Raw genomic sequence first — 71,486 nt, forward strand, 5'->3', positions numbered from 1 at the left:
GGTAAAAAAAATTAACTCAGAAGCTGACAGTATCTAAAAAAATCACAAAATGAGGAAAAATACAAGGAATAATAATGGGAATTCCCAGAAGATAGCCTTTGCTTTAAGTTTTATAAAGTAAATAAACATAGTGGCTGGAGCATTGGTGCAAGTGGTCGGGCTTATGCCTTGCACATGCTAACCTAGGACGCACCATGGTTTGATCCCCCAGCATCCCATATGGTTCCCCAAGCCAGGAGCAATTTCTGACTGCATAGCAAGGAGTAACCCCTGAGTGTCACCGGGTGTGGCCCAAAAAACAGAACAAAAAAAAGTAAATAAATATAGAACTTTATATATGAGTTGTAGCCTCAAAGCAAAATTTTAAACAAAACTAATAAGTAAAGACAGATATATATATAAATTACCACATTAAATTCTGGTTGGAACAGGAACAACAGTATAGCTGGTAAGGCATTTGCCTTGCATGTGGTTGACTCAGGTTAGAACCCAGGTATTCCATATGGTCCCCTACATACCATCAGGAGTAATCCTTGAAGACAGAACCAGAAGTAATTGCTGAGTATTGTCAGATCTGGGCCCAAAATCAAAAACAAATTTAAGAAGTGCAGTCAAAGTCAATGAAAATATAAAAATTTTGAAGAAATACACCTAAAATACTCGGAGAATAATGAAAAGTGTATTTTGTTAATAATAACACTAGTTGTCTGGATTGAACTCCCTGATCAAAATGCACAGACTAGCTAGATGGTTAAGGAGGCAAATTTCAACTATTGGCAGTTTATAAGAAACACACTTGAGCGCTCATAATAGACAAAGACTTAAAGTAAAAGGATAAAAAAATTAAAAGCAAAAGGTATGATATTTTAAAATGTGGATGATCATACCTGTTTTAGATCAAATACTTCAATTTAATGAAAGGTACTACTATCTAGAAATATATAAGACATTTAGGGATATATAATAAGATAAATATTGAATACTATATAAAGAATAATATATCATGAAGTCTTAACTATTATCAATGTGTATGTAACAAATGAAGGAGCATCAAAGTACGTGATTCAACTACTAATAGGTCTGAGAAGATACACTGTTGTCAACACAATAGTAATAGAAGATTTTAACACCTCATACTCATTGTTGAACACATAAATTAGGGAAAAAATAAGAAAATAAAAGGCTTAAATGAGTAATTGAAAAGTTGGAACTAATATACATGCATCGGGGCCAGTAATCTCCAACTGCCAGTAAAATAATGAAGTCGAATTATTTTCATAGGTACATAGAGAGATAGCAGAGTGGTAGGGCATTTCCCTTGTAGGGGACTGATCCAGGTCAGACCGAGGTTCAATTCCCTGCATTCCATATGGTCCCCAAGTCTACCAGGAGCAGTTTCTGAGCCCAGAGCCAGGAGTAACCCCTGTGAGCAGCTGGGTTTGTTGCCCAAAACAAAACAAAACAAAACAAAACAAATGTACATGGAGAAAGATCCAGGATAAACCTCACACTATTACACATACATACACACATACACACACACACACACACACACACACACGTCTATAGAGACAGATAAACAATACAGCGGATAAGGGAATTTTACTTACAAAAAGTCAACCTGGAATCAACCCCTGATAGTGCCTGTCATCCCCTGAGAACTATCAGGAGTAATTCATGGTCTTAGAGCAGGAGTAATCCCTGAATATCCTCCAGGGATTATTCCCCCACAAAAAAATATCCAATAAGTCATGACACTACAAATCATTTGTGTGACATTTTTAGATCGCATGCTATGTAGGTAGAAAATAACCATAATAAGAAAGATGGGGAAAAGCACAAATATTTGTAAGCTAAAAAAAATACCATTAAACTACTGGGTTATAGATTAAATCAAATGGGAAATAGTATATATTCCTTGAGCATGAGAAGAAAGAAATTGCTGTCAGAACCTGTGAGACGTTAGCAAAATCTGTACTTAGTGGATTTCATATCAATACAAATTCACAGAAGGATATAAGAGAAATGGGCCCGGAGAGATAGCACAGTGGCTTTTGCCTTGCAAGCAGCCGATCCAGGACCAAAGGTGGTTGGTTCGAATCTCGGTGTCCCATATGGTCCCCCGTGCCTGCCAGGAGCTATTTCTGAGCGAGTAACCCCTGAGCACCGTAGGGTGTGGCCCCAAAACAAACAAACAAACAAACAAACAAAAAAAGATATAAGAGAAAGCTCAAATAAATAACCTAACTCACATCTCACTAAACCAGAGAAAGTAAAACAGAAGTCCAAATAAATAAGAGAATGAAAAAATAAAACAATAAAAGCAGAAATCAACTATATCAGAAAAATAATAAAAAATAATTAAAATATCGGTGAAGCTGGAGGTTCTTTTATTAAGAATAAAGACTATTGGAAAAACTTTGGCCAGAATCATGGTCAAAAGGCCATGGCAGATTTTAATGGTCAAAAGGCCTGGACCAGACAAATTCACTGATGAGTCAACCACACCTTCAAAGAGGACTTAGGAACTACACTTCTTTAGAATTTCCAGAAAATGGCAAAAGCCGGCTCCCTGTGTGACACCAGGCGGGGAAAATCCGCGAAAGTACACCGGCCCAGTGGGGCCCAACTGTGAAAAACTGTGAGTGTGACCTGTCTATGTCTGTCTACTGTCCTCATGCGTGAAACTCTTGCGAGTGGGGCAAAAAGAGGCTCCAGAAACCTCGCTCGCCCAGACACCATTTTCAGGAAGGGACTACAGAGCATGAAAACCGGCTAAGCTTTGCAAAAGCCAGCTCCCTGAGTATGACAACAGGCGGGGAAAATCCGCGAAAGTACACCAGCCCAGTGGGGCCCAACTGTGAAAAACTGTGAGTGTGACAAGTCTATGTCTGTCTACTGTCCTCTTGCGTGAAACTCTTGCGAGTGGGGCAAAAAGAGGCTCCAGCGGAGCACGGCTGCTCCGCTTCGCTACGTGGCCGTGCACTCTTTCTAAGGAAAGAACTCCATTGCAACAAGAAGGAAAAATCACACTAAGAACGGCGCTATATCACAGAAGCAAACATTTCTCTCCGGACTGTCTTCTCTGTTGCATGCTCGGGCCTAAGATTTGACCCAGTGTGAGGCTTCATCCACGGAGGACTCCCCTCCCTTAGAGGCAAGTCAGCCCATCCAGAAAGGGAGGAGCCAGAGGAGTGTGCTGCCTGCATCATATAGACAATGAATACCACCACAACACGTAGAAAAACCCACAATACAAGTGTGACAATGGGGAAACAACGCAGGCCAGCATCAGACATAGAGAATGAAGATGACAATTCTGATGACCAGATAACGAGCAACCAACTAATCAACCTCTCAGATAAGAACTTTAGACTAGCAATATGGAAGATGCTCAAAGAACTCCAAGAAACCATGGATAGAGTTGAACAGAACACTAATAAGAACCAAGAAAATATGAAGACAGAAATCACAAAACTCCAAACTGAAATAACATGTCAACTAACAAGACTGAAAAAGTCAGTAAACGAAGTGAATGACAAAATGGATAAGCTCTGGGACAGGGTATCAGAAGCTGAGAATAGACTTGGTGCTGTGGAAGATGAGATACATAACAATTCCATACAGCAGGAGAGATTGGACAAAAAACTTAAAGCAAATGAGCAGACAATGGAAAAATTAGTCAAAGAATGGGAACAGATGAAAATAGAAGTCTATGATAAGATCAACAGAAACAACTTAAGAATCATTGGAGTCCCAGAGACCCAGGAAGAAAATTTCCAGGAAAAATCAATGGTCAAGAACATCATTAAAGAGAAACTTCCAGAGCTAAAGAATATAGGTGATCAAATCCCACATGCCCGAAGAGTACCAACCAAAAGAGACCCCAGAAAAAACACCCCAAGACACATCCTAGTCACAATGACAAATCCCACAGATAGAGACAGAATTCTGAAAACAGCAAGATCAAAAGGGGAAATCACGTTCAAGCAAGCTTCCCTGAGATTTACAGCAGACCTGTCACCAGAAACACTCAATGCCAGAAAGCAGTGGTGGGATATTGTGACAAGACTGAATGAAATGAATGCTTCACCCAGAATACTATACCCAGCAAAACTCACTTTCCGGTTTGACGGAAGAATACATGGCTTCACAGACAAAAAACAGCTCAGAAACTTCACAGACACAAAACCAGTCTTAAGAGAAAAACTGAAAGACCTAATCTAAGACAAGACTACCCAAAAGACACACCAAATTTTGAAATAAAGATGGTGTTAAATCCCAGGACAATTCTTTCTCTCAACGTCAATGGACTAAATGCACCAGTTAAGAGACACAGAGTGGCTAAATGGATCAAAAACCTCAATCCAACCTTCTGCTGTCTACAAGAAACGCACCTGAATAGTCAGAACAAACATAGACTCAAAATAAAAGACTGGAGAAAAATTATCCAAGCAAACAACACCCATAAAAAAGCAGGAGTGGCCATACTAATATCAGATAATGCAAACTTTATACTCAGGAAGGTTGTAAGGGACAAAGATGAACATTTTATATTAATCAAGGTGTACGTAGAGCAGGAAGAATTCACTCTCCTAAACATATATGCACCGAATGAGGGGCCAGCAAAATATTTAATACAACTGTTGACAAATCTAAAAAATAACATCAACAACAACACAATAATTGTGGGGGACCTTAACACGGCTTTGTCAACACTGGATAGGTCAACCAGACTGAAACCCAACAAGAATATACTAGACCTGAGGAGAGAAATGGAAGAAAGAGGCCTAGTGGATATATATAGGACACTCCATCCCCAGAAACCTGGATACACATTCTTCTCCAATGTACATGGGACATTCTCCAGGATAGACTACATGCTGGCACATAAAACATACCTCCATAAGATCAAGAGGATAAAAATTTTGCAGACTACCTTTGCTGACCACAAGGCTCTGAAATTATTTGTGAACTCCAAAGGGACTCAGAAGAAACACTTTAACACCTGGAAGTTAAACAGCCTCATGCTCAATAACCAGTGGGTCCGAGATGAAATCAAGGAGGAAATCAAAAGGTTCCTGGAAACAAATGACAATAAAGACACAAACTATCAGAACTTATGGGACACAGCAAAAGCAGTACTGAGAGGAAAATTTATAGCTTTGCAAGCACACATCAGGAAGGAAGAAGGAGCTTACCTGAGTAGCTTAATGACACAGCTAATAGAACTAGAAAGTGCTCAACAAAAGGACCCAAGAATAGGAAGACAGAAGGAAATAACAAAGCTGAGAGCAGAAATCAATGAAGTGGAAACTCAAAAAACAATCCGAAAGATCAACGAAAGCAGAAGTTGGTTCTTTGAAAAAATAGACAAGATTGATAGACCACTGGCAAACCTAACAAAGAAAGAGAGAGAGAGAAACTTGATAACTCGTATTAGGAATGAAAAAGGAGAGATCACTACTGATATGAGAGAGATTCAAAGGGTAATCAGAAACTACTTTGAAAAACTCTACGCCACTAAAAATGAGAACCTGGAAGAAATGGATAAATTCTTGGACTCTTATAATCTTCCACGGTTGAAGAAAGAGGATGTAGCATATCTAAACACCCCCATCACCATTGACGAAATTAAAACAGTAATCAAATATCTGCCGAAAAACAAAAGCCCAGGTCCAGATGGATTCACTAATGAATTCTATCAAACTTTCCAAGAGGAACTACTGCCAATCTTGGCAAGACTCTTTCATGAAATTGAACAAACAGAAACACTTCCAAATAGCTTTTATGAAGCCAACATCACCTTGATACCTAAACCAGACAGAGACGCTACCAAAAAAGAAAATTACAGACCAATATCACTGATGAATGCAGATGCAAAGATCCTCAACAAAATCCTGGCAAATAGGATTCAATGCCTCGCTAAAAAGATCATCCACTATGATCAAGTAGGTTTCATCCCAGGAATGCAAGGATGGTTTAACATCCGTAATTCTATCAACATAATACACAACATCAATAACAAGAAAAATAAAAACCACATGATCATATCAATAGATGCAGAGAAAGCATTTGATAAGGTCCAACACCCATTCTTGATCAAAACTCTCAGCAAGATGGGAATGGAGGGAACCTTTCTAAATATAGTGAAGGCCATCTACCACAAGCCAGTGGCAAATATTATCCTCAATGGAGAAAAACTGAAAGCCTTCCCTCTAAATTCTGGCACAAGGCAAGGCTGTCCTCTCTCACCACTCCTATTCAACATAGCACTGGAAGTACTTGCTATAGCGATTAGGCAAGAAAAGGATATCAAGGGAATCCAGATAGGAAAGGAAGAAGTCAAGCTCTCACTGTTTGCAGATGACATGATACTCTACTTAGAAAACCCTAAAGACTCTATCAAAAAGCTTCTAGAAACAATAGACTCATATACCAAGGTGGCAGGCTACAAAATTAACACACAAAAATCAATGGCCTTTCTATACACCAATAGTAATAAGGATGAAATGGACATTAAGAAAACAACCCCATTCACAATAGTGCCACACAAACTCAAATATCTTGGAATCAACTTGAATAAAAATGTGAAGGACCTATACAAAGAAAACTATAAAACTTTGCTCCAAGAAATAAGAGAGGACACACGGAAATGGAAATGCAAACCCTGCTCATGGATTGGCAGGATTAACATCATCAAAATGGCAATACTCCCCAAGGCATTATACAGATTTAATGCCATCCCTCTAAAGATACCCATGACATTCTTCAAAGAAGTGGATCAGACACTTTTGAAATTCATTTGGAACAATAAACACCCTCGAATAGCTAAAGCAATCATTGGGAAAAAGAATATGGGAGGAATTACTTTCCCCAACTTTAAACTGTACTACAAAGCAATAGTTATCAAAACAGCATGGTATTGGAATAAGGATAGGTCCTCAGATCAGTGGAATAGGCTTGAATACTCAGAAAATGTTTCCCAGACATACAACCACCTAATTTTTGATAAAGGAGCAGGAAATCCTAAATGGAGCAGGGAAAGCCTCTTCAACAAGTGGTGTTGGCACAATTGGATAGCCACTTGCAAAAAATTGAACATAGACCCCCAGCTAACATCATGTACGAAGGTAAAATCCAAATGGATTAAAGACCTCGATATCAGCCCCAAAATATAAGATTTATAGAACAGCACATAGGCAAATCACTCCAGGACATTACAGGCATCTTCAAGGAGGAAACTGCACTCTCCAAGCAAGTGAAAGCAGAGATTAACAGATGGGAATATATTAAGCTGAGAAGCTTCTGCACCTCAAAGGAAATAGTGCCCAGGATACAAGAGCCACCCACTGAGTGGGAGAAACTATTCACCCAATACCCATCAGATAAGGGGCTAATCTCCAAAATATACAAGGCACTGACAGAACTTTACAAGAAAAAAACATCTAACCCCATCAAAAAATGGGGAGAAGAAATGAACAGACACTTTGACAAAGAAGAAATACACATGGCCAAAAGACACATGAAAAAGTGTTCCACATCACTAATCGTCAGGGAGATGCAAATCAAAACAACAATGAGATACCACCTCACACCCCAGAGAATGGCACACATCACAAAGAATGAGAATAAACAGTGTTGGCGGGGATGTGGAGAGAAAGGAACTCTTATCCACTGCTAGTGGGAATGCCATCTAGTTCAACCTTTATGGAAAGCGATATGGAGATTCCTCCAAAAACTGGAAATCGAGCTCCCATACGATCCAGCTATACCACTCTTAGGAATATACCCTAAGAACACAAAAATACAATACAAAAACCCCTTCCTTACACCTATATTCATTGCAGCACTATTTACCATAGCAAGACTCTGGAAACAACCAAGATGCCCTTCAACAGACATATGGCTAAAGAAACTGTGGTACATATACACAATGGAATATTATGCAGCTGTCAGGAGAGATGAAGTCATGAAATTTTCCTATACATGGATGTACACGGAATCTATTATGCTGAGTGAAATAAGTCAGAGAGAGAGAAAAAAACGCAGAATGGTCTCACTCATCTATGGGTTTTAAGAAAAATGAAAGACATTCTTGGAATAATAATTTTCAGACACAAAAGAGAAAAGAGCTGGAAGTTCCAGCTCACCTCAGGAAGCTCACCACAAAGAGTGATGAGTTTAGTTAGGGAAATAACTACATTTTGAACTGTCCTAATAATGAGAATGTATGCGGAAAATGGAGAGCCTGTCTAGAGTACAGGCGGGGGTCAGGTGGGGCGAAGGGAGACTTGGGACATTGGTGATGGGAATGTTGCACTGGTGATGGGTGGTGTTCTTTACATGACTGAAACCCAAACACAATCATGTATGTAATTAAGGTGTTTAAATAAATTAAAAAAAAAAGAATTTCCAGAAAATTTAAAATAAAACAACCTTGAATTCTTCCTAATAGCTTCTGTGAAGTCAATATTACCCTAATACAAATAGAAGATATATAGATACATGTTACTTAAAAATAAAACTTAAGACAATTGCCTTTATTGACAGTTATAAATATCTTCAACAAAATATTAGTGAATCAAAGTCAGCAGTATGTGAAAAATTATATTCACCATAATTAAGTGAGTTACATTCAAGGAATGCAAGAATGATTATATATTTACATATATATACAAATCAAGGGTTCTATATCAACAAAGGAAAAGACAAAAATTATTTATTATTTCAATAGATTCATAAAACACTGTACATAAAATTTAGCACTCATTCATGATTTTAAATAAAGTAGGGACTGGAAAGATAGTAAAACATGATGGGCAGTTGGTTTGCACAAAATTAATCCAGATTTGATCTCTAGCTCACCATAAATGTCCCCTTAGCTACATCAGGAGTAATTCCTGAGCACAAAGTCAGGATTATATCCTGCAAAGCCTAGGCATTGCTGGATATAGCACAAAAAATAAAAATGCTAAAACTTCTAAACAAAATAGAAACATAAGTAGAAGGATCTTACCTCAATATCAGAAAGATATGTACAGCAAATCCACTGCTAATATAATCCTTAGTGGTCAAAAAACTGAAAGCCTCTCTTGTAAGATCAAAGCGAGAATGTTCCCTTTCTCCACTCTACTCTTAGAAGTCCTTACCATACCAATCAGGAAAGAAATGACATTCAAGTTAGAAAAGAAGTTAAATGATCACTTTTTAAATTACATAATAAACATAGATGACCCTCAAGACTCCACTAAAAAACTCTTATAAATAAATCTGAAAAAAGTATTTCAAACTTTATTTAAAATAAATTTTAAAATAAAACCATCAATTACCTAGAAGCCAATTTAATAAAGTCAATGAAAGACATATACAAAATGCTATAAATCATTATTAAAAGAAATAGCAGACTACAGGAGGAAGTTGACAAAGAGTCCATGATCAAGGATGGAAACAATTAACATTATAAAAAATTATATTCCACCTGCAGTATCATAAAGATTTTATGAAATCACTATCAAAAGTCTCATTAGCATTTGTCAAGGACATAAAATAAATAAGTTGAACCTTATATGGAACTGGGGTCAAAGTGATAGTACAGCATGTAGGTGCTTTCCTTGCATGAGACCAATCTAGATTCCATCCTTGGCACCCATCTAGTCCCCTGAGCCTGATAAGAGTGATATCTAACACAGAGCCATAAGTAGGTCTTAGGCACTGCTGGGTGTGGTCTAAATTTTTTTTAAAAAATAACACTTATATGGAACAATAACACCAAATAACCAAAGCAAAGCCATTCTGAGAATAAAAGAGGATAGAAGGCGTTGCATTATCTGACTTCAAATGATATTCTAAAGTTGTAATAATCGAAACAAGTTGGCACTGAAATAAAGTCAGACTTCCAAACCAATGGAATAAAATAGAAAGTCCCAAAGTAAACCCCAAATGTATGGACAGTTACCTAGTGACAAAATAAACAAGGTACATTAAGTGGAGAAAGGAAATGCTCTTCTACAAATGGTACTCAGAAACTAGATAGTCATTTGCATAAAGAAAAAGGAAATTGGAACCCTACTTCCATCATATACAATAGTTAATTCAAAAGAGATTAAGGATTGAAAGATAGCATAGCAGGTAGGGCATTTGCCTTGTATGCAGCTGATCCAGGTTTGATCCCTGGTATCCCATATGTCCCCCAGCCTGCCAAGAGCAATTTCTGAGTGCAGAGCCAGGAGTGACTCCGCACCATAGGTGTAGCACAAAAATTAAAAAGAGAGAGAGATTAAATACCTAGATAGTAGGACATCTCAGAAAATGTAGGCATCATACTCACTTTAGAGGAAATCAGGCAATGATTAAACTTTACTACTCAAAATGCCTCTCCGGGAGCCGGAGGTTTCAGCTGACAACACGAGGAGAACATGGCTCCATGTGGTATGCTTTTGGTCCAAGATTAGGGGAAGAGGCAGTCCCAGATGCCCCCTACAGCCTTCTCGATTCCCATTTTGAAACAATTTGAAAAAATTTTTATAAATTTGTAGGATATATCAGTTAATCCACTTTCATTATACAGTACAGATAGTTTAATAGGATATCATAGGTGTTCATCTATGTTTAAAATATGCAGAATGTCTATGTTGTATTATTTTTCTCCCTCCATTGTCTCTCCACCCTTCAGGCTCATTTCTAGTCCTTTACTCTCACCCTCACTGTCTACCACATGAAACCATTTTTACCCTCAACTCTTTGCTCTTTATGAAGCAGATTAGTATCCTCTCTCAAGCTAACTGCAAGCCAGCTCCCAAAATGAAAAAATGGACTCTCCACCTGAGAAGAAACCAAAACTCTGTTCCTATCAATCTATTATCAATGAACTCCTATCTCCAACTCCCTTCGCTGGATACCTCTGCTTGCTACCATAACCAGTTTCCAAGATGTCCCCAAGGACATTTCCTGATATGAGATGCTGCAAGTTGCTTACAGACTCTAGATAACCAAATCACAGACCAAAGTAGTGTCCAGGAAACAATTCTCTCCCTTGACTATCTCCAAAACATAAAAGGGACACGTGTATCTCCTTTGTATATCCCAGATGTATTCCCTTAACATCTGTAACTCTTTTCTGAATATCCTCTTATATAGTGACAATTTTGCCCACTGAATTTTTATTTGATTATTTACTTGTTCCCCATTGAGATCTGTTTTATAAGCAATGCTGTTAGAAGAGTACCTCTGTATAGAATTCATGTTTGAACCAAGCTATGGGGAATGTCGGACCTGATGCACCAACAATATCTTGTGGCACTGTTTCTCTTTTGCATGGGCACATTAAAATGGGAAAATAATATATACGCAAACAAGTTCTCATCTAATAGAGATGGGAACACAAAGTTGATAATGCAGTTAGGCCTTATACCCTGAACGTTAGCATAATGATTTGGCTTACGCCTCAAAAGAATGCGCAGTGCCCATACACCCCTGAATAATGGACACCATCTTTGGAAACAACCACAATTGTCTATAACAGGATGAAAACCTCTACTAGAGAAGACCTACCACTGATCTGGCTTTGACTTATTCCAAAGAGTGCTCTCAACACCCAAATGACTCAGCAACAACCTGCTTGCTGGGCAGATCGCTCCGCATCTAATGGAGTACTGAAACCAGAGGATGCTCCACATCAGCCTAACTTCAATGAAAGAAATGTATAGAATCCACAAACTTCAAATATAGGAACCTGATGCCAACAACAGCTAAAGTGTGAAAAAGTTTCACCACGAACATGGAAAATGACTCGGGGTGGACAGACTGGCATGCCTGGAGCTCAGAGTTGGTCTTATGCCAATAAACTTCGGGGTGAGGCCCTCTTGTAACCAGGCCAAGGATTTTTTTTCTATTTTCCCCATATTTTTCTCAGCCTATGCAAACAACAGAGATTGCCACTGTCATACCTTTACTATTGTATTTTTTTAACATTTATATAAGAAAAAAATACAGTTTACTGAACTTAAAAACAAATAACTGTAGTAGAATGCCTGTCTCAAATACAGGCAGTGGATGGGTGGGGGGGGCTAGAAAGGGGGGGCCTCGGGAGGGGGGGAATGTTACTCTGGTGAAAGGGGGTGTTCTGTTTGTGACTGTAACCCACCTATAATCATGTTAGTAATCATGGTGCTTTAAAAATTAATTAATTAAAAATAAATAAATACAATTAAAAAATAAGTTAAAGAAAAACTTTACTACTTCACTGGCAAAGAAAGCCAAATCAAACACTGAAAATTTGGACTACTTTAAACTAAAAAGGTTTTGCACAGCAAAAAAAAAAAAAAAAAGCTAAAATTAAAAGGCATTCACTTGAATGGGAGAAAATATTGCACACTATTCATATGACAAAGGCTAATATTGAAAATTATAAAGCATTAATAAAGGTCAACAATGAAGAATCTTATCAAAAAATGGAGAGAATATCAACAGACACTTCCTCAAAGAAGACATATAGATAATTCAAAGGCCCATTAAAAAAGTATTCAACATCACTGCTTATCAAGGAACAATCAACAAATCAGAATCTCAATGAAATGAACCTCACATTAGAGAGAATGACCTATAACAAAAAGTCCAGAAGCAGCCAGTATTATTATTGAGAGTATGGTGAGAAAGGAATTCTCCTTGACTGGATGTCATGGCATCTGGATGATTTTCTATGTAAAAAAAAAAAAAAATCACAAAGATATCTCAAAAAATGAAAAACAGAATTCACATTTGATCTCGCAATTGTTTACCCCCCAAAAACAAAAACACACAAAAAACGTTAATTTGAAAAAATACATGCACTCCTATGCTATCATTATCTATAAATAACCAAGATCTGAAAATGAGCAATGACAAATGTCCAATGACAGACAAGTAGATAAACAATTATAGTATACAAACATATATTATTTCTCAAGTCAGGTATAAAAATTGAGGTGATGTCATTTTTTACTTTTACTGCAACTTAGATAGGACTAGAGAATGTCACGTTAAGTGAAATAAGTCAGAAGGAGAAAGATAAATATCAGATTATCTCACTCACGCACAGTGTATAATGAAGTAAAGCAAAAAAATGGACAGTACTCAAAGAACATAAACCCTCAGACTTTGGGAACAGAACTGAGACTATCAAGTGGAGGGGGAAAGAAAAGGGGGAAGGAAGGTCTGGGGAAGGAAGTGGCAAAGGAGATGCAATAAAAGGACAGTGATGGAGCACAGCACAACAGGACAGCAACAGCATTAATAGTAGTAACATGATTGAAACCATGTTTCCTCAATAACTAATTTTTTTTTTACTAAGTGCTGTGTGTGTGTTTCCCAAGGACAATTTGGGTCACTGTAGACACCTGTATCTGATTTTTATATCACTTCTTGCTTTTTCTTTCCTCCACACACATTCTTTTTGAATTGTATCCCCCCCCCCGCCCCCCAAGTAAGCTTGACTGAGATCCACTTAAACTTAATCGGCATAAGTACTTTGTGTTAACTACACCCCCAGGTGAATTCCTGTGTTCTGCTCAATAAAAGTTGGCAGGGAAAGCACAGCCCTAGCTCAGCTAGCTCGTCCAGAAAGCTGGAAATCCCCAGATTTTAAGCTCTTCTCTTTGGAATCTGTTAGTGTGTGTGTGTGTGTGTGTGTGTGTGTGTGTGTGTGTGTGTGTGTGTGTGTGTGTGTGTATTACAGTGAGACTAGCCAGCACAGGTCACCTATAAATTTATCTGCTTTCCCCAAATATTCCTCTCAAGTAATGTCAGATTTAGGTGCTGGTTTAATTATGTTTAGTATTTTGAGGCAGAGACAATGTTATGGTTTCAAACAACCCCATTTCTTTCTTTCTAAACACAAATACTTTATTTACTTCCCAGTCACCCTTCATATAACCATGTAACTGAAATCTAGGGAAAAAAAGGAATAAAATTATGTATAACATCTCCAGAGATACCCCAAATATCTCCTACATGTCAGTCACAGACCTTCCTAATCTGAGACTCAGACAAAATAATTCCAAGGCATGGAAGGACAGAATGTCTGTGGAACCATTAGATAAAAGAAGCATGCTTCTTCTCTGATTTTAAGTACCAGATGCCTTACCCGCTGGTCTTACTACATTAAATTATATGATGCTCAATCCTCGACTGTAGTTAGCCATATGCTTTCAAACATGCCCCTCTTCCCAAACCGTAATTTCACTGTCTTACATGTCTTAAACCCAATGCAAAGTACTCACAGATCCCTCTAATAAAAGAAATATAAAAAGAGGTTTTCCACCTTTGCTAGGGCTTTCTACTTAAAGATACTGTCCCCCAGGTCCCCAGCTTCTTACCCTTCTCTTCTTTTTTTCATATAAATATTCTAGTGAATCACCCATCTCCTATCTAGACCTTTGCTTTCGATCTTGGCTACTGGTGGACAAGAATTTGTATGAATTTTAACAACATCTGACCACTTCTTTCTGCTAGTACTTAGTATATGCATCCATTTAAACACTATGATATTTTATTGTAATTATTTGTTCATGTTTCTCTAGATAATTCCTTTGGAATTGCTTAGTGCCAGGTTGAATTACCTGCCTCATAGGACAAAAATGTGTGGTAAAAGAATGATTGTCATATATAACCATTGAGTCACTTTTTTTTCATCTTTTAAAAAAACATTTTAAAGGATGGCAGAGGATTATTACTACATATTGGGAATGTCTGGTAATATTTATTACATTTATTTATTTATTCTATTCCAGAAGTTTTTACTAATCTTTTCCAATCCAACTCATCCTAACGCTTCAATACAGATCTTTTATTTGTTTTCGAGCTATTCCGAAGTAGCTCTGTCCAACAGATGTGCCAATGTAAGCTGCATAACTTTTTAAATGAAGTTGTCATTCTTAAAAAATTAACAGTGATATCCATTATCTATTTCGTCCAATATAGCCAAATATTGTTTATAGTGCTCTTGCATTTTGTTGAGTATATGGACATATCTTGTTTGGCTAACATGCAACTAGAGCTCAGCAATCCTATACAATTAGTTGGCCTCTACAAATTGGACAACGTAAAACTGCAAAGACCTCCCTCCAGAACACCATCTTTACTAGAGCCAAGCTACAGATTCCTCCTCATGTACCTTCAGACCCATTCTCCTGGCTCCCTGGAAATCTACCCTGTTTCCCCCAAAAATAAACATCCTCTGAAATTAAGACCTACTTACAGGTTTCCTTCTGAGTAAAATATAAGACATCTCCCAAAACTAAGTCCGCCCTAGGCTCTGCCTCAGAATGAAAATTAATTTACCATAAACTGAGTGAATTCTTGATACTGTAGGATTCACAATTTGTCTGGTTTGTGTGGACAACTACCATACTACCATACCATATGCAGGTCATAAATTCCCTTTATTTTCATTTAACAGTACATGTGTACTGTCTTCTTTTTCATGAAAAAAAAAAAAAAAGACATCCCCTGAAAATAAGACCCATAGCGCATCTTTGGAAGAAAAAAAATAGAAGGCACTCTTATTTTGTGGGGAAACATGGTAGATAGAAGGTTCCTTTTAGAATCTCAAAATGGATGTTCTAGAGCAATCAATGTCCTTCACAGTGACCATCTAGCCTCTTGGACCAAGCAGCTTTTTAATTCTACATAAGTCATGATGTAAGAACCAAGATGCCCCAACCCCCCCCCCAGACCATGATAAAGAACTCTAGACTAAGATGAGCCCAACCCTAGTAAAGTGAACTTTTCCGAAAAAATTCCTAGCTGAAGGCAGAGAGCGAATGAGGAGGGGGGGGGGGGCGGGGATAAGGAACTAGGGGTTGAGTGAGCTTGGAATGTTCTATCTGAAAAGTTTCCCTTGATGGCCAGGGTTCGAATCAGAGCATCCCTTGACAGCCAGGGTTCAAATCAGAGTCTCCCCTGATAGCCAGGGTTTGACTCAGAATCTCCCTGACAACCAGGTTTGAACCAGGGTTCAAATCAGAGTCTCCCTAGACAACCAAAGTTGAGCCAAAAAAATCAGTGATGAATCAAGACATCTACTCATACAATAAAATGATTGTACTGTTATTGCTTGTGCTTTCTACATATTATAGAATTATCTATTTCCATTTAAACTGCTTGAAGATTTCACTATATCAATAATATTATATGTTATATATTTCCAAATAAACTGCTTGAGGATTGGACTAAATTGATAATAGTATATATGTTATATATTTCCATATAAACAGCTTGAAGATTACTATATTGATAATACTATATATTATTGTTTCCATATAAACCGCTGGAATATTTGACTATATTGATAATAGTACATATTATTCATTTCCATATAAACTACTTGAAGATTTGACTATATATATATATATATATATATATTGACTATATATATTTGACTATATATTCCCGTATAAACTGCTTGACTATGTTATATATTTCCATATAAACTGTTGGGAAATTTGACTGGGGGGGGGGTCCTCCCCAGACCCCCTGAGTTGGAGGAGGACTCGGTACTCCCTTTTGCACCTTGCATGATCAGAGGGTGGTCTTGGACGCTCAGCACCTCATGGGTGTCCACTGGACCCCTAACAACGAAAGGACCCCAGGTGGGCGCCAAGGGTGCAGGGCGCAGGGTGGCAGGGGGGTGGAGAACGTCCGCTCAGGGGGGCTGGGAGCCCTCCCTGGAACCGGACCGGCCTCCCGGGCCGGGCTCCGCCCCTGGCCAGGCCCAGCCCTCGGCCAGCGAGCCCCGGAAGCGGGCGGGGGTTTCCTGTGCCCGTCTCCGCCCCCGACCCGGTCGGTGCCAGGCGAGGAGGCGGGCAGGGCAGGGGCGGGGCAGCTGGCAGCAGGAGGGAGGCCGCGCCGGGCCCAGCAGCGGGTGAGTGGGGCGAGGGGCAGGGCCGGCCGGGCCAGGGAAGGGGTGCCTGGCACCCTGGGTGGCATTCGGGGGTCCGGGCAGCAGGGAGGAGGAGGGACGCGGCCTCCTCCTCCCTCCTCTGCTTGCCCAGAGCAGGGCCCAGGGAGCACTCTGGTCCCCGACCTGGCTGTCAGTGCAGCCCAGGTCACCCCAGGGCGCCCCTCTTCCTCCAGATGGCCCTCCCTGGCACCCTCTTTGCTCCGCTCACTTTCCCTTCCCCAGCTCTGCCTCCCTCTGTTTGGTTGGTTTGTTTGCTTGTTTGTTTGTTATTTGGATGTCCACCCTCCCTCTTCCCGAAATCTGATCCTCTGCTTGGGGCACAGTGAGCAGAAGGAGGGAAGAAGCAACCTGACACCCCCAGGCAGGCTTCAGTGCTGGGCACGCCCCACCCCAGGCGGAGCTGGTATTCTCTGGTGGAATGCTTGCCACCCCTTGTCTTGTCCCCCTTGTCCTTGGGCTACTCCTTTCTGTAAAATGGCCTTTGTCCTGCACAAACAAACAAACAAAAAAACTTGAGGTGTCTCTCGCAACCCTCCCCACCTAGATTTGGGAGTAGGGGGCAGGTTGGAGATTAGAAAATGCCTGGAAGCCAGCCCCTCTGCTCCCTGGCATTATTACTGGTCACCTTAGAGCTAGGAGAAATGGGGTCAGGTGCTGATCCCTAGTAGAGAGGGAATGCAGAATGAAGACAGCCTTGCTAACTGTTGAGAACACTTTCCGCAGGAGTTTGGGAGAGGTTAGCAGTTGGCCCCTGGAGTTGTATTACAAGAGTTCCCATCACAGGACTCAGCTGAGGGGGGATGAAGAAGTAGGTTTGAGACAGGTGTCTTAAATAAACCCCCAGAAGTTTCTGAAAGGGGTTAGTCAGCAAGGAAAACCTCTAGGGAAGAAGGGGACCCATGCCATCACAAAGAAAAGACCAGTGGGGCTGGAATTCGAGGGGAAAGCTCAGCTGGAAGTTTGCCATAGGAATTTCCTTAGCTCCTGAGAAGTCTCCAAAAAGGAAACCTCCTAAACTGGAAATCGGTCCAGAGTGGGGCCTCCCATGAGAAGTCTTTGGACTTGTGAAATGAAAGAGGAAATTGTTTCCTTCCTGTGCTTTGGGTTTAGGGTTTCAACACACCTCTTTTGTCCAAGACCCAAAAAATACATTGCAAGAAGATAAACAATTTGACATCTGTCACTGGTATCTTGAACTTAGGTGTTCTTGCCAACAATTCTGACTGTTTGGAGAGTTAACCGGGATAGTTACCAAGGTGTCCCGTTGTTTTTTGCGAACCTTTCACTGGCTCCTGTTGCTTGGCTGTGTTGAGGAAGACTCTCAAGTGTAAGATGATGCTAAGCATAAAGGCACTTTATGGACACCCACAGATAATTTCTCTGTTAGAGGTCTCTAGCATAGCACAGTTGGAACCGTTCATGCCTCTCTAAGATGTCCAAAGGGGGGAAAAAAGAACTACTGACAACCTGATTCTGTGCACTGCAGAATTAGCCTTAAGAAATTAGGGGGGGGGGGGAATAAAAGAATCTAATATAAGAGCTGGAGAGATAGCACAGTGGGTAGGGATAACACAGTGGGTAGTGCAAGGATTTGCCTTGCACATGGCCAACCTCGGTTCTGCCCTAAGCAATGCCTATGGGCCCCTTTCTGACCATCTCCAGGCATGAGCCCTGAACACAGAGCCAGGAAGGAGTAAGGACTGAATACCGATGAAACCCTCAACCTACCCACCCCATATCTAACCGCAGTCTCTTGTGATCAAGATATGTATGTGAGGTAGAAAGCCATCTCTCTCTCTTTCTCTCTCTCCCTCTCTCTCTCCTCTCTCTCTCTCTCCTTGTTGATTCAGCAGCTTTATTTATCAGCCTTCTCTAGGCAAGATAAAATTATGCCCATTTTTTAAAGCTATGTCCTAGTGGTGGTTTCTTGAAGTAAATGCACTCTGGTCTAGACCTCCTTCCCTTTAAAATGGACATTAGCTTTCAATTGAGCCCTGACTGGTTCTTTCCTATGTCTTAAGTTCTTACCCGTGTCTCAAGTCACAGTGCTGTTCACTCAACCCACATTCATATTAGAAACAAAAGCATTCCTTTTTCCATCTGGTCCAACCTTTTTCTGTTCTTTTTCACTTTGCCCAATTAGAGATCAACTTCTCAATGACAAGCAGTTTCTCTTGCCTGATGAAGTTGCATAGAAGTCTTTGCCTGTTTTTCAGGTCTTTTTACTATAATTATGTTAATTATTTTTCTCTATCTCATCTTTATGTTGAGGATTGTTTGAAGAGAGCTACCATTTGGGTCAAGATCATAAAAGAGATATCATAGCACACATGTGCGTTTTGGTTGGAATATCTTCCTGTCGAAACTATTGCATTGCATGTTCATGGATGAAAGTGGGATTTGTGCCTTATTATATGCTTCTATTCACTGTTTTAGTGCAAGTCTCTTCCCCTTCCACATTGCTTTACTGTATTTTCTGGTAGAAATTCACTTATTAGCTTTTGAGTTTTTGCTTTTATTTTCCTCCAATTCTGAGGATCAAACTCACACATGCAAGGCATGCACTGTACCACTGAGCCAATCCCCTCAATTCTCTAGCCCTGCTTTTAAGTTTTATTTTTTAATGTAGTTCTTCCAGTGTTCAAGGATATTCTGTTTCTATTGCGAAGTCCCCAAAACAATTATTCATCACTTTGCTAGATAACACCGGCTAACTTTTGGGTTGTTGGTTTGATTTTGGGCTAAATCCATTGATGCTCAAGGGGAACTCCTGACTCTATGCTCAGAAATTACAGTATGGGATGCTGGGAATCAAACCTGGATCAGCTCCAGGCAAGGCAAGCATACTACCCACTGTACTATCTATTCCTCCAGCCAAATGCCTGTGCTAATTTTTAAGTTCTTCCAAGAATCCAGGCTAAGACTTAGTTCATTGGAGCTTATCAAGCTTTCCAAGTTCATCTTTCATCAAACTACTCTTAGTCAGTTTCGTCTTATATCCCTGAAGCTGTTCTCCATCTTTCTCTTAGGAATGTCACCCCTTTTTAATGATCATGGGTTCAGCTAACATGATTTTTTCCTCCCAGGTCACAATTTGGGCTTAGAGCAGAAATGCTTTCAGAACAGACAGCGGCCCTAGGCACAGGATGGGAGTCCATGAATGTCCAGCTAAGTGGAGCAGAGCCCCAGGTGGAAAGGCGAAACCTGGAAGAGGCTCCGTGGAGAGCAGTTCCAGGGCCACTGGAGCACCTGTGCTGTGACCTTGAAGAGGAGTCCCAGTCTCTTCAAGAGAAAGGTGAGAGTCTGCAAGAGGGGAGATGACACTGTCGTTTCCTACTTCAAAGTAAAAAATAGCTCAAACTGCTATGGATTGTTCTTCCTGGGTTCTCTTCATATAAATAGGAGAGGTCCTGGAATCTGTGAGCCATGTAACTAGAAATCTTCCAGCTATTGCACAATCACTCTTTGTATCTGCTGCAAGTGCATGGCAGGTGACATTGAATGTAGAAGACAAGGGAGGTGATAGAAACGCTGTAAACTTCACTTCACTACTTGAAAATCATGCTCAAATAATAAAAATTCAAACCATTAGTAAAGATAGATGACAGAAACACTGAATTTAGAATAACATTCAGAGTGATCTCCTGGCACATTTATGCGTTTCAGTTTTATAGAGAGGCATACATAGGAGATGTGACCCTATCGCTTCTCTAAGCTGAGATTCAGGCTTTCGGTGCTCGATGATTGATCCCTAATGGTCCCTCTCTCCTTTCTGCAGCACAGTCAGCTCCCTGGGTCCCGGCTGTTCCCCAGGAAGGGGGTACTGGAGATTGGGAGATGGCAGCTGCACTTCTTGCAGCTGGATCACAGGTGGGTAAACTGCTTCCCTTAATCTCTCCTGGGCTTTCACCATGCTCTTAGCAGCTTAATATTCTCCTATTGAGTTGTTATTTCACATAATAATTAAAATAATATTAACAATTTGTTGTAGTCATTTCTTATGATCATAAGGACTGATTATCTTAAATGTGAATAGATTCTTCAATTTCCAAGGGGCACAGAATATTTGGGGGGTAGGGTAGATGGGAAGGAGCTCCTACACAGTACATAGAAGCTCCCAAAACTAGTCCTGGCAGTAGTCTGTGGGTCAGCCGTTTAATATAAGGCCCAAGGATGTGGCACTAGGATTCTTTAGTACTATCTCCTGTGGAATTTGGGGGACCCATTTGTGTTGGGGATTCAACCAAGGTCTGCCGCATGAAGGCAAGTGCCCTTGTATCATCAATCCGGCCTCTTATAATACTTTTATAAATAAAGGGAAAGACATAACAATATTCTTGGAGATTACAACTTTTTATTGATGACTATACTATTTACACAGAGATATTAGAAAGACTTCAGTAATGTCCTATAGGAAATCTGAAAAGATGAACTGGAGAGAATAGAGTAGGTAGGGTGCTTGGCTTGCATGGTCCAACTCAGGTTTGCTCCTGGAACCCTATATGGTCCCAAATATCACCATATAGTGTGCTCCCAAGTACAGAGCTAGGAGTAAGCCTGAGCACTTCTGGATGTGGCCCCAAAACAAAACAAAACTTAAATCTGAAAAAATTAGGAAAAGAAGATCTAAAAGAAGCATGACGATGGGAAAACATAAAGTAAATAGGATTGAATGAATGATTGAGTGGTTATGGAATGGAATATAAAAAGATATAAAGAGTACAGAGCCAAAGGGAGAACATAAGTTTTCAATTCAGAAGGCCATGGGAGAGTTATGGGAAGATAATAATAGTAACAATAGCTATATTCCAGAGTAGCTTATAGTACTTGTATTCTTAATCCTGAAGGAAACTTAGCTATCCATATTTTTATAGATGAGAATATTATAACAAGATCTTTGACCACACTACTTATAAGTGGCTCCAGAAACTAGGCTTCTGGCTACCTCAAGAAGATAAGGCTATGGCATGGTATTGGGTAGGTAGGGAAATGCTACAGAATATTTTACCTATATCATTTTGTGCTGCTATAAAAGGAAAGTCAATTGGAAAGAGGAGAAGCTAGTGCACAAGTTCTGCAATAAAAAATATAGAATATAAGAAGTGAAAGGAGAGAGTAGGCAGACAGACACATAGTTAATTATGGCAAGCAATGTATAGAATACCCCTGTCTGTCTTGTCCTGTGTCCTCTTGGCAAACTTACTTGCAAACATATCCTTGCTCAGACACTGACTGTGAACTTTACCTCTTCCTTCATCTACTCTACCAAAACTGTATTCCCCACCTCATCATTTCTTCCTCTAGCACTAGATGTTGCAGTTTTTAATACTAAAGCATATTGTTTTTTCTTAAAGAATAACTGCTGACAAATGATTGTTCATCTTGTTTCAGGGCCTGGTTACCATCAAAGATGTGTCATTGTGCTTCTCTCAGGAAGAGTGGCGGAGCCTGGACCCTTCTCAGACAGACTTTTATGGAGAATATGTCATGCAGGAAAACTGTGGAATTGTGGTCTCTTTAAGTAAGCATGACTTTGCCCAACTACTGAAAGATTATACCCTGGGAGGATGGGTTCAGTTGTTCAGAAATGGTGTCTGTCTAAGGTTCTTTTCTGGCAAGAGTATATGTAGGGGGCTGGAGAGATAGTACAGAGATTAAGGCACTTGCCTTGAACCCAGTGGACCTGACTTTGCTCCATAGGACTCTTTATGGCTTCTCAAGGCAGTAATTCCTGAACACAGAGCCAGGGGTCTTACCCTTGAATACTACAAACAAAACAAAAACTATCTAGGCTTTCACCAAAGGAAGAACACTAGGGTTAGTCCAGAGAAATAGATGTGAAGTGTGAAATGCTTAAACAATAAATACTGCTTTACAGATAAGAGAACTTTAGTCTCTTCTTGGTTGAGAATTAGAAGTTTTCCAAAGCAGAGAGAAGGGTGTTAGAGATAAAATAAACCAGATTCTTGGAGGGATTGGAATAATCATAAAGTGATTGAGGTGCTTGTCTTGCATGAAGTCCTCCCAGGTTTAATCCCTGGCATCCTACATGGTCTTGAGTTTGCCAGGAATGAACCCTGAGCCAAAGTCAAGAATAAGCCCTGAGCATTGCTGAGGGCAAAACAAAAAACAATTAATTTAAAAACAGGTCTTTTTGTCTCAAATATAGGCAGGGAGTACAAGAGGAGCTAGATGGGGGGCATTGGTGGTGGGAATGTTGCACTGGTGAAGGGAGGTGTTCTTTTTATGACTGAAACCCAACTACAAACATGTTTATAATCATGGTGCTTAAAAAAGATATTATTTTTAAAATAATAAAAATAAAAGATAAAAACAGGTCTTTGGAAACTTAGATGCCATCTGGAGGAAGTGGGATAATAGATCATGGAAGTGGGATATGCAGATGATTAAATGACGTTATGACAAGAAAGAATAATTTGAAATTTTGGTGAAGAGAGTTGGAGGAGAATGTGATTATTTAAAAGAGAGAAATGCAATTTAACAAAATTGGAGCAGTAGATAACTCAAGAAATGAGGCCTATGCCTGGTCCTAGTTTATTCAGCATCCAAGGAATAATCTAGGAAACATTTTATAATGTTTTTCTCAGAAATATAGATTTACAGTTGAACTTCTTTACACCTCTGTTTTCATTCTTCTCCCTGGCCAGGATTTCCAATTCCAAAACTAGACATGCTTTCTCAACTCGAAGGAGGAGAAGAACAATGGGTCCCTGACCCCCAGGACTTAGAGGAAAGGGACATCCTGAGGGTCACATACACAGGTAAGACCTGGACTTTTATCCACTTCTTTTGGTCCTCTTGGAAGTGTCATTATCGCATGGCTCTCTGATCCTTCCTGTGTCTCAGCAAGCTACAGACTCAAAATATAGAGACCTTCAAAAGTAGGACTATGTAATAATGGTTTAGCATAGGCCACGCAACAAGACTTCCTGGTTTTAAATCTGGGACCATGCCCACAGGACCCTAAGGAAGAAACAGAACTGATCTTTGGTTCCTTGTCCAGAAGTTATTGTAGACCATAATGTGTTACCAGGGACATCATAAGCACACACTGAATGTTAACAATATTGGTGGAGGTGGTGAAGTTCAACTTCCCATCCAGTGCAGAAATGCCTTCCTTCATGCCTGTCTGTGTTATTCCTCTTCACAGGTAGTTACCCCACCAGTGCTGACTACAGCACACTCTTTACCTCTCATCTGTGTTTGGGCAGGAGGATAGCAATGTATCATTGTAAATGATAATTAAATATTTACCACTGTAAATGTTAAATAAATGATGGGAATATACAACAACAGTCACAACCATTTAAAGTGCTAGTATGCACCAGTACAATTGATCTGTAGCCATTCTAGTTTTTACAAAATAAAAATAAAGGCTTGCGGAAGTTTAAGGGGAACTCTGGTTGAAAATAAAGTGATCTGCCTTCTCAGCCCAGATTCTTTCTCTATGCTTCTTGTCCGGAGTCCATGGGAGCCTTCGGTTTGTCAGAGGCCAATCAGGCAAAACTCTGACAAGATACTGCAATCCTTGTTTAATAGAGAAGTCAAGGACCTTACAAAAAACCACTAGGCTGAAAGAGGGAGAGGGAGGGAGGGAGAGAGAGAGAGAGAGAGAGAGAGAGAGAGAGAGAGAGAGAGAGAGAGAGAGAGAGAGAGAATGAGAGAGAGGATGAGAGAGCTGGATTTGGGACCAGGGTAAGGTCAGGTTTAGGGCCAGGCAAAAGGAACAGTGTACAAAGTAAAGGATAAGCAGTCCAAACAGATACAGCTGAAGGTCTATGGAACTGAGGGAGAAAAGCCTTGGACAGTTCACCAGTCTCTGCTGCTCAAACTGCCACAACTGTACCCCAGTCTCACTGGGGGTGGTGATGAGGGGAGGTGTAATTGCTCCAGCCAACCAGTAATAGTTGGAGTTGATCTTTCTTTACTGCGTGGGCCCCTTTAATGGCTGTCACTGTAAACTAGGACAAGAGTATTCTGTTTTCTCTACCCTCTGGAATAAGATTAGGCCCTACCAGGCATCAAACAACCTCTTCTTTGACTTGTGTCTCTGGTGCCCTCATGTGACTTGCCTCTTGGGATTAATGTTTTCCCTTTAGGAAATGGAAGTGAACACGAAGGGGACACCCCTGAACTAGAAGCAGACCCTCCCAGAATGTGGTCTAGCGTGTCCGAAGACACCGTGCTCTGGAACCCAGAGCAGGAGGAGAACTGGAATTCCGTGCCAAGAAGCTCCCGAGGTCTGCTCTTGGGCCCACCTTTCCTTCAGGAAGATCGTTTCTCGAATCTTCTGTGCAGCACCGAGATGGATTCCCTGTTAAGACCGCACACCTGCCCCCAGTGTGGGAAACAGTTCGTGTGGGGCTCCCACCTGGCCAGGCACCAGCAAACGCACACGGGAGAGAGGCCCTACAGCTGCCTCAAGTGCGAGAAGAGCTTTGGGCGAAGACATCACCTCATCCGGCACCAGAAGACCCACCTGCAGGACAAGCCCAGCAGGTGCTCGGAGTGTGGCAAGAATTTCAGGTGCAACTCCCACCTGGCCAGCCACCAGAGAGTGCACGCGGAGGGGAAAGCCTGCAGGGCCCAGGAAGAGGAGGAGGGCGCCAGGGCCCAGAAGCGCCAGCGGGCCCCACCCGTGCCCAAGTGCCATGTGTGCACTGAGTGTGGCAAGAGCTTCGGCCGGCGGCACCACCTGGTGAGACACTGGCTGACCCACACTGGGGAGAAGCCCTTCCAGTGTCCTCGCTGCGAGAAGAGCTTTGGCCGCAAGCACCACCTGGACAGGCACCTCCTGACCCACCAGGGACAAAGTCCTCGGAGCACCTGGGACAGGGGCGCTTCTGCCTTTTGAGATCTCTCCCTGCTGCAGCTAGAGGCACGTCTTACCCGCTGGCACTTAGCCAGAGTCCCTGGCAGAGCTGCCACTCTCAGCACACGGATGGCCAGCGTCAGGAAACTGCCCCCGTCCTCGAAAGATGAGCTCCCAGCCTTGGCTAGTGCATTGCTCACCACTTCTGTGAGGTATCCATAAAGTAGAGCTCTTCGGGCAAAACTTTTGGGAAACAGTGCAGACTGCGTGGGCCTGTTTATTATATTCAGCCCAACTCGGTCCCCAAGAGGGATCCAGTGATGGTAGTTGGGGGCTGAGGCCTGTTTTGATTGGATGGAGCCAAAGCCATATATCAGTTGTTATATACTTGGGGTACCGCCCCTTTGTATTCTGTTATATTCTCCTTCTCAGGAGGGATTAAAATATCATATTAGCTATGTTAAAGGCTCTAAAAACTTGCACCGTAAAACCAATTGCTCATCCTCTTTTATGCAGTGTTTCCTAAACTTCCTTGCCTCAGTAAGCCATTCTAGCTCTCATCCTACAGAACTGGTGACTCTGAAACACTCTGGTGAACACTGGGTTAAAGAGTAATAAGGAAAAAGGAAAGAGATCATTAGCAGGCACCCAGCACCCAGAGACACCCCTCTTTTTTTTGAATCTAGGCGAAAACTATGGGGCAGGCCTCATTCTTCTGTGGGTCCATCATTCACTTACCCCAGTCATCTGAATATATATATCTACACTTCTCACCTCCACTGGCTGCAAGACAAATAATAACCTTTTTGCCTATTATTCTTACTCCCTACATTCTGCATACACATATACCCTGCTAAAAGATCACACTCCAGAACTAAGAGACGTACTCTATACATACATAACCCTGAGTAACCCAGGCCCATACAGAAGATAAAACTTGATTCCCTTGAACAGACCCATATCTGAACCGTATCTTTGTGTCTATGTGTATCTGTGGAGGGTCCTTGAAGAGAGCATGCAAAAAAAAAAAAAAAATGTGCAGACTGTGAAAGCTAGGTTTTCTAGGGCTGTGTTCTTGAGGCTGTGTTCTGGGTGTGAGGGTAGTGGGGATTGTATCGGCTCTTTGTTTTGTTTCAAAATAGGAAATATGCTGAGAAATTAAGGAGCCCTCATAGGACAGGTTAAGTGATGGGTTAATTTATGGAGGTTGAGGTGTTGCATTCTAGTGTTGCTGAGAGTAGCACAAAGGTCAATATTAATGTACATATAATACATACAGACATATATCGAAAGTTTTATAGACGTGAACTTCTGGGCTGCAGATTATTTTTTGCCTGGGAGAAGAAAGGAACATCCACAGGTGACCTGTTTCTTGTTTACTTTGAGTAAGGGGATTCTGGAAGCTTTGAGCTAAGTGAGTTTGGGGTCTTGTCAGACATGAGGAGAAAGGAAGGCAGGAATCCCAGAGCTTGCAAGGTGTCATCACTTTTGTTTGACCATCAGGTGCTAGGGGTTTTGTGAGGAGCTCATCGGTACAGAAATAGGACTTTTGTAGAAATGGCTGTGGTTTACCTTTTCAGCTAATGTGGGAGAATACTTTCCAGTCAGTTATCCCCCAGTTGTGGGAAAGTGTCCACATGAAGGGTCTTGACACCAGAATTTGCATAACCATTGCAAAGTTGTTAATAAGTTGGTCTAGTGGTCTGTGGGTGTGTTCATGCCAGTCTTATAGTTTAAAAATCACATGTGAAAAGAGCGAGTTGGGTGCTAGAAAGAAAAAGGAGCAAAACAGATGAGTGTGAACTATGTTTCTCTTTTATTCTTGAATTCAGATTTTTCCCTTACACACTTACTTCTCAACTCCAGTTGAGAAGATCAGCGAGGCAAAAGGAATGAGTTGTAAAAACCCAGTTTAATGGCTCTTGTTTGCTTAGGAAAAAAAAACCAAACTGGGTGAATCATAGTCCCTCAGAGTCTGAGACCCAAATGGGATGGAAAATAAGGTCGTTTGGCTGATAGACCAGAGTGAGTATGAATTCAGCAACCCATATCGCACTTTCCTCCTGCTGTTCAAAGCAGCTTTTTCACTTTCTTTGGAATGCATTTCACTTCTTTTATTCCAATGAACAGAGTAAAATGATCAGCCTTGCCCAAGACTTTCAGAAACAGGAACTTTGGAGATCAGTGTTAGGAAATGCTTCATAGAATCAGAAAGTATTGGCTTTCTGTTGTAAGGCATGTCAGATGGCTTACCCTCCCTCTAGACCTACTTCATGAATACAAATAGACTTTATGAAAATAATAGTAATGCATGGGATCACAGATCCTCTTGAGAATCTACTACACATCAGAAACTCACTTTAAGAGTATGAAGGTACTAGAAATGTACGGTTTTGCATACATTTAGCAGATTGTGAGCCCATCCATGGATTCACTGAAGTGGGGTCAAAGAAGGGGAGCTATAAAAACTTAATAGGGCCATTATTTATTTTCATTGAGAATTGCAAGGCAAGGAAAGAATGGATGCCTGAGTATTTTAAAGACAAAGTTACCAGAGTAGACTATGAGGACAATCTGCTCCTTAATGGCTAGGAGGTTATAGCTTACATTCTCTCTGAGTTTTTTCAAGGAAAGATAAGAGGTGCTAAGAAATCCAGCTCCCCACTTGTCGGAGGGGCCTTTCCTTACTATCAAATCACAGTTTTAAAACCACATTAACCTTTGATCTGCTTTAGTCACTGCAAGGACATGAAACCCCTAGTTGGGTGCAATTACAGACCCACTTGAAAGGCATTGTGGACTTTCTGTAGAAGGGGCAGACCCTTCTTCATGTCTAGTGTTCTACTATTTTCTCTACCTCGGTCCAACACCACTCCCTTGGACAAAAATAAAAGCAAAAAATAGCCATCAGCTGGTGAATGATTTTAGTATTAAACAACTTCTCGCAAAGAACCAGCCTCAAATATCCATCTTCCATCAATTTCCTTCTGCTACGTGTCTACCCTGTCACCTTTAAGTTTTTTTAAGTCACTTTTCTGTTCAAAGTATCAGAGAAGTTCATCTTCAATAACCTGTTATCTTTTTGCCTTCTATAGTCCCTATCAGGACTTATCACAAAATAAGTAACACTGAAATAAAGACCTATTGCTCTTCCCAGGACTAGTTACATTTTAAGCCTTATCTTTTTGAAAATTGTAAGGATAACTTTCTTTTATAAATGTAATATGCCTTCAAGGAGTTAAAGGGGTGGTACTTTGAGAGAAAAATCCTTCCCTTTCCACCCCTACTGGAATCAAACCACTTTCTTATCTCCATCAAGGCAAACAAAGTAAGCCTTCATTGAGAATCAGAGGTATAAGAATATAGGTTCTTCCCTTGTCTAGTCAAAGGAGTGTGCAGGGAAGAGAGATTGGGCATTAACAAGTCAAATCTTCCATCAGGCTGCTGACAAAATTTCCTTTTGTCTTTGGAAATGCTAGGCCAGGCCTCTGATCTCAATTGGGCTTTTTAAGCCAGCAATACCACCACCTGGAAATTAACTTTGAAAATGCAAATTTTGAACTGATTCAAGGCTTTTAACAGCCCTTTCTCAATTGGTGATTCACTGGGAGACAGTGCTTTGAGATTCAGATTTCATTTAAACCAATGGTACTTTCACCTCTTTAAGGGAGAGCAGGGATCTTCAAAGGGCTTCATAACTCTTGCAGCCAGATTTTCTGCCGTGTCACAAGGCCAGGAATGGAAAGATAAGTCTTTTAAAGACAAAGAAACCAGAGTATTAAGGACTGTCTGCTCTTTAATGGCTAGAAGGCTATGGCTTACATTCTCTGTGTTTTTCAAGGAAAGAGAAGAGGTACTAACAAATACAGCTCAGTTCTATATTCCTTGATTTCTGAGGTCTTTCTCCAACCTTAAATCAGAAAGAGAATGTGTTAGTCACCAATTGCAGTAATACCAATTTTTCATGTTGGAGTTGGAGCGTCTTCACAGGCCCAGAAATCTGAAAGGATGAAAGGACAGAACCTCAAAGAATGGAAACTGTACAACTACAAGGCTGACATCCAAGGAAATGTGACTTGTTATATGATCCTTCTTCAAGCTTTGAAAAAGAGGTTAAAGGTAGAAAGGCCAGATACCATAAGCAAATAGACGCAAGTTTTCAAACTTCACGACTGCATTGCAATCCATAAGGTACCATGCAAGGGATTTTCTAGTGATAATTAAGGGGAAAATAGAAGAATAAAAAAAAAAAAAAAGACAGTAGAGGGAACCAGGCCACTTTATCAGATGCCATACAATCAAGCCTTGAACCCATTCATACAACTTTGTAGGAGTTGTAATCAAGCCACGGTGCCTGACAAATATAATACTCTACTTTGAAGATTTTGTCCAATATAATCTTCAAGAAGGGCTCTGTCTTGCAAGCCTTAACCCTGCTGCACTCTCCAATTTCTCTCTGGCACACCCACAAGGACAGTCTAAACTAAGCTACAGTCCTGCAACTTCTGTGGAACTCTCCAAAGTCTGGTTAGAGTTGACTTAAATCTGGGGGTTGGGGGTGGATAATCAATGCCCTTTCCTCCAAGGCAGAAAATCTTGCCTATGACTTCAACCCCAGACCCCAAGTTTCTGTAACCTCCATTTTATATTCTGACCACACACTTTTCTGACCTATTTGTTTTTTTGATTTTGGGTTTTTGCCAGGACAATATTACACTTTCAACAGTGTTCTTTTCAATTCCTAACTCTTTATACCATGCTTCTAGCTATTGCCTGGTTTGATTCCCTCTGATGGCTTGTGAACTTCTTTTAATTCTTTGTATCCCTCTGGATCATGCTCTTTCTGGTTCATGTCACCTAAATAAAACAATGTGACCAAATATTGACTTCCTCAGTCTACTCTTTCCTCCATTTTTATTTTTCCCCTCCAGATTAAAAACAACAACAACAACAACTGGGAACTGGAGTGGTGGCACAGTGGTAGGGCATCTGTCTGAAAGCAGCTGACCTAGGACTGACCGCAATCGATCCCCTGGCATCCCATATGGTCCCCCGAGCCAGGGGTAACCCCTGAGCATCACTGGGCATGGCCAAAAAAAAAAAAGTAAAAAGAAAGAAAGAAATAAACACAGGTTGGAACCACCCCTCTGCTTCCCTCTTGATATCCTAAATTCCAGCTACTGCTTCACCCAAACCCAGAGATGGAAGTAGCAAAGTAGAGACAATGAGGTCATAGGCACAAATTTAAAATGACCTCATTCCCAAGGATATGCAAGTGTCATTCTGCTCTTGGGAGACAAAATAACAGGTCTGATATTGGAGTCTGAGGTGTTAGTGGCTGTGACAGTTCATAAAAATTAGAAATTGGGGAAGGCACACACACACACACAGGGTTTGGCAAGAAGGAGGTGTACCATAAGTCTTCTGCTTGGGTTTTGTTTTTGGGTTTTGGGTTTTGGTTTTTGGGCCACACCCAGTGACGCTCAGGGGCTACTCCTGGCTATGTGCTCAAAAAGTGTTCCTGGCTTGAGGGATCTATATGGGACACTGGGGGATCAAACCGCCGTCAGTCCTAGGCTAGTGCATGTAAGGCAGACACGCAACCGTCTGCACCACCGCTCCAGTCCCAAGTCTTCTGTTTTGATGGTGAAAGGGCTATCTGACAGAGGAAAAGGAGAGAGGAAGATGTTTTTGAGAGGATAGGAGAAAACATGTGGAAGCTGGCATGGCCTCCTGCCCCTGTAGCTTTGCTGTAGTGAGAGGAATCAGTCTGCAAGCATTGAGCACAACATGAGGACTTTGAACTGTTGGTGGAATTTTTATTGGTGCTATTTTAATAAAGAGCTTAGTGGTTAGTTGATATTATTTCAACATCTCTGCAGCTTTCTGAACCCCCAACTAAAGTTATTCTGCTGCCTCTAAGCTTTGTTTCCATTTTTGTGCATTCACCTTCACTCCCACTCTTCCTCGTTCCCCCCAGTAATTTTCAGTATAATAACTTTTGACAAAGGTCTGTTCTTATCTCTAACAGCCCCCTCAAAAAAGGGGCAACTCATGAGAGGAAAGAGAAACAGCTCTGTCTATTCAGATATCTATTGCTATTGCTGTTCTCTCCGCCACCTCAGGTGAACTGTTGAATCCCAACTTCCTTCTCCTTACTTTCCTAGAATTACATTTTCTAGTTTCATGCCAACACTCTTCCATCTTCTGTTCCTCTTTTCCAAACTCATTGCCTTTTTCCAAGCTTTTCCTGACATGGTGTCCTCTATTAATTACCAAACTAACCTGTCTTCTTGGACCTCTTTAGCATTACGGTTTTGGCGGCAGTGTAGTCCTGCCCAACCATTTGTTATGTCCAGAATGAATATAGCTTTGTCATATTGTGCTCCCCAGCAGAGAACGAAGAACAGGAAAGACATTGCTTGAAGACCACTGGTTAATGGAGATGTCTGTATGTTTAAAGCACAAACTTATACATGCAAATGTGTCTAATAACATTTTAACAAACATGTAAGAAATAGCTAAACCATAAAGACTCTGTAGAAATGAAGTCTAAACTTTCGAAATCCATCTCACAGAATTGAGTAAATAGTGAGACCCCATTCAAGATCATAAGTGCTATAAAGGAAGCACAAGATTTGCAGGGGAGGAAGCCCATTTCTAAATTTCACTTTCTCAGACTATTAGCTTTTCCATATAAACTCTATTCAAAAGAGTGCAATGAAGGTGTAACAAAATAATGTATGCAAAGTACAAATTTCTTTCTAAACAATTGTGTGAAAACTTCCACCTTATTTCTAAAAGTTTCAATTTATGACTCTGAAAGCAAATAAAAGATAAGGCATCACAATTTAAGGTGTCCCCTAGAATTCTCATGACTTCTATTTACAATAAAGAACCACTTAGTTTTTTGTGTGTATCCTTCACTTTCTTTATACAATTACAGAAAATTTTTAAAAATTACAAAAATTTTTATTTTATGCAAAATGTAGAGCCATCTTTAATTTATTATTCACTGTCTTTTTTCTTCACCTATTATATTTTGAAAAACTGTCATAAAAGAGAAATGAATCTCTTTTTATATGGCTGAGTACAATCTCTTTGTACCTTGGAAACCTTCACAAGTTAAGAAATCCCTTAAAGATACTTCCTTTTTTGTCACTTACTGCAATGCTACACCTTGGACACCATTTTACAAATCTAAAACAAATTACTAAAAGTAGTTTGTTGAATCAATATATACTTGCACTTAAAACTTTGAAAGCTAGGGCCCTAAGAGATAAGTATCTAAATGCCTTGCATGCAGCTGACCTGGGTTCAATCCCAGGCACCATATATAGTGCCTCACATTTACCAGGAGTGATACCAGAGTAGAAAATCTGGAGTCAACCCAGATCCCAAAATAAATTTTGAAAGCTAAATTCCCTCCACTGGCACTGTATGAGTTCCTATTTTCCCACAGCTCATCAATGAATACATTCTCACATATTAGATTATTGCCCATCTGATTAAAAATGTAGATCTTATTGTTTTAATGTGCTTTTCTCTTCTAAAGGGTCACCCTGGTCATGCTCATTTGTATTTTTGTTTTGTTGAGAATGACTGTACTTGATATGAGGACAGTTAGGTTCATTAAAATGCTAAGTCCAACAATTTCAAATTAGTCAAGGCCAAAGTCGGCAAAACAGCCCCCTAGGGAGTGCTGGAATAATAGGGAGAAGTGGGCAGTAAAAATTCAGTGGAATCATGGATGTTGTTCACTTTTTTAAAAAAATTAAGATTTATGGGGGCTACTTAGTGATTTTTTTTCTGAAAAGACAGCAAGCAAATCAATTATGTTTAGGAATCTCTAGGCAATTAAAATAAAGGGAAACGAATTGTCGGAAATATCCCACTAGCTAAATTTCTACATTTGACTAAAATCGAATCCATAAATACATCATTAGATTGTAAAGGAAGGTTGTCTTATGTCTTTATTCCCAGTAAAGGGTCCACTAAAATCTTGTAGGTATTCATTAGTCAACACTAAATTTGTTCTTGAGAATTAGTTCCATGGAAGTACCTAAACGAGCATTATGATGCAGGTATCCCAGATTCATGAAGGCTTTTTTCCATTAAAATTTTAACACCCAATTGTATCCTGACCTGCTACTCAGGGGTAATTCCTAGCAATTCTCTGGGGACAATATAGTGATCAAAGCCAAGCTTTCACGTGCACAGTCTCAGCCCATTGAGCTATTTCTCCAGCCCTATTTGCGTGTGTGTGTGTGTGTGTGTGTGTGTGTGTGTGTGTGTGTGTGTGTGTGTGTGTGTAAAACTTTGGTGAGACTCTGAGCTATTTCGATTCTGTGCTCAGGTTTCACTCCTGGAACTGCTTCAGAAGACCATATGTGGTGCCAGGGATTGAACCCAGTTTGTTTGCATGTAAGATAAGTACCTTAACCATTGTAATATCTCCCTGGCCCTCCAGCCTCTATTTCCTATATTTCAGAGGTTTACCCTATAAAATGTATCAATGAAAAAATAATATTTAATAGCCACTGTTAGCTAAATACAAGCGGAGCACTTAATAAATTGATAGACTTCTGAGTAAATGAAAATTTGTTACATGAAATAATCATAACGAAGGTTCAATAACTCTTGGGAAAACTCAAAAACAAATTATTGCCTGTGTCTTTACCATTCGATCTTAGTGGTCAACAGGCTTCCTAATTCTATTTTATCTATTTTTATTAAGGAAAGACATACTAGAACCTTAAAGGGATCATCGTAATTTGGCAATCATAAAGATATTAGATTTTCTTTGCTCTAAAATCAACAGTTTCTTGCTGCATATTGTTAGGTGATTTCCTATCATGATTATCAGTCAATCAAGGACATAGTAAACCTAAGTATAGCATTCGTTTCAAAGTTTATATCATAGGTGAAATACTCTGCAAGCATTGTGCTGTCACCAAGCTTTGCAAAGACTCAGAGCAGTGATTCTCAGTGTCAAGTGGTGAAAATCAGCATCTTGCATAATTTTTTAATATGTATACATCCAGTTAAAATGATCACACTCTCCCATGAAATGCTGATCAGGTATACTCTTAAAAGATGCTTCTAATGGATTTTATTGGAGCCATACCCAGTGATGCTCAGGGTTACTCCTGGCTCTGCACTCAGGAATTATTTCCAACAATGCTTGGGAGACCAGATGGAATTCTTGTGACATCAACTGCCCTGCAAGGTAAGAGTACTACCCACTGTTCTCCAACTATGGCTCTGGTCTAGTTGATCTAACACCTTTCCACCTTCATTCTCCCTCTTCTCAAGCACAGAAGCACCTCCCATGTTTTCTTCCATCCCCTGGGCTCAGCAGGTTTCCAGAATCAGCTAAAAGTTATACTTCCCTAAGAACCATGTTGCATCCAGGTTTAGTATGAGACGTGAGAATCACTCCCTTGCTTTCTTAACCCCTGCATTCAGAAGTAAAATTAATTCATTTCATATTTGGTATGAGACACTCCAACATTTTTGTTTGGCTTTCTATTGGGCCACATCAGGCATCAGCGCTGAGGGCTTACTCAGTGCTCATAGTGTCAGGGATCAAACTGAGCCAGCCACATACAAGGCCAGCAACTTGCCTTCTGTACTCCTCTGGCCACTCACACGTTATTTTTAATAAACAAAAGACCTAATTTCTCATGAGATAGCCCTCCCCATCTCTTGTATTTCTGAAATGTATATTACAAGGAGCTTCATCCTTGGGACTTAGTACTTGCCCAAATAGTGCATTTTGTTAAGCAAAATGTCTCATTGATGTGTGTCATCATTTATGATCATTCTAGCCCAATCCCAACTGTTGGTACTGAGAAGACTCTCAAAACCAGAGATATTTATAACGTCAACTAAGGTCTGAGTGGCAGAACTTTAATGAGAATCTTAGAATCGTTACTCATCCAGTCCAATACCCTCTTCTGCCACCGCACATTGTCATTTCATTGTAAATTAGTTGTACTCATTCAATTCAATGGGTTCCTACCCTGTGCCAATTCTTGTGCTAGATAATGGTTTCAAGCACGTATTTAATTGAAGATTAATTTATAATAATCTTATAGTTAAAATAGATGATCAAACTACCAAAAAAGTACCCAACCATTTTTAGGGTAAGGGTTTTTTTTTTTCCTTAAAAGTTTACTAAACTGTGGAGGGACCAGAGACATAGCACAGAGATAGGGCATTTGCCTTGCATGCAGCCAACCCATGAGGGACCCAGTTTGGTTCCCAGCAGAGCCAGGAGTAACACCTGAGTGCGGCTGGGTGTGGCCCAGAAACCAATCAATCAATCAAGTTTAAAAAAATATAAAAAGCCCATGAGCCGTAGAATCACTATTTAGATGTTGTTTACTTCTTTTTCTCCCATACAAACGTCTCAATCTCCCCAAAATTCAAAATATGAATTTGTTAAAACATCTACACTAATTTAAGCTTTTTTTATTATTATTATGTTTGATCGAATCTCATGACACCCCCTGCAGGCTTCTTTCCTTCTCCAAGACATTTGGCTGGGTTCTGCACAGTAACAAATCACCTTTTCTTTCTTGACCCCAAGACCATGGGCTGCCCTCGACGTAGACCCAGCATTGCCCTCCACGTTTGACAAAGAGGAAACAGAGCCCATGAGTCTTGTATGTGCTTTATTTTTTCAGCTCAGAGAAGGAATGGGAGAGCTGCCCTCAATGAAACCAAGGGAGAAAGGGACGTAGCTCCCACCCTAGGGTGTCTTGAGCACATTCGCAGGACTCTTGAGTTTTAGGGAGGACTTAGAGCGAGTCATCTTGAGGTCACACGTCTTCAGCTGCCCAAGAGAAACTTCCTTCTTGGGGATCTTGGAGCAGCAGTCGGGTCCCCTAAGGCCTTGCATGTTCACTGGCTCTGCAAAAGGCTGCTTTGGAGCAGCCAGGGTGGCCTTCTGGGGCTCCTGCTTCCTTTCTTTCCTGGCTTTGGTGCTGGGTCTCTTCTTCTCTTGCCTTCTAGGCTGGACCACTTCCTTCGAGGGCTGATGCTTGGTGGTGTCTTTGGCTCTAGAACGTGCAGGCTGCTGCGAGGGTCCCTTGCTTCTGGGCCTGGTCCTCTGCACGGTTCCCTTGGGGGGTCTCCCTGGCCCCCGAGCCTTCCTGGTGGCCCTGCGTGACTGCTGCGTTTGGCCCCTGGATGGGTTCCTTTGGCGCGCAGGGCTCCTCCTCGAAGACCTGGCAGCCTCCTCCAACTTGGGGAGGCGTCGCTTGGGCTTTGGCCTGGGCACCTTCCAGACCCTAAAGTAGCCAGAGGCACCGCTGCCACTCACCCGCAGAAGCGCACCCCTCTTGGTCTCTGGCCTGGCTGTCTCTGGGCTGGGGCTCCCACTCCTCCTGCGCACTTGGTAGCCCGCATTCCCCAGCTCCTTCTTGAGGTCCCCAAGGGTCAGGCCTTTGTGGGCCGCGATGGCTCGCAGCAGCACCTGGGACACTTGGAGCACAGAACGCGGATTCCGGGGACCCTTCTTCCTGGGCATCACCGTGGCATTCTCTTCTGGGGGCTGCTGGGTTTGGTTTTCCATCTTTTCGGCTTCCACACTGGTGCCAGCCTCCTGAGCCATGATCTGGCACCCGCGTCCGCGGGGGCTCACTGGCTTTGGCCCTCCCCAAGGAAGTCCAGACTGGGCTCAAGTGAAAGCTAGGTGGCCAGCACGTCACAAAGGTGAGCCCAGAAGAGGCGGCCAGGTTCTAGGACTCGCAGGGAGCACATCTGGTTATGCTGCGGGCACTTGACCCAAGGCCACGACTTCCTTTCCAAGCCAACCTACAGTGTCTGTTCGTGAGTAACCGGCACCCTTATCAGCTCCAGGTGTTTGTTCTCTGAGTTTCATGCTGGCCCTTTCGTTGACCTTGAGATCAACTGCTTTCTCAAGTCCACTGAGTTTCTGCCAACCTGCACAGCATCTAGCCACATTGGTCCAAGACGAAACAAGTTGGTCTCAACTCTCAAAAGCAAAGCAACGTCTTTACAAAGTACATAAGGTCGCCCATGTTAGACTACAGAGGGACCTAGAAGTCTTATCTTTAAGATTCTACTAGTTTTAGATGTTTCCCTGACTCTACCTGGGTGGGCGGTGTTGGTTTACTGGTCCTACCCTAATCAATATTCATACTCCACCCCAGGGTGTGATCTGGTGATGGATTATTATTATTATTATTATTATTATTATTATTATTATTATTTTATTATTATTATGTGATTCCTTACTCGTATTCTTCTCCCACCCTAGGGTGGGTCCTGGCTCTTGTCAATAAAAGCAGGAATAAAAGCAGGTCTGAGGAAGGCAAAGGCTAATTTTTCGGTCTTCCTTCACTAAGTTGCGTTGCATTGGAGATTTCTCCAAAAGCTGGAAGTTGAGCTCCCATACGATCCAGCTATACCACTCCTAGGGATATATCCTAGGAACACAAAAATACAATACAAAAATCCCTTCCTCACACCTATATTCATTGAAGCGTTGTTTACAATAGCCAGACTCTGGAAACAGCCTAGATGCCCCTTAATAAAGAAACTATGGTACATATATATAATGGAATATTATGCTGCCGTCAGAAGAGATGAAGTTATGAAATTTTCCTATACATGGATAGGATATATCCATGGAACATGGAATATGGTATATGGAAGCTATTATGCTGAGTGAAATAAGTCAGAGGGAGAGAGATAAACACAGAATGGTCTCACTTATCTATGGGTTTTGAGAAAAATGAAAAACATTTGTGTAATGATTCTCAGAGACAAAATAGAGGAGGACTGGAGAGGAAATAAAAACAAAAAAATAAAAAAGTTGCATTGCTTCTCATGAGCAGAAAGCTTGTGTGGTGGGATTCCTGAGTTGCATTGCTTCTGATTAGCAGAAAGCTTGTGTGCTGGGATTCCTGGCTTGAGTGTTGGATTTCCTGTACTTTTTTCATTGTGTGGATTATTTCCTGCATCAACACTTGCTACTAGTCCTACGTCTCACCAGATCCTTGTTTTGGAGCTCTGGGCTTCATTAGCAGGGAGGATTTTTCCATTTATCCTAAATAGAAGTTTCTAGCCTTGGGAAGTTTAGGTGCCTCCTTCAACTGGATTGTAACAAGAGATTCAAAGTAGTTTAAAAGCACTAATAATTCGGGGCCAGGAAGGTGGCGCTAGAGGTAAGGTGTCTGCCTTGCAAGCGCTAGCGTAGGATGGACCTCGATCCCCTGATGTCCCATATGGTCCCCCCAAGCCAAGAGCGATTTCTGAGCGCATAGCCAGGAGTAACCCCTGAGCGTCAAACGGGAGTGACCCGAAAACCAAAAAAAAAAAAAAAAAAGCACTAATAATTCTTTGAGACTATTTCATTCTGTTGTGCCTCTTGTCCCTCTTCTTGGACTTTGGGTACCCCTCTTTTGCTAGATGAATCCGATTTTCAAAATAATACTAAATTTCTTCTTCACTGAAGCCTCCCAGACTTTAAAAATGATGGCTCTCCTCTGAAATACCACATTCACTTTTGCAATTATCTACTTTTATTTTCATCTCAAATTAACTTGATGTTAGAAGGTACAATGTGACCATATTTTAAATGTTTTAACATTTTAAAATTTTCCTTGGAACAGGATACAGACCAGCCATTTGGTATTGATCAATATATTTGAATCTGACATGTGTGACAATAAAATAAAGGAGTCAGGGTATCAAAATTACTAAGACAGATAGAAAAATTGCTCCCTATTACATTGTTTATTAATTTGGCTACGCTTCATTATTACATAAATCAGGGGGGTCACAGATGGAACAAACACCAGAGGAAAAAGACAAAATTTACTACTTTGTGAATAAGGGGAAAATTAGTAAAGTGAATGACCTTCTAATCTGCTGACTTGAGGTAAAATATATTGGTTGTGCACAATGAGATGATCATCAAAAGAAGACAAGAAGCAAATTAAATACCATATTTATCCATACAAGTATGATTATTAAAAAATAGCAACCAGAAACACTCGGGAGAGAAAAGGAAAAGAAATAGATTGGGGAAATAGTGAATCCTCAAATGTGTTTTGAGCTGGAGACTTAACTCACTTTAAGAGAGTGGGTTATTAGAAGTCTCATATTGTAGGCTCATGAAAGGACTTGACTATTAATAACACTTGATTGAAGATTTAATGAAGACACTTTTCTGAAGAAGAAAGATGAATGGAAAAATGCACATCATTATTTATTATCAGGGAAACCCAAATCAAAACAACATTGTGATATAATCTCACACCAGTAAGGTTGAAACACTTCAAAGAAAACTATGAGCGATCTATATTGGTGGGATGTGGTAAAAAATGAACTCTCGTCCATTGCTAATGGGAAGGTTTCCTGGTTCAATTCTGGTAAAACAATATGGTGGTCTCTCAGAAAAGTAAGAATAGAAATGTCATATGACCCAGAAATTCATTTCTTGGTATCAATTCACTTCTTGTTTACACCGAAGAGTAACACTTGTAATGTTACCAACATAAATGAGCCTTCTTTTTTTCAGATGATAAATAATACAACAAATACATTTGGGATATATAGAAATATATATCTCATATCTGTGCTATTGTATTTTGTGATACATATATCTCATCTTTTACTTTTAGAAGTTTCTCAGATAAAATAATCAAGCCAATTTTATACTCATGCATTCATAGTCTCATGACTCCATGTAGAAGCTTAATACTTAAGTTGCAATCTTACAATTCTTTGTTTTATTTTTGAGGTAGACAGAAACAGGACACAAAAACATTAATTCTAAAGGACATATGCAAACCATTATTTGGAGCACTCAGCACATTAGCTAAATTGTGATATCAATCTAGGTGTCCCACTTGGATAATAAAAACATTATATACATATATATACACACACAATAGAATATACACATGTGTAATACTCACAATGAATACTGTGCTATTGCAAGGAAGGATCAAACCATGCTATCTGGTACATCTTGTATAGAACTAGAGATTAACAAATTGAGTAACATAAGCCAGAAGTATAGATATTTGAAAATACATGATTAGTAGGCTTAAAAAGTGTTGGCACACATCACAAAGAATGAGAATAAACAGTGTTGGCAGGGATGTGGAGAGAAAGGAACTCTTATCCACTGCTGGTGGGAATGCCATCTAGTTCAACCTTTATGGAAAGCGATATGGAGATTCCTCCAAAAACTGGAAATCGAGCTCTCATACGATCCAGCTATACCACTCCTAGGAATATACCCTAGGAACACAAAAATACAATACAAAAACCCCTTCCTTACACCTATATTCATTGCAGCACTATTTACCATAGCAAGACTCTGGAAACAACCAAGATGCCCTTCAACAGACAAATGGCTAAAGAAACTGTGGTACATATACACAATGGAATATTATGCAGCTGTCAGGAGAGATGAAGTCATGAAATTTACCTTTACATGGATGTACATGGAATCTATTATGCTGAGTGAAATAAGTCAGAGAGAGAGAGAGAAAAACGCAGAATGGTCTCACTCATCTATGGGTTTTAAGAAAAATGAAAGACATTCTTGCAATAATAATTTTCAGACACAAAAGAGAGAAGGGCTGGAAGTTCCAGCTCACCTCAGGAAGCTCACCACAAAGAGTGATGAGTTTAGTTAGAGAAATAACTACATTTTGAACTGTCCTAATAATGAGAATGTATGAGGAAAATGGAGAGCCTTTTTAGAGTACAGGTGGGGGTCGGGTGGGGAGGAGGGAGATTTGGGACATTGGTGATGGGAATGTTGCACTGGTGATGGGTGGTGTTCTTTACATGACTGAAACCCAAACACAATCATGTATGTAATCAAGGTGTTTAAATAAAATAAAATAAACTTTTTGGATGTCAGTCATCATTTAGATACCTGGAATACCTAGAATATCCCACACGAGAATAAGATATATTTGAACATAGTTGTTTCAATTATTCAGCATTGTATTCTTGGGCACAAGAAAATTTATACTGGGGAAAATCTCTATCAATGCAATTTATTTGGAAAGACATTGTGTTAAGCTCACCACACACATAACAATGCATACTGTGGAGTATCCTATGAATGCCAGGATTCTGGAAAAATCTTCAGATATCATTCAAATTAGATATATACCAGAAAATTTACTTTGGAGAAAACTCTATAATTGTAACCAATCTGTAAAGTTCATCAGGAGTATCGTTGCCCCTACAGTATCCAACAAAATAGAAAGTACTAAAAGTGACTGTGGAAAACCATCATTGTCACTTTATCCCAAAGGAAACACAAGAAAAACCATACAAGAGAAACTCGGATTAAGTAAGAGTATTTCTTCACTTACTATATATAATCATGTATTCAGTTAAGATAATGCCTACAAATAAAATGGAGTTGAAAACTATTTAAGACCTTTCATCTATTAGCTACCATAAGATTATTAATTCTTAATAGAAATTGAATTACCAATGAATAATGAACACTTTCTCTATGATTGATAACAGATGAGCAATCACACCAAGTAACACTTGGAATGTTACTAATATAAATGAGCCTTCCATTTTTCAGATGATAAATAATACAAATGAAATACATTCAAGATACAAACATATATCCAGTGTCTTGTGATACCTATATCTCTTCTTTTACATTTGAGAAGTTTTTCTTTATATATATTTTTTATTTAAACACCTTGATTACATACATGATTGTGTTTGGGTTTCAGTCATGTAAAGAACACCACCCATCACCAGTGCAACATTCCCAGTGCAACATTCCCATCACCAATGTCCCAAGTCTCCCTCCTCCCCACCCGACCCCCGCCTGTACTCTAAACAGGCTTTCCATTTCCCTCATACATTCTCATTATTAGGACAGTTCAAAATGTAGTTATTTCTCTAACTAAACTCATCACTCTTTGTGGTGAGCTTCCTGAGGTGAGCTGGAACTTCCAGCCCTTCTCTCTTTTGTGTCTGAAAATTATTATTGCAAGAATGTCTTTCATTTTTCTTAAAACCCATAGATGAGTGAGATCATTCTGCATTTTCTCTCTCTCTCTGACTTATTTCACTCAGCATAATAGATTCCATGTACATCCATGTAAAGGTAAATTTCATGACTTCATCTCTCCTGACAGCTGCATAATATTCCATTGTGTATATGTACCACAGTTTCTTTAGCCATTTGTCTGTTGAAGGGCATCTTGGTTGTTTCCAGAGTCTTGCTATGGTAAATAGTGCTGCAATGAATATAGGTGTAAGGAAGGGGTTTTTGTATTGTATTTTTGTGTTCCTAGGGTATATTCCTAGGAGTGGTATAGCTGAGTTTTTCAAATGAAATTATCAGGACCGATTTCACACACATGCAGCTAGTACAGTCACATGACTCCATCTAGAAACTTAATACTTTAGTTGCCATTTTACAATTCTTCATTTTATTTTTGAGTTTATGTTTGTAAGTCAAAGTTTTATGAAGCATATGCTAGAAGCACAGAAGCTCATGAAGTCCTGCCTTCTGTAATCTCCCACACCTTCTAAAGTCAACTTCTGTATATGAAATCACCAAAATTATTTTCACACTAAACTTTTATACAAGAGTCTTCTTTTACCCTAATATATACAAGTATACCAAAAGAATTATAGCATTCTCTATAAATCCTTTAAAAATATATTCATGGGCCTGTAAACTGAGGCTAAAATTATGTATTATTTATCAGTTCTAGAGCTGCAAGCATTTAACTGTAAGACATTGATTGATTCAAAAAGTATGCATTTAAAAACGAATTTTTATCTTGTTTGTGACTGTTTCAAGTATCTCCCTCTCAAGTTTTCCTGTGAAATAGAAGATAATTCTTTCATTATATTTATAATTTTTAAATAATATCTTTAAGTACCATGATTACAAGCATGTTTGTAGCTGGATTTCAGTTTTAAAAAGGACACCCCCCTTCACCAGTGCAATGTTCCCACCATCAATGTCCCCATCTCCCTCCTCCCCACCCCTGCCTGTGTTCGAGACAGGCCTTCTATTTCTACTATTTCTCTCACTCACCACTCACTACCATTGTCATAATAGTTATTTCTATAACTGAACTCATCACTCTTTGTAGTGAGCTTTATATCATGAGCCAGTCCTTCTAGCCCTTATCTCTATTGTCTCTGGGCATTAATGCAATAATGTACTTATTAAAGATTATTGTATTTTTGTGGTTGGCATCTTACTGCCCCCAGCTAACATGAGGGCTCGCTGGTGCATTATACCCACTGAATTTCTTTCTCGTTTTAGATAATAATTAACAATGATACAATTGCCCTGTCTCTCTCTGGAGTCTTTCACACCTGACAAACTCAAATCACAATCCCCCCTTAACAGACAGGTGTCATGATTTGCAGTTGGGGTGCAATTTCCTAGTACTCGTGGGCACAGATGCTTGGTAGTTGTCTATTTGAAGACATAATACACATTTTTTTTCTTTTTCCCTTAACCTAGCTTACAGTATTTTTTGTTAGTAATGAATTTCCCATTTTAGGCTTTGGGTTTTTTTAGGGTTTTTTTCTTTATTCATCTACTTTAGATCATAGAAATGTCAACTGTGTTTCCTATTATTACTTTATGATTGGCTATTAAGGTCACCTAAACTTTTATTTGGTTAGCAGATAATGTTATTTTTGCATCTAGCACTTCTGAGGACTTAATTCGTGGCCATCACTTTCTCTAGGTCACTTAACATGCTTCTCTCCACCCACATTGTAACAGCCTGTTATGGCATCTTAGAAAATCTTCCTGCTGTTTGTTACATCACAAAAATCATACTTGTGAGAGTAGTTTGAGAGCAAGGTTAGTGTTTTGTTTATTATTTGACCTCCGCGTTGAGGCTATTGCATGCATAATAGGACTTTAATGACTATTTTTCCCTTGTCTGAATTTCTTCTTTATGTCCTAAAGAGTAAGGTCAGTGTTTTTCTTTTAATCAGGCCAGTCCCTACCAGTTTTTGACACTGAAAGAAACCAGTGGTGGTGGTTGCTATGGTAATGGGGCATTGAATTTTCTAGGGCTGCATTATCAGTTGAACATTTTAGGATTGGCTAAGAAACTGAACTGCTCCACTTACTTGTTCTCATTTCTTCTCCACCTACAAAGCTTAAAACTAAAATTTTGAAAACTGCATGAATAGTTTTTCATAATTTTCCCCCAAAAAATCTACCTTTGCTAGCACTCCAGTTCCTCTTTCTTGACCTAAAGAAAATTTTGGACCAGATAGTGCAGTGGGTAGGGCACTTGCCATGCACATGGCCAACCAGGGTTCAATTCTCAGCACCCCATATGATCCCCTGAGCATCGCTAGGAATGAGCCCTGAGCACAGAGTGAGGAGTCAACATTAAGCACAGTTGGGCGTGCCTCCCCATAAAAGATTCCTGCCATAGAGGGTTCACACTAGTGGCTTTAACTAGAAATGCTAAATAAATATTTTTATATTAAAAAAATACACACTTTGTTTCTTACTCCTTTGGTATTGCTCTGAAGGATGGTTGGACATGAATAGGCATATGGTTCATTCTGGAGCCCAGACCACCTATCACAAAAGGGAGGTGTTGGTGGGAAACTTGGTCCAGAGCACCCTTCTCCTGTCTCCTAACTACCCTCCCCATCTCACTGTGCCAAGTCAGTGAGGACCTAGGTACCTCAAAATGCTGTTGCAGTCATTTGCTTCTGAGGAAGAAAACTATTGTACTTTTTATTAATGAAATATAGAAGAATAAGAATGAGTGTGCAGCTCCAAAAGGATCCCACCGCAACAACTCTAAAGACCTCTCTGCCGCAAATCTTTTCTCGGTCTCAAGAAGACCACGGTGAATGATGAAAATGTGTCCTGGGTCCCACACCCCACAAGAAAATCTCAAAAGACAATGGGGAAGCCTATACTTTCTTCATAAGTTTAAGACCTATATAATACTACCTCTTAACCTGTCTTAACCCGTTTTTCCCCAAAAGTAAGGTAGTCTCCTGCATCACTTTGTTCCTTTAATTACCCTTTTTTAAATTCATTTTAAAAAATCTTTTTTCTTTACATATATATGAACATATATATTTTTACTTTTGTTTTGTTTCTCTTTTCTTCTCTTTTCACCCCCAAATTCACCAGCAATATAATGTACTACCATTTCTTTCTGCAAAGGCATACTAATAAAAGGGGAAATCGTACGTATAAAAACAAGCTCTTATCTACTAGGGATAAGAATTCATACTTTTTTACAATACAGGGTCACGTCCGACCTTGAACATAAATCATGCGGACCCAACTTAGACTTCAGGTGATTAGACAGTGACCATCCAACCTTGAACCCTGGATCCCAGACATAGAAACAACACAGTTCTCCACAACAGCTCCAGGAATCAAACCCCCTCTGGGACATCCTAAATACTGCTCTGCCACCAACATGTGCCAGTTTTAATATGATATCCTGACAGTGAGGAAATGGTAACAATTTGATCTAAGAGCATGTTGTCTTACCTCTCCATCTAACGATAAGACAAAATCAGAAGACCTATCATCCTTTGATCTGTGCAAAAGCCAAGATCGCTATCTACAGAAGACTGACTGTGACAACCATGACTGAGCAGAACATATCCTGGGACCAATAAAAAAGCTCTAGTCTAACTTTTGGACTATGATCTGTACAACAACCAAGATCTCTAATACCAGAGGTCTGGCTGAGACAACTGCAACTGAACAAGTCTTCTGAGAATATAACGAAAAACTCTATCCCAGGCTTCATCCTCAGATCAGTGCAATAACCAAGACCACCAACTACAGAAGACTGATTAAAACGACATTGCAGGAGAAGAACTTTTAGAACCATAAAGAAAGACTTCATCATAAGCTCCATTCCTTGACCTGTGCAGATACCAAGATCCCTAGATACAGAGGTCTGATTTTATCACCCATGACGGAGCAGAAGTCTTCCATACACCACAAAAGGACCTAAGGGAGAGTAAATGAACATGAAGGAGTCTGTAATTATTCCCATGACAGTATGCTTCAAGGGCAGAGAAACCCTGTATCTCTTAGGCCAAGGGAATTCCCTTTCTAATTTCCCCAATATATACTGTACCTGTGCGGGGGGGGGGGGGGGGAAAGCAGCACAAAATAAATTTTTTGGTTTTGTTTGTTGTTGTTTTCATTTTTTGTGCTCTATTTTGTTTTTATTTCAGGACCGTGGTTATTATGTGGTGCTTGCCTTTATTGCTGTAGTGCCCATTGGATTTTTTTGTTTGATTTTTCTTTTTGTATTGTAGTGGTGTTTCTCTTTTTTTTTCCCTTTCTTCCCTCAAACTGATGTCGAGAGCCTCTAAGGACTCTGCCCATTTTCGACTTGTTTGATTTTTACCCCATTTTATTGCTTTTCTTTTCTTCAAACAGAACCATACAACTTGAACCATCTTGTTCCGCCTCTCAAATTTGGTACCAAGACCAAACAGTTGTATTATCACTAAGTAGTAATAAAAATGATTGGACTTAAACACCAAATCCAAAGCCAAGGACAAAAGAATCAATACCCAATCTACAACAAGCTAGACACAGACAGGACCACTTATACTAGCAGCCCGGGGGATAAGGGAGGGGCATATGGGAGGCAAGTTGGGAACAGGGGTGGAGGGAGTACAATCTTGGTGATGGGAATTTTCCTGATTCAATGTTAATATGTACCTAAAATATTACTGTGAAAGATATGTAATCCACTTTGGTCAAAATAAAAATTATTGTTATTATAAAAAAGAATGAGTGTGAAGATAACTGGCCTTAACTTGTTCCAGAAACCTCTGAGTTTCCAAATTTAGCTTCGATATGCATTTATTTTGCTCAGATATGCATTGAGTTTATGCATAGGAGGTGAGTTGAAAGTTGCATTTGTTTGTATTTCTTTATCTGTATAAGAAGCCTTGAAAACTCATTAAGTGAAAAACAAGAAGTTAAATGGCTTAGCAGAAATGCATGGATAAATGATATTTATTGGATTTAAGATAACTCAAGATGTAAAAGACATTATGAGAGGTAAGGAATTGGGAGGAAGAAATAGATGGATATATGGAGCCGAAGTGATAGCACAGTGGTAGAGCAATTGCCTTGCATGCAACTGACCCAGAACAGACCTGGGTTCAATACCCAGAGTTCCATATGGTCCTCCAAGCCAGGAGCAATTTCTGAGTGCAAAGCCAGGAGTAACCCCTGAGTATCACAGGGTGTGGCCTAAAAACAAAAAACAAACTAACTAACAAAAACAAGAAACATATAAATATGAGTCTCTCCTCTTTATTTGAATGCCCTAATAGACTTTGGCCAGCTTCTTCAGTTTAGGTTTTCATGGTTCTATGCCATAGAAATAGACTGATATTGGTAAGCTCCCATTGTTTACCTTCAGATATATTGATAAAGTACACAGTTCTGAGAATGAGTAAAGGAGGGGCTAATGGGGTAGTGTTGGAAACTGGACCAAAGAAAGTGAAGAACTGAACTCAAATTTTAAAACCCTGGAAACTCTTGAGGTTTGATCTATTGATCAAACACAAGGTCAGCCTTTAGAAAGTATAATTTATGCTCTATTTTCTTTTCTAGCGTTCTCCAACAGTTGCAGAATGGCATACAGACTGTATGAGCAGTAATTGCCTGGGGCCAGAAAGAAAGAAAAAAATGGCAACTCTACCATTTGGGGCCCAGAGTTGAAACCCCAGTACTACCAACAGTGCTGGATATGGCACATATAATCAATAAATAACAAATATGTTTGTAATCATAGGGCTTAAATAAAGATATTAAAAAATAGAATAATAAAATCAATAAATAATCTGCATGAACAAAAAAATAAGTGGAGGGAGGCAGAGCAGTGACTCAAGAAGTAGAGCGTTTGCCTTGCACATGCTGAGGATGGACAGCAGTTTGATCCCCGGCATCCCATATGGACCCCCAAGCCAGGAGCGATTTCTGAGTGCATAGCCAGGAGTGCATAGCCTGAGCATCACAGGGTGTGGCCCAAAATCCAAAAAATAAAAAACAAACAAACAAACAAACAAAAAGAACAAAAAATAAATAAATAAGTGGAGGAATTGGAAATAATCATAAGCACCACTTAGATTTATAGGAATAAACATGAGACTTCAAGATCAAAGTCATCAAAAGACAAGTTCACAAAAAACATATGAGACACTCTCTGAGACCCTCCAGGTTATATGTTCCATCTAAGGACCAACAAGTTTAAGCTGCTTCTGGTGATAGTGTAGACAAGATGGTTCTCTAGGGTTTGAACATGCTTTCCAACTTGCGAACTTTTTTGTTTAATAAAGTTTTTTCTTTACCCAACATGCTCCCAATGGAGTAATTTATCCTTTAGATTGGCAGAGAAATTGTATTTTCAACATTACATTTGGGAAAGGTGATGAGACGATATGTCCTTTCTGCATACACAAATACAAATTTTCTGTTCCTCAGAAACCTGTTATCTAACTTAACTATACCAAAATAACAGTTTACTCTTCTATGGGTCTTGAAAGAGAAAAAGTAATCAATACCTAAATTATTAGGAAGCTGGGACCTTGGTAAGTTGGTAAAGTGGTCATATTCAATCTTATGTAATGCTGCGTGGGCCATATTACTTCTTCCATTTCATTTTCTCTCTTCCCAGTGATTATTACTTCTATTTATAAACTAGCTTTGGGAATTATGGACTTAGAAAATTTTGTTCTTTTCTTCCTGGATGATGTTAGAAATTAGTTCTTAATTGAGTAATTGCATAAGAAATGGAAAAAGCAGAGACCTTTGCCCTAGAAAAGTTCTTAAATTTTAATTTTATCATTAAGTTTCACATAATCAAGTTACTTCTCTGGATGTTCTCATATAATAAGTGGGGATACCTATTTCTAAGGCTATTGCTTAAATAGGCATTGCTAAGTTGCTTAGCAGACAAACTGAACAATAACCTGAAGATGCCCATGAGAATGGCTCACAAATCTGTGTCCTAGATTAGAACGATAAAGAGCCAAGTAAGAAATAAGAAATGTTCAGTTTAAACCCACAAAAAGACTGAGAGAAGTAGCAGGTTAAGACATCTCTCCTTCCCCCTCCCAAAACATCTTAATTTCACTTCATGAAATTCAGATCAAAACATCTTCAAGAAACTACCTTTCACAGAACCAACTTTGTAACTTCTAGATTTGGAATTATGAAATGTTTTCCTTTCATAACAGATTTCAGCTTTAATATTCTTAGAGTACTGGTACTCTATTTGAGGAGATAGATTTTTTTTATTAATGAAGTAATTCAAAATATTTCTAGCTTCTAATGATTTTTTTTATTTTTCGGATTATTCACTTTCCTAGTTTTTTTTCTCTTTTCCTACTAATAGTAATGTTTGAGATTAGAATATAATATCCCCCCCTTTATTTTTTCCATTTAATCTGAACCTACATGAGGGTTGTTTTTTACTTTTAGTGGAAAAAAAGTACCCAGGTATAAACTGAAGATTCCAAAATCACAATATTAAAAATTAGTAATGATTTTTTAATTTCTACAATGAAATGGAATTTTACTAGTGAAGTTAGAGGAAGTGAGTTTCTGAGAATTTGGAGTATGAGTTTGTATATTTGTGCATGCATTTCTGGAATATGCTAGAAGAGGGGAGATAATCTTACAAAACCACATCCTCTGATGTGAAGCTTCAAAGTCGTGAATCAGCTAACATTTTCTATAAAGGGACAAAGAGTTTTCCTTTTGCTGACCAAGTCCCTTATTCTAGGGTTGCTTTATTTTACTATTTTAGTAGGCGAAGTAATTTTAGTGTCTTCCACTGTACCTTTCCCAACATCCTGGCCATAGATTAAGGAACCAGTAATAGAATTCTGGCTACTGCTCAGTATAAATTCTGGAAATGGATGAATAACCATAAGCGAGGTTCAGTGATCTACAAGGCCCCTCATTAGAGTATTTTGATCTGAAACTCATTTGATATACCCTAAACTTTCTGATCTTTCTTTGTTCCTACACTGGTGGTGGTAGACCACAGTGATGTTTTGGGGACTCCTAAAGTTTGATAGTTCAAAGTTCTCATCCTGTAGATTCTGAAAGGTCTACTTGTGTCTTTTTTCCAGTGGTAAAAAGCATAGATTATAGAAAATAATATATTGTGGGGGAAGAAAATATATTGTGTTATATATTATTTATATATGCACTATTATGTGTTTTATAGAGTATATATGCACATTATATATAAATAAACATGTATGGAGATTATATGATGATTGTAACACCAATTCCAGAGCAATTTATATATTTTCACTCATTTTACATTTTACACAGTATATGTGTCAATTTCACACATTTACATTTTTTTATTTTCTGAAATACTACACAAAAATAGCAATGAGGTATAATGGTTGCTCCTGTCAAGAAAACTTGAAGACTAGAAATATTCATTTTCTATATTACCTATTTTAAGATGAAAATAATGGTATTTAGGAACTGGGAAGATATTACAGTGGGTAGAGTGCTTAACTTGTGTGCTGCCAATCTGGGTTCCCCAGTATCCCATATGGTCCCAAGTCCACTAGGAGTGATATCCCAGTGCCAGGAATACGTGCCAGGAATAAAGAGAAAGCCCTAAGTCTTCTGAGTGTGACCCAAAAATAAAAACAAAATATTTAAGGTGCTCACTTATGAATTTTCTGTGCCAAATGAATTGGGATATGGTTACTAAGTTAAGATTCTAATAGAAGTGGATTGAAGCCTGCTTCTCAGTGTTGAGATATCCCTCAGATAAAAGTTAATTTAGTGGAAGGCACATTTTGATAGAAGGATAAATATTTTGGATACCATTGGGATCTGGGGTAAGGCAAAAGAGAATTTCTTGAATGATCTAAAATATCTTCTGAATGTTCTTAGTGTTCAAAAATGGACAGTGAATCGGTGTACTGACATTTTCTGTATAGTTATAAACTCTATAAATGGTCAGAGAATATGGTTCCAGAATGACAGGGTATTTTGGTTCAATTTGCCAATGTATGAATGGTTCTTAAAATAATGTCTAGCTTCCTGTATTTATTTGTGGAATAGATAAATTAAAAGGATGACACATATAGCACCAACAGCCAAAATCATGATGCTATGCATTAATATTTATTTGGTAGTCTTGTCACCATCTTGATTGAGGTTCTGAAATTCACAATACTGTAAATAATACCTTTTGTAATATATCATTTCAATACCACACCTATCACCCGTGACTGCTTACCTTCACCCAAGAGCCCTGCCCAACCCAACTTCCACTCATGTGAGCTCAGTTCAATAGACAAAATTGTCAGTTCCAGTGACTTTGACCATTTGTTATTCACTTATTATATTTCTTTTTTAGCCCATCTATGAGAGGTCTTTCTTTTATTAAAAGAATTTATTGTGGTGCTTGCTTCAGCAGCACATATACTAAAATTGCAATGATACAGAGAAGATTAGCATGACCCCTGCACAAGGATGACACGCAAATTCATGAAGCATTCCATATTTAAAAAAAAATTTACTGTGGAGGTGGTAAAAATCTATATAAATATAGGTGAATAGAGCAAATATCCTGAAATTCCACAAAATTAAAGTCAATAAAATGATAAAAGTACATTTTTCCAAAACTATATGTCTTCCTTTATACATAAATTAAAAAATAAATATTATGAATAATTTTGTGCTCATAAATTTTTTAATTTACATAAATATATAAATCCTAAAAATATAAATTTTTAGAAAAAATAAAGAGAATTAGGAAAATTTGGGGGGATCTGAATAGTACTGTAAAAGTATATAAGTGTTTTTATAATAAAGACTATTGACTTTATGTTAGATGTGATCACATTATACATATTGCTTTATTATCCACAATATTAAGTTAAGATTGTGACAAAAATTTCTATGAATGTAAAAAATTAAAAATAGAACACCTGATCAGACATAGAAATTCAATATATGTGAAATACTGCTTTTAAAATTTCTAGCAAGTTAGTAGTAAATCCGTCTTTCTTAACTGAGTAGAGGCTAACATGTATGGACTTTGAATGGATGTATTATGCATTATGAATGATGCCACAATCAGTGCCAGATGCTGGGAAGTTTGTATTGTCTTTCAAAGAAGCCCCTCTAATGCAACAGCTTGTAAACTTATACATTTAAGGCTTTCAGTTCCCTAAAGCTCTATAATGTTCCTTCAGATCTGAATGATAATATAGCTGAATAGAGTATTCTCATTTTAAAATATATATATATCTTTAAACACCATGATTACAAACATGATTGCAGTTGGGTTTCTGTCATAAATAGAACACCCCCCCTTCACCAGTGCCACATTTTCATCACCAATGCTCCCCATTTCCCTTCCCCATCTGCCTGTATTCGAGGCAGGCTTTCTCATCGACACTCACTGACATTGTTATAATGGTCCTCAGTGTAGTTGTTTCTCTAACTGCACTCACCATTCTTTGTGGTCAGCTTCATATCGTGAGCCAGTCCTTCTGGCCCTCATCTCTGGGAATAATTTCAATTATGTCTTTTATTTTCCTTAAAACCCATAGATGAGTGAGACTTGAATAGAGTATACTCCATATCATTTCATTAAGTTTTGATGCACTCTCCTCCTCCTATTGTCTTCTGACTTGTCGAGTCTCATTTGATAAATCTGATGTTAATCGCATGATCTTTCATTTGTTTTTATTTTCATTTGGTTTTATTTTTGATCTTGCTTTTTCAATATTCTGCCTGTCTTTGGATTTTGTCATTCTGATGATAATGTGTCTTGGAGTTAGTTTTTCTATGTGAGTTTATTTTTGCTGAAACTCTGGGCTTCTTGCATTTGATGCTTCTACTCTTCAACCCTGGAAAATGCCTATAATTTCTTAAACTGATGGTATTTTATTAAATCTGCCCTTCTGCTCTTCGGGGACTCTAAAAGTTCTTATATTGTTCTCTTGAACTCATTCCATATTTCACTAGTGTGCTATTCCTTTCTTTTCAGACTTTTTTCCATCTTCTTTTATTCCCTAGAAGCTTCCCCTATGTTATCTTGGAGCGCCTTGATCTTTCCTCTACTGCTGTTACTCAGCAGACCTTCTATTGTGTTTTTTTATATTACCTACCATACCCTTCATTTTTATCATTTCTGATTGTAGTTTCCTTATTTCTACTCTGATATTTTTGGCGTTTTGGTTTTGTTTAACTTCCTCATATTTTCTGGTGCTTTGCTGATAACCTGTCCCATTGTTTTTTGAGCTTATTTAACATCCTCAACATGTGTCACTAAGTCATTCTCTGTGAGTTTATGGAACTTAGTACCGGTAGTCTTCCATAGTATTATCACTCCTTGAGCTTGGTAGGCTTCTAGGTGCCTTCGCATTTGTTAGTGGTGGTGGGAATTTTTTGTTTGTTTTGTTTATTTGCTATGCTAAGGGTGAATTTTTGTAGTTAGGTCCCTAGGAGTTAGGGACGGAGTAAGCTGGCAGTTGCTGTTTTCCTTCCCAGCCTGTCTGCACCTAGTGAGAGGAATGGAACTGTGAGCAGTGTGAAATTAATGAGTAGAGATGTGGCATGTCTCCCTCCTTATGGGACTGCCTGCTCAGGAGATGAGAAGCTGTGTGTGTTGACTTCAGCAAAGGTTGGACACAGTAGCTGTCGAGAACTGGAGGGGTCAGGAAGCAAGTAGAGATTCCACATTAATATTAATTTTATATAATGATATGCAACTCCTGTCAGTAGAACAGCAGTCCTTCCCTGACTTAGTTATCTTAAAATCTCTAACTTCTAATTAGATGGGGAAAATAACTGCTGCTTAGGATGAAAGTACATGGGGGAAGGACCAGAATAAGTAGTCCCACACCTAGAATATTTTGTCATAAATTTTCCTTTGATTTTTTTAAACCTCCAAAAAAAGGCAGAAAAATAGAATCTTAAATTTGTGATGAGGAGGGTAAGGGATGGATATGCAAATTTGTTCTTGATTTGTATGCCTAATTTGTATATCCAATTTGTAATCCAAAATTATACATAAAAATTTATCTCCTCTCCAGCTCAAATGCCTTGTTCTGAAGCGCATTTTTAAAAAATAATTTAAAATTTTTACAGACTGGAGAGACAGCTAAATGGTTGGAGCAAATGTTTTGTATGTAGGAGGCCTGGATTCTATCCTGGATACCTACTCATAGTCTTCCTGGTATGCTCAGTAAAGACCCTCAAGCAAGGCACCAAGAATGCCTTGAGCACTATTTGGTGAAGCAAAAAAAAACTAGCTTTTGTTTAATTTCTTATTTTTGATTATCTAATTATAGAAAACTTTATTGCTAGAACCACAAAGAAAGCCTTCATCATAAGCTCCAGTCCTTGAGCTGCACAGTCACCAAGATCTCTAGATACAGAGGACTGACTGATTTTACCATCCGTGACGAAGCAGAAGTCTTCTATATACCACAAAAGCACCAAGAGGAGAGTAAATGATCATGCAAGAAGTCTATAGTTAATCCCATGACAGTATACTTCAGAGATGGAGAAACCCTGTATCTCCTAGGCCAAGGGAATTCCCTCTATAATATCCCCAATAGTTACTGTGCCTATGCGGGGGGGGGGGGGGGAAAGAAAGGGAGAAAAAAAAGAGCACAAAATAATCATTTTTCCGCATATACATATGTATATATATATATATATTGTTTTTTGACGTCCTTATTTTGGTGTAGATATTGAAGTTGATGTCTCCTTTTTTATTTTATATTATTTTATCTTATCTTTTTCTTTTTGCACTCCAGCATGATTTGAATTCAGAACCGAGACACTTGTATGGTGCTTCTCTTTTTTGCTGTAGGTCTCACTGATATTTAATTTGACATTATTTTTGTATTGTTATGGTGTTTCAATTACCTTTTTCATGTCCTCTCTCAAACTGAGGCTGATAGCCACTAGAAGGACTCCACCCATTTTCAGCATTTTTTTTTTGCTTAATCTTTACCCCATTCTATGCTTTTCTTTCCCTCAAACAAAACCACATAATTCGATTTATCTACCTTAGCCACTCAAATAGAGGGAGAAAAAAGGAAGGGCACCAGGACCAAACAGATGTAGGATCACTGATAGTAAGCTAGACAAAAAGGGGACCACCTACTCTAGCAGCCCGGGGGGAGGGGGGGTAATGGTAGGGGATATGGGTTGCAGAAAGGTAACGGGAAAGTGGGGAGGACAAATTTGGTGGTGGGTATTCCCCTGATTCAATGTTAATATGTACCTAAAATACTAATATGAAAGATATGTAAGCTACTATGATCAAAATAAAAATTTAAAAGAATTATTATGGCTACTAGATGGGGAAAAAGAGGTAGGTATATAGAAAGAATAGGTAGAAGGTTGTTTGGAAAAAGTAGCATTGTACTGGAACTTTCCTGGTGGGTGTGTGAATCATAGACACATAGAGAAGTGTTAAGAGACTGGAGACACATTACCTACTTGCACATGTAGCCAACCCCAGTTCAATCCCTAGTAGTTCAGATGGTCTCCTGAGACTACCAGGCATGGAGCAATCCCTTGGGGAAAAGAATTCTTAAACTGAAATTATATTATACTTTAAAGAAATTATAAATAAATAAACTGGAAAAGTAAAAGGAAAATGTTAAAAAAATAAAAAAAGGAAAATGTGATATGTTTACACATGTTATTCAGCAATAAAATAATAAACTTATGCTACAAGGAAAAATAATAATTTTGCCAGGGAATACATAACTCAGGGATCAGAGACATAGACGTTGCATATACAAGGACTGAAGTTTGACCCTAGCTGCTGGATGTCCTTCCCACTTCAACACCACTGGGTTAAGGTCTGGTGGCCCTAATATTGCTAAGTCCAATCAGCCTCATTGCCATGTCCCAGACTTGCAAAACCACACCCAAATGACCCCAAGGCCTCTTAAAGCTCTGCTTGGTTACTCCCAGATACAAACACCAACTGGTTCCCTGGAGCTAAGAAGAAACTTGGTAGTTACTCCTTCAAAAAGAAACAGAAAAAACTTAAGAATCATGAGCACTGGTTGTTCGCATTCTAGTCTGGACCTACTTGCTTGATTCTTATGACTACAATGATTCTAATGACTAAGAAAAATGAGATGTTTACTTTAAGAGTTCCATTATAGGAAACCATCACTTCCATTTGGCTGCTATTTTCTCTCTCTTGTTCTTGTGGATTTATCCTGATGAAGCAAATTGTGAAGATCCAAATGACAAAGAATTGAATGCAACCTCTTTCCCTTACTGGAGAGACCTCAGGGACATAGACAAACAAAAAATGTTCATGATCCTGCATTCATAACCAATGTATTGAACTCTTCCTTTCTGCCTTCTAAATTCATTTTACAACCTATACACTGCTCCCAGAGATGTTCTATATGATATCTGTCATGCACTCATTTGTTCTCTGGCTATTAGTCATGCGATACCAGAAGGCACACTGACTGGAGATGAAAAATTGAACAGAATCAGGAAAGACATCACTCATGGACAACCTGGTTCTGATCCCTAGCACTACATAAGGTCCCCGAATCAAGCTGGAAATGATCCCTAATTCTTGATTGCGCCACCAATTTTTATTAAATCAGCATGATATACTTACGAAGTTTCAGTTACAAAATGTTCCAACACCCATTCTTTACAAGTATCATTTCCCGCCACCAATGTCCCCACTTTTCCTTCTAATAGCCCACAGATGAAGTGATCATTTTATATCTTTCTCCATTCCTCTGACTCTTTTCACTCAGTGGAATACTTTTCATATTTATCAATAGATAAGAAAATCTCATTACTTCATTTTTCCTAACAGTTTGTGTTATTCTATTGTATAGATGTACCACAGTTTCTTTATTCATTCATCTGTTCTTGGACAAATGAGTTCTTCCAAATTTTCACAATTGTGAGCAGTGCTCCTATGAATATAGGAGTATGAAAGCCTTTTATGCATTGTGTTTTTGGTTCCCTAGTGTATATTTCCAGGGATGGTATTTCTAGGTCTAGTGGAAATTTAATTTCTTAGTTTCTGAGGAACGTACATATTTGGATCTTCCAAAAATTCTCAACAAGTCTACATTCCATCAGCAGTGAATGAGAATCCCTTTCTGCACCCATCTACACCAGCACTGATTGTTCTTGTTCTTAATGTATGCCAGATTCTGTGGTGTGAGAGGATATTGCATTGTTGTTTTGATTTATATCCCCTTGTTATTAATTATGTGGAGAATTTTTTTCCTGTGACTTTTGGCCATCTGTACTTCTTCTTTAGAAAATTTTTGTTCATTTATTCTCCCCATTTTTTGATGGAGCTGGATTTTTTTTCCTACCAGTGCCTTATATAGCTTAGATATTAACCCTTTATCAGATGAGTATTAGGTAAATAATTTTTCCCATTCTGTAAAAGATCCCTGTATACTGCTCATAATTTCCTATGAGGTAAAGAAACTTTTTTAATTTAATATAGTGCCATTTGTTTATCTTTGATCCCACATACTTTGTCAGATGTTTCATCCTTGAAGATACTTTAGCTTCAATACCATGAAGAATTCTTCCTACATCACCCTCTATTTTCCTTATGGTTTCCTATCTGGTATCAAGGTATATGAAAAACCATTTTGATTTGACTTTTATACGTATTTTAGAAAGAGGTCTGAGTTCATTATTTGCATGCAGCCAACCAGTATTCCCAACACCAATTGTTCTACTTTCTCTACTTAGTTATTTTGATCCTTTTTCAAAGATTAATTTATCATATACATTGGGATCTGTCTCAGGATATTCAATTTTATTCCACTGCTCTGGGAATCTGTCTATATTCCAATTCATGCCGTTTAAAATGCTATCTCTTTGGAGTATATATATGAGTGGATCGTGAATATTTGGTATATATATGCAATGGAATACTAACCAGCTGCAAGGAAAATAAAATCAATTTTCTGTAACATGAATGTAATTGGAAGATATCATATTTGATGAAATCATTCAGAAGAAGGACAAACATAGAGTGTATTATACAGAATAGTTGGATTAAGGAATGCAGTGTTTGAAAGGGTATGCCTTTCGAAATTTTACCACTGGTCCCAGGAGATGGGGAGAAGACTAGAAAAAGAGAGAAATAGTGAGGAATGAATTGCCAAAGTGGCCTAAATAGTCCCTCACAGCAGAGATTCTGAATAGCACAGCATCTTTGGTTCTTTCGTTGAATCATTTGTCAGTTGGCCATGACTCACTGGGGGGTTCTGGCCTTTTATGCACCACTTGGGAGCATCCCTCTGCAAAAATCAAAGTAAAGTCAAAATCATAAGCTACTCAGTTTGTGATCATTTGTTATGGCAGTTCTTTGAAGCAAACACATTGGTAAGTTGTTTCTCTTTATCAGCAAACACTGTGTTTAATAGCTTTGTTACCATTTTAATATTTTGTTTTTTAATATAATAACACAACCTATTGAAATTAATTTAAAGAAAGCAATAAGGAATATATATGATGTTGTGGGCCACACTTGTCAGTGTTTGGGTGCTACTTCCTGTTCTTTGTTCAAGGGTCAGTACTGGCAGTGTTTGAATACCAAGGATCAAACTTGGGTGCTAAATCCATTGAGTTATTTTTTCGGCCCTGTAAATTAGGAAATTTTGTCCTCCTGCTCTTTTATTGATTAATGTGATTTTTATAACTTTTAATATTATATAAAATCTAATATTATATAAAATCTAATATTATATAAAAATCTTCAATTTTAGCAAAATTATAGTTAAATCATATTTATCTAGGTAATTAATCACAAATATTTTGATGAATGCATAAATGAACTTTGTACATATGTCCTATACTTTACTTTTTTTCTACTACTGCATGATTGGAATTTTTAAACTTTGCTATTAGAAACGATCTGTGCTACAAGTTAGAATGAAATGAAAGCCAGGTTTCCAGAAAGGGATGTAGTTTAGTGATGATTGAAAAAATTTTTGAAGTTCATGATGATACAGTAGATTTCCCAAAGACCATCTTCCCCTGACTAGCCTAGAAGTGACTCTAAAGGAAAGAGACTTAGAGAGGAAATAGAGCAAACAGTGTTTCAGAGAAGGTCCAGATTTGCATCGAAGGGAAAACCGGATTCTAGAGGTGCCATGTTATTCAAAGTGCATGGAATAATACCTGCAGGGACATCTTCTGGACTTGTGCCCTTGATCTCTCTTCTAACAAATCCCAGCTGCTCCTGATCCTCTTTGCACTGTCACTGTCAAAATTCCTGTGGGCATTTTCCTAACTAACACCCTGAGACTCATTTAAAGTAAAGCCAACTCAGGTGAACCTTAATTGATCTGAAGTAAAGTTGCTGGTGGATATTTCCACACTCGAATCCTCTGGGACTCTATAAGTAGCAAATGTTAATGAGGTCCTGAGAGTTTCGGTTCAACTCCACCTCCTGTCCTTCTATCTATTCCCACTAACACCAGACAAGAAGGGAGTGTGAGACTTGGTAGACTGGCTGGGACCCAAATAGCTCCCTGGTGTATTCAACTTTTAGCAGGCTTCCCCATGGAGAAAAGTTCAAAATCACTTTTATTTATCTAACTCAGATTGCTGGAAAATGTTCTGTATTTCAATTCAAGTGGGAATGAGCAAACTTTTAGAGGAAATTACTCAATTGGAGATATTAAAATATTAGTCCATTTTTTGTATCTTTTCCTTGGTCTGCATCAGAAAGTGAAGTATGGGAAGCTCAGGCTTAGAAAAGGAACTTTTGTAATGAGATTGGAAAGCTTTCAAACATTTTAGATCTCTTCCCAAGACACAAGTTATCCAGAAAAAGTCTGTGGATTACTCCTTCCTCTCACCTTGAACTAAAAAATGCTCATATTATTTCACATTCTTATATTCAAAAAATATATTTGTATATTTGGTGTCTCATGTGCTAAGCAGAGGACTGATATTAAGAGAAACGGAGGAATAAAATATGGTCTCCACTTTAACACAAATAAAAATTCACTGGAAGGGCCAGGGTGGTAGCACAGTGGCAGTGCATTTATCTTACATGCAGCTGACCCAGGACAAATGCGGGTTCGATCCCTAGCATCTCATATGGTCCCCAAGGCAAGAGCAATTTCTGAGCGCATAGCCAAGAGTAACCCCTGAGCATCACTGGGTGTGGCCCAAGACACCAAAAATAAAAATTCACTGAAAGAAGGGTTTACAAAATGACCAAGGGGTAAAGAATGCTAAGTACCCACAAATAAAACACAAACAAAAATCCAAGTATGTTAAGCAGGAAGACACTATACTTAGTATATTTCTTGTTGGAGAAATAGAAACCACAGAGAGTTTTGATAATTTAATACATCTTATTTTTTTAATATTCTCTCCTTTCTTTTCCATAGTTGCTTCCTGAATCATATATAATTTATCTCTTCACTCAGTCATTCAGCAATAAATTTGGTACCAAAAATCAAGTCCAGAGTTTCACACATGTCAGCAAGTATTCTACTACTTAGCAAAATTTCAGCCATATACATATATATATATGTATGTATGTATGTATGTATGTATGTATGTATACACGCATATGTAGTTTAGTTTACAAAGAACTAGGTTCAAGACTCAACAGAGGTCAGTTATAGTGTTCAGGTATTTAAATAAAATAGAAATGATTCAACTTCATTGTGCTTTTACTTTAATTATGCAGATAATTAAACAGACAAATAGTTATCACAGAACAAGCAAAGAACTAAGTAGACAATTATCAAAGGACTAAGGGACCAACTTTGCCATGGAAAATTAAGGAAAATCTACCTAAAAATTATTTATGTAAATTAAAGTATATTCTTGAGAGATAAATAAAATGCTTGGAATGTTTGTTTTTGAAATAAGACTATGGCTGAATTACAGCCCATAAGGAAGAAACCAAAATGAGACAAAATTGGAGAGAGAGAGGGAGTGTTGCCAAATTGCCAGTACTTAATGTGCCTATGCAGGGGGAAAAAGAAAAAAAACACAAAATAATCATCTTTCCACACATTTATTTATTGATTGATCGATTTTTTGACATCTTTATTTTGGTGTAGATATTGAAGTTGATATCTCCAATTTTATTTTATTTCATCTTATTTTATTTTATTTTATCTTATCTTTCTCTTTCTTTTTGCACTGCAGCATGATTTGATTTCAGAACCGAGACTATTGTGTGGTGCTTGTCTTTATTGCTGTAGTGCTCACTGGATATTTAATTTGATATTTCTTTCTGTATTGTTGTGGTGTTTCAATTACCTTTTTCATGTCCTCTCTCAAACTGAGACTGAAAGCCTCTAGAAGGTCTCCAACCATTTTCAAAGCATTTGACTTTTTTTTTCTCATTTTGTACCCCATTCTATTGCTTTTCTTTCCTTCAAACAAAACCACATACCTCAATTTATCTAGCTTCGCCTCTTAAGTAGAGGGGGAAACAAGGGAGGGTACCAGGACCAAACAGATATATGACCACTAATAGTAAGCTAGACAAAGAGGGGACCACCTACTCTAGCAGCCTGGGGTGTGATGGTGGGGTATATGGATTGCAGAAAGGGAACTGAAATGGAGGGAGGACAAATTTAGTGATGGATATTCCCCTGATTCAATGTCAATATGTACCTAAAATACTACTGTATAAGATATGTAACCCATTATTATCACAATAAAAATTAAAAAAAGAAATATTTATAATGAGGTTAGGTTAATATATAGCAGGTTTGATTCTGGAGTCAAAAAAGGATACCAGGTAATACAAGCATACTGGGATTAAGGCTTGCTCATATTCAACATGCATCATTACCATCTCATTATACAACAAGAGGACAAGTGAATTAATAAGTATTTTAGCCTTAAAGTGAAGGGCTCTATTCTTCCTTCAGGCACCAGTAATTGATTGCACTAGTTATGAGTTTTCTTACAATCAGAAGTTGACAACTTTAAGAGTTGTAAAAATTTCAGTCTGGGGCATTCCATTCTTTATTAGGGCACCTCTCACTAATGTTCTAAACCACCTTGTCTACATCAAGGAGATAGTAAGTGACTAAATGCTCTATTAGGTACTTAAGTGTTATTATACTACAATCGAAATCCTGGGGGATTTTTGTCATCTTATGAAATACCGTGATTTATAATAATGTTAACGATAGTTTCATACCTACATCATTGTAATGCCACCATCATCGTCATAGTGCCTACTTTCCTTCACGAAGATCACAAAGGATCCTCCCTTTTAACAAGCTAACCCCCCAAAGTCTCATTCCTGTGTACCAACTCTCCAAATATGTTTCATTCCTTCTGTTGCTCCCTTATTATTTTTTAATTTAAAAATCTCACACATGAACGAGAACAATCTATAATCATCACTTTCCTTCTGATTTACTTTTCTCAGTATGATACTCTCTAGTAATAGACACAGCATGGCAAAATGCATGATTTAGCCCTTTCGTAGAGCAGCATAGCATTCACTGTACTTGCGTACCACAACTTCTTGATGCATTCGTTCATAGATGGGCATTTAGTTTATTTCTATATCTTGATTATTACATAAATGCTATAATGAATACAGGTGTAAATATATTCTTTTTCAATTAATTTTTGTTTTAGGGTTGAGTCCAAAAGCAATATATTAGGAGTTCTATTCTTTCATCTTCTGAGAAATCACATATTGCTAATTAGCTGTTTCTAAGTAAATGAATAATGCAAAATTATGTATAATTGAAGATCATTCTTGCTTCTTTGAGTTGATTTGAAGAGGTTAAGCTTAAAGTAAAGGTGAGTACTAGAGAGATAGTACAGCAGATAAGGCACTTGCTTTGTCTGCAGCCAACCTGGGTTTGAGACCAGCGTCACATATGGTCCCACACGCCCTACTGGGAGTGACCCCTAGCAGAGACACAGGAGTAAATTGTAAGCACAGCCATGTGTGTTGGCCAAAGAAATGTCATATATTTTTGAAAGTCACTGTCATTTCTTTTTTTTCTTTATAAAAAATGTTGTACTAAGAGATGATCTGGCTCTATGCTCAGTGAGTTCTGGCAGGGTTCCAGAGACATTATGTAGCGCCAGGATCAAAGTTGGTGCACAGAGACAAAAGTCTTTTAATGTCATGTAACCTCATTGTTTACTTTTCCTTTGTTGTCTATCACTGTAGCCATCTTGTTGATGAGTCCTCTGCAGTGAATTTCCTGGTGAGTTCTACCTATGCTTTCTTCAATAAATTTCATAGATTCTGATCTAAGAATCGCTACAGCTTTAATCTACTTTTGAGTTCTTTTTAAAAGATCTCATCTAATTTTGTGAATCATTTTGAGATGCAGTTCTAATTTTACTTTTTCACGTGTTGATATCCAATTCTCCCAATATCATGTATTGAAGAAATTTTCTTTGATTCACTTCAAATATTTAACTTTAGTCATTGATTAGTTATTAGTTAACTATAAATCTGGGGTTTGACTCAAGACTCTCAGTTATATTTCATTGGCTTTATGGTCTATCCTTATGTGATTACTATGCAGCTTTGATGATTAAAGTTGAGAAAGCAATAGCTCCTATCTTTTTTCCCTTGGGGTTGCTTTGGCTGTCCAGGAAGTCTTATGGATCCTTATATATGTTAGTAAACTTTGTTCCATGTCTTTCAAAAAACATCACTGACATTTTAATGACTATGGCATTGAATCTGTCTAGGACTTTAAGAATGACAAAAATACTGATTTTTTTTAAATACAGTAATTGTGATGAAGAACATACATATTCAGTGGCCTCATACATAGGTTGGACACATCAAAAAATAGTGACTATATCAACAGAAATTATAAAATTGAAAAACAAAAATAAAAGGAAGAACTGGAGCTATTATACAGCCAATAGATCATATGCCTTGAGTGAAGCCAACTTTTGTTGGATCCCCTGTATCCCATATGGTCCCCTGAGCACCACTAGTAGTAATTCTTGAGCGCAGAGTAACCCTGAGCACCACTGGGTGTGGCCAGCCAAAAATAAATAAATAAATAAATAAATAAATAAAAGAGTATTGTTTAAATGTGTGTGATCATACAAATATGGCCTTTTACATGTAATTCGAAATTGAGAAGGAAAAGAGAGAATTATACATTCTAAATGTATGGTTTAGAATACAGGTGGGGGTGGGGTGGGGTGGAGGGAGATTTGGGACATTTGGTGGGAATGTTGCACTGGTGAAGGGGGTGTTCTTTACATGACTGAAACCTAATCAAGATGTTTAAATAAAGGAATATTTATATGTATATACATGTATGTGTATGTATATACATGTAATCAAGATGTATGTATATATGTATATGTATATCATATATGTAATCAAGATGTTTAAATAAAGAAAAAAGTTTCAAAAAAGAAAAAAGAAAAAAAAGAATATATCTAAATTATATATGTGTTGTGTATGTAAATATTTTGGGGGATTACTATGTTGCTCACCCTAATCTGATTAGGTGATTGTGCCCTACCCTAGGGTGTGACCTGGCATTCTGCCCCCACCCTAGGGTAGGACCTGATTCTGCTTCCACCATTGGTTGGTATCTGATCCCACCATTGGGTGGGACCTGACTCTGGACTATAAGAGCAAGGGTCTGTGGAAGGCGAGGGCTTTTTGCTGGCTGGAACTGAATCTGAGTCTTTGGACTTCAGTTTTGTCCATCCGAATAAAGCAAATATTTCCACGAGCCTGATTGTCTGCGAGCTGTTTACCCGCCGTTTCACCTCAGAACCGTGGGCTAGACAGGGTGGCAGACGCGTGCTCCGAGCTGGAAGAAAAGGGCCTCATTCTCCATCCCTCCATCAGTCAACCTCTTCAGGGGCTGACCTGCTACATATATGTATGATTTAGGACTGTATAGATAGTACAGAAGGTCAGACACAATCTTCCAGCCCAAGGTGCCTTGTACCTTGTACCAAGTTAGATCCCGGCATTACATAATGTCTCTGGAACCCCACCAGAAACTCACTGAGCATAGAGCCAGAGTCATCTCTTAGCACATTTTTTATATAGAAAAAAAATATGACAGAACTTTAAAAAATATTTTGAAAATTCTCAGGAGCTTGGACATAGTAAATTAGTTAGGATGCAATGCATGTACCTGACCCAGATTCAATCTCTGGTACCACATTGTCCCAAGAGCATTGCTGCTCTGGCAGCCCCCAAACACCACTGGCTGTAGCTCTAGAAGCCCCCTGCACCACCCTAGCTGCTGAAATAATCCTGAGGAACACAAGCAAGCATCTACTCCGAGTTGGTCAAAATTGCTCTTTGAGCCACCAGGATTTCCTGAGCATTATTTGGGAGTCTCACAAAATAAAGGGTCTCAACTCTCAGGTTAATAATCAGTATAAATATCAACAGGCATACAAGTGCATACAAAATTAATTAGAAATATAAGTACATACATAATTAATACATAAGTGCATACATAATTAAACATATTTTAACAAATAAGACTTAAAGATGAAGAGAAAAGTTTGAAGACAGCAAGAGAATAAATAACACATAGTACATACAGAGAAACAAAAGACATATCATGCTATTCATCAAAAATGGACATGAGGGTGACATTTAAAAGTGCTAAAAGAGGGGTCAGACATATAATGTAGGAATTTGCCTTGCTTCTGGCCTACTAGTACAGGGTTGGCGAACAAGTTCAACACAAAGAGCCAAAATTTTAAACTGTGAGAGTCAGAGAGCCACACCACGCAGTGACCTGCCAAAACACACTCACACAAAACCATCTAATTTTAACAATAATCTATGAAACACATTGCATTTTGCCATTTTGAGAGACGGTCAAAATCCTGCAGTGATGGTGAGGGTGTGCTGCGTCCTCCACACTCATGACTAACGGCCAGGTGTGACCCAACATGTGACACACGGGTCCCCGCTCCCTGGCCCGTGCAGTTGTTTCTGAGGGATGGGAGACGGGACTACGCGCTCAGAGATCTCTCCTCAGAGATCCCTCCTCAGAAGCAGCAGAACAAAATCCAAACCTGGCAAGAGCCATAGTATACAAATCATGAGAAGAGGCAAAGAGCCGCATTCATTTTGGCCGGGAAGTGCATGCGGCTCGAGAGCTGCATGTTTGCCACCCCGTACTAGTAGATATGGCTAACCATATTAAATAAAGTACTAAAATAAAAAAGTGTTACCAGGAAATTTTAGAGCATGTAAACTTATCTTTAAAATATTAGGAGACATAAATATATTTTCACACAAAACTGAGATAACTTATAATAGCTTAATGACCTCTAGCACAATAGATGTCAAAGAAAGAAGGAATATAATTCAGATATATATTTAGGTCCACAGAAATTTCTTAGAAATGGTTAAAATGAAGCTAAATATGAAAACTTTTCTTCTTAATCACAATAAAGAGAATTTACTTTCTAAAACATATTAGTAGCAATATACTATGGATTTGGAATATAGTGTAAAAGTAAAACTTATGATGCTGATGGGAAAGAAAGGATGAGTACACTATTGAAAAGTTATTATACTAAATATTTAGTGGAATAATATTACTTAAAGGTTGATGACTCAAAATTCTGTATATATTAAATAGAAGTGTCTATTAAAAATTCTAGAATATTCATCATAAAAAACTATATTTTACTTTATTTAAAAAAATGGATCACAGTTGAAATAGTTGACCATGATACATTTATTTCCAGATAATGAGATCAAAGTTATTAACAAAGAATAGAATATTGCCTGGTCTGTATTGTGAATTTGAGGACAAAAAAAGAATAGAAAGAAAGAATAAAAAAGAAAAAGGAAGAAGAAAAAAAACTTTTAAAAGCAAAAAAAGAAAAAGTCCAGTAACAAATACATTTGTGCAAATTATTATATACCCAATGAACTTATTAATACAATGGCAAGAGATTTAGTAAAATCTTGTTGTTAGGTATTTATTCTATCAAATTGGTGTGTTCTTATAGGGATGACAGCATCAAACAAATAAATTTATCCAGAAATTCAAAGCGTTATTACTGATACTATGACTTTTAGGGGTTACTGCCAGGCCTCCCAGAAGAAGAAAGATACAGGGAGGATGCCTATATTTGCTTAAAGAAACACCTGATAATATCCCAAATACTGGCATACCCGAAGTTTAATCAAATTGTTGTTACCAGAGTCATAGCAGTGTCGTGGGGCGGGGCCCTAGATAAAACAGTGACTCTCAGTGATGGATGCAGCAAGATGGTTTTAGCAGATCAGGGGTTTGGCCCACCATCTCCTCCCAGGACTGCCAGCTTTCTGCTTCATGAATGGTGTGCCCATTTTTTGATGCATTGGTTTGCATTTAAGAATTAATCTATGGATCTAGCGCTATCCAAACATGGTGACTGCATTTGTAGGTGTGGTTATAGCTGCTAGACTTCCTGAAGAAGGAAGATTGGGGAGGAAAGGTGTCTGCATTTGCTGCCAAAATCCCCGGTGATATTAGCCAAAATATCAGCATATCTGAAGATTAGTCAAATTGGTGTTCCCAAAAAGAATTGTAGATGGATAGTTATGCAGGGCCATAGCCAAAATGGTGATTCTGGGTGATGAATGCAACAGGTGTGGCTTTGACAGGTTAAGGACTTGGCCTGCCCCCCCCTTAGGATTGCCAGTGTTCTGCTCTATAACCATGTATCTATGATTTTTCATGGCTTGGTTTATCTTTACTATGAAATAAGAGTGAGTCTATGGAGCTATGGGGGTCTATGGAGCTGCCCCAGTGCAAACATAAACTGCATACAATTATTGGGGTTGGTTATAGCTGCCCCATAAAAACTACTTTTAAAAAGCATGATAGCAGTTAATGCTAAGATGGTCGGAAAAGCAAGCTCTTGGTCAGCATTCTCTCATAAATGAGAGAAATTTTGACATGAAAAACTCATTACTTACATAGTTTTTCCTAAGTCCCCATCCCTCAGGATACCAAGAAAGCTCTCTGAGGGGTAGCTTAGTCCAAGATTACCTTCAGGCAAGAAGGATTGACAAGTTGTAGCATAGAAAGAAATAAAGGCACACAAAATTGGTAGTGGGAGATGAGCCTTGTTCAAAAGAGGCTTCTAAGATAATGAAGACTGCTCTGAAGAATAAGGTGAGATTTACAATAATGCCCCAGACCTCCCCAATAAAATTCTACTTTTGTAGCATCTAAGTGAAAAACAAGAGACTATGAGTTTCACACAAGTGTCTGAGCCAACAGCAAACATCTTAGCGGTCTATGGCATCAGAACCATAGAAAACATTCTTGAAGAGTTTCACCCATCCCAGGTCAGTTTAAGAGCAAACTAAATTACTATGGTAGCTTAGTAACACTTGCTTAGCTATTTTACTTATCTAGAATTCCTGGACTCTTTCTGATTAAACAGTACATTTCTGATAAACAGGACAATTCTATGGTCCCCAAGGCCATAAAAAAAAATGACTAAACCCTAAGAACTCAAACCTGCTAGACCACCATCTTTATTCATTGATAAGGAATGCAAAGAGCCTTTTAAGGTTTACACAGACTCAGTTTTCCTATTAAAACAACACAAAGCAAACTATATTTAGCATAGTCCTATACTAAAACCCTCCCCATGTGGGGAGTTCCTTTTCCTTCCTTACTTTCCAATAAACTTTCTACATTGTAACTCTGAGTCTGAGTGTTATTAGTATTCAATATTTTCATTCTTGAAAATATTTAAGAACCTGGAAACCAACCATGAATAACCACAGAGACCTACCATCACCACTCCTGTACCACTCTGATATGAGATTAAGCAAACATCTAGAAACCAGCATAGGATGGAAAAAGAGTCCAAAAAAAAAAAAAATGAACAGCACACTTGAGAACTGTAGTATAAATTCAAGAGGAAAAAATATAAGAAGCACTGAAGTACTTGAAGAAAAAACAGAAAAAGTAAAGTAGATGAAAAGCCACTGAGTAAAAACATCATATACAAAATGTGTCAGGAGTTGAGGAGTGCGAGTACCAAGATCCAACAGGTCAAAAGAGTCCCTGTGAGGGGGCCGCAGCAATGGCACAGAAGTAAGGCATATATGTCTTGCACGTGACTTACCTGGGACGGACTACAGTTCGATCCCCCAGCATCCCATATGGTGCCCCAAGCCAGGGGCAATTTCTGAGCACATAGCCAGGAGTAACCCCTGAGCATCACCAGGTATGGCCCACCCCCCCCCAAAAAAAAGAGTCCCTATGAAAATAGATCCACATAGAAAAGCCTTAAGATGCATTATAATTATAATGACAAATACAAACATAGAGACAGAATAATGAAAGCAGAAAGATTAAAAGGAACTACATACAAAGAAAAATCTACAAGACACAGGTCTATCAAACGAGACTCCACAAGTCAAAAGAGAATAGAAACATTGTTCAAAAACTCAATGAAATAAACACCTCACCAAGAATAATACTCTGTCCAGCTAGATTTTTTTTTATCACATTTGAAGGAATAATTCAGAACTTCATTGATAGGCAGCAGTTCAGGGAATTTATAGCCTTAAAACCAATTTTGTAACAAGTGCTGTATTTCAAAAGGCTTATATCACAGCTCTTCAACCGCTGATGAATGCCACACTCTATATCTCTGGCCTCTATATCAACCTCCACCATTTCAACTGGCTCATCTCCTCATCAAATTTTACGCTGTTCATTAGTTATACTCCCTAACACCAGGTAAATAAAGGAAGGAAAGGGAAAGAGAAATTCCCAGCCTAATTCCTCGGAGTCCCAGAGGGACTAACTACAAAGATTCACCCTCAGCATAGCAGGATCACCACAAACCCAATGGGGAAAACACATAAAAACCCACTAAATTCAATGAGTGAAAACAATAACAGAAGGCTAAATCAGATTTAAAGGCCTTAATATATCCTCAGACAATGGTCTTTATGACACCATGATAAGGATGTTTATAATAAAGTTCAAACAGGTAATAGCACAGGTAGTCAGCAAAGTACAAGAAAGTACACCATAGAAATGACAACATTAGAAACCATTAGAAATGATTTTTCCCAGCTAGCTTTACTTCTCTTTTAAGACTAGAGTCTATGGAGATGACTAAATGTAGACATGAAGACTGCATTTGTGGGTGTGGTTTCAGCTGCAGGTCTTCTAGGAGTACAAGAAGTTGAGGAAGGAGGTGTCCATACTTATTCCAAAAAAGTCCTTGGCATGTCAGTTTTGGTTGGTTTGGCACCTCTGCAGAAATCAACTTAAAGGGTAAAGCTGGGACATTAGCAAAGTGGTGATTATGAATGGTGAGTGCAGCTGATGTGGCCTTCCTCTCCTCCTAAGATTGTCAATTGAGAAAACAAATTTTAAAATACTAAATCAAGGTAGAAATTTTATATTCTAGCAATTATCTATTAGAAAAAAGGTCCATATATGGCAAAATATGAAAAACCTTTCTGCTCAGATGAGAAATAAGATACTATTTATACTGTTAGTACTTCATTAAACATTATACTGAATAAACATGATAAATGAAAATAAGAAATACAATTGTCTTTACTGGGGCCACAGAAATAATACTGACCTTGCACAGTGTCATCCTAGTTTCAATCCCAAAAACAGTCCCCTGAGCACTGT

General features: G+C 38.7%; 2 protein-coding genes and 1 non-coding gene across 3 annotated transcripts; 2 read left to right on the forward strand and 1 right to left on the reverse strand.

Annotated features, from left to right (window-relative positions):
* Positions 1-20,032: 20,032 nt before the first annotated feature.
* ZNF641 (zinc finger protein 641) lies at positions 20,033-26,867 on the forward strand. Its single transcript, XM_049783235.1, has 5 exons — positions 20,033-20,234; positions 20,718-20,809; positions 22,331-22,460; positions 23,608-23,721; positions 25,060-26,867. The coding sequence occupies exons 1-5, from the start codon at positions 20,051-20,053 to the stop codon at positions 25,812-25,814; spliced, it is 1,275 nt and encodes a 424-aa protein (XP_049639192.1). The 5' UTR covers positions 20,033-20,050; the 3' UTR covers positions 25,815-26,867.
* Positions 26,868-36,528: 9,661 nt separating this feature from the next.
* LOC126022205 (testis-specific H1 histone) lies at positions 36,529-37,392 on the reverse strand. Its single transcript, XM_049783044.1, has one exon. It carries the CDS (start codon positions 37,390-37,392, stop codon positions 36,529-36,531), a length of 864 nt encoding a protein of 287 aa, XP_049639001.1.
* A 14,859-nt stretch (positions 37,393-52,251) lies between these two features.
* Positions 52,252-52,358, forward strand: LOC126023498 (U6 spliceosomal RNA). Its single transcript, XR_007500616.1, has one exon. It is a non-coding gene; the product is annotated as a U6 spliceosomal RNA (small nuclear RNA).
* Positions 52,359-71,486: the final 19,128 nt, after the last annotated feature.

Source organism: Suncus etruscus, chromosome 11 (assembly GCF_024139225.1).
Source record: "Suncus etruscus isolate mSunEtr1 chromosome 11, mSunEtr1.pri.cur, whole genome shotgun sequence".
NCBI classification, from domain to species: Eukaryota; Metazoa; Chordata; class Mammalia; order Eulipotyphla; family Soricidae; genus Suncus; species Suncus etruscus.

Coding starts and splice junctions, on each gene's coding strand:
- LOC126022205 (XM_049783044.1), bottom strand. CDS start 37,392: ATGGCTCAGGAGGCTGGCACCAGTGTGGAAGCCGAAAAGATGGAAAAC.
- ZNF641 (XM_049783235.1), top strand. CDS start 20,051: ATGCTTTCAGAACAGACAGCGGCCCTAGGCACAGGATGGGAGTCCATG. Junction 20,810..22,330: donor TTCTTGCAGCTGGATCACAG/GTGGGTAAACTG, acceptor ATCTTGTTTCAG/GGCCTGGTTACCATCAAAGA. Junction 23,722..25,059: donor CCTGAGGGTCACATACACAG/GTAAGACCTGGA, acceptor TTTTCCCTTTAG/GAAATGGAAGTGAACACGAA.